This window comes from Otolemur garnettii, unplaced genomic scaffold, assembly GCF_000181295.1.
Source record: "Otolemur garnettii isolate 467f Iridium unplaced genomic scaffold, OtoGar3 scaffold00249, whole genome shotgun sequence".
Classification (NCBI taxonomy): domain Eukaryota; kingdom Metazoa; phylum Chordata; class Mammalia; order Primates; family Galagidae; genus Otolemur; species Otolemur garnettii.
The window spans coordinates 228,397-294,928 of record NW_003852644.1 but is presented as its reverse complement, the minus strand read 5'-3'; the positions used below and the strand labels follow the sequence as shown (position 1 = coordinate 294,928).

The following is a 66,532-nucleotide window of genomic DNA, read 5'->3' as shown; positions in this document are numbered from 1 at the left end:
TCAGGTGTACGTGGCTGGCGCCCTAGCCGGTTGAGCCATAGGCGCCGAGCCGAAGCCAGGACATTCTACTTGGCCAGGGGCTGAACCCACATGCCTCTCAGGATGCTTCCCCATTTCAAGGACTGTCTCCAAGTCTGCTGGGACCCAGCATCACTCCTATCTCCCCAGGATGTTTATGGACAGAAGTCAACAGCACACAGGTGGCCTTCACAACCCTGGGGACCTGTACACCAGAGGAAAGTTGGAAGCCCCTTTTTTGCCTGGGGCCTTGAAGTCTCACTATGGAGATCACAATTCTATGCTGGGGGATGGGGAGATAGTCATTTGTTTCCTGGCAGGGAAGGTGAGAGCTGGAGAAGCAGAGAGCTAGAGAGTAGGAACATGAGCAGCCAGTGGGCAGGAAGCACAATAACACTAATTATCCAATTAAGATGGCCATGCAGGCAGAGCTGCAGTGCGGCAGGGCTGTGTGGCCCCAAGTCCCCGCCCCACTCCACACACAGACGCTGGCCCAGTGCCTCCCCACAGGTGTGGCCAGGCCTGTGATCTTGTGGCCATGGGGACCCAGAAATGCCATGGCTATTTTCAGTGGAAGACTCTAGCCTGCAAAGGCTGGGGTCCAGGAGGCAGCTAGTTCCCTGTCCTCCCAGACCTTCATAGCCAGAGAACACCTGGATGGAACAAGAGATGCCCTAAGCCTTCCCAGCTCTATCTGTGGTACTGTGGCACCACCGGTCCCTGCCGGCTTCCAATCCTGGAGCCAGCTCTAAGGGCTGGAAGCAGTCAAGGCTTAAATAGGTAATTAAGGAAATTATAGACAATTGGAGGCCTGGGGCTGAGTCCTTCCAGCTCTGACAAGCAACAACTAGATAAGGAGACTACCAGGAACACATGTGTCCTCCTGGGGAATAAGCCCAGGGGACCCCACTGTGGATCTTGGTGGGGGATGTGATCTGGTGTCTGGAAATAGTCCAAAGTTCTTGGGAGGACAGTCTGGGTGGGACTTCTGGGGTCAAGATCAAGGGCCAATGAAAGGATCCAGAAGGTAGGGGATCTCCAGCTGTTTACAAAGTGAGCCTCTTGTCTTTTGTCCCTCAGTGAACCCAGCTTGGCTGGAGATTAAACCAGGCCCAGTAACCTGGCTGATTCGCTCAGATGGTCAACTGAATGCCACTCTATGGGGACCCTGGGCATGCAGGGGTGCGGGTCTGTTAGCTCATCTTCCCTGGCCCCAGGCCACTTTGAGCCCTTAGAAAAGGCCTTGGCCTTGGCATTTGTTTGGAAGAGGAGAGGGCAAGGGTGGTGGGTGGAACAAAAGAGATGAATTTACCCTACAGATGGGACTCAAGTCTAGCTCCCCTTTGGTGACCCAGAGGCAGGCCAAAGCACTGGTGCCACTTTCCCAGGCTGATCGCAGCAGGATGCCTGCTGCCAAGTGCAGCGATGGAGAAAGAGCCAGTGTCTGATGGTGCTTCTGAGAGAAAACACCTCAGAGGCTGTGACCAATGGAGGGTCATCTGAAAGGCTACCAGGCTCTACATCCTTGCTAACCCCCACCAGCAGTGGTGGCAGGACCCAAAGGGCATGCAGGGCTTGGCTGAGGTCTGAATCATATGGACTGAGCTCTGCTGGCTCCTTAAAGACTGTTTCTGATCAAGGAGCCCAGTAGACAAACCCAGGAGCATTTCCATCTAAGCCCAGGGGAGCTCCTGCAGTTCCTGGGAGCTGCCCGGAGGAATTGGGGGTTCTGCAGAGGCAGGAGGGTGCCTCTCATGTCAGTGCATGACAGCAACAAGGGTTTTGAATCTGCCCTCAGTGTACCGCCCCCCAGCCCTTCCTCTGGGCCCTCCTTCCTTCCCTATGTGCTCAGGACAGAGGCCCAGGGAGGCCCAGCTGGGGAGGGGGTAGAAGGCAGGGCAGTTGCCAAAGGCACCCCATAGGGATGGTGCTGGGAGAGAGGCTGGGGCTGGGTACCAGGAGCAGAGGCATTTTCTCACCACCTCCGCCCTCCCCTAGGGAGACCCCAGCCTGCCCTCTAATGACTGTGCTGGAGCTCCACTTCCTCCTGCAGGGAAAGGTGAGGGGTTCTGGGGGCCAGCTGGCAGCAGGAGCCTTGATGCTACCCAGAACCACCTACCTATCACTCCATCCAACGTACACATGCAGCCACATGGGCCTCCAGGCCAGCCCATTCTCATCCTCCTATCCCTTGGGTGGACTGCAAGGGGGCACTCTTGCTGTGGCCCCAGGACAGAGGTTCTAAGAGCAAAGGCTGGACCACTGGTTGTGATGCTGTGGGCAGATAAACCACAGTCCACGAAGAAGAGAAAAGACTAAGTGGAAGGGGCACCAAGGACCAAGCCAGGCTCAACAGCCCCCCCCGCCTATTCACAGCCCTTTCCTTCCTCTCCTGCACCAGGTGTGAGACTGTCAGGTGTCAGAGTCCCTAATGACAGGGGCTGCCTCACTCCTAGGGTCCAGAGGACCAAGATGTGTGGTGTCTGGTCCTGGATTCTTTTAGGAGAAATGAAGCTTTGGCCTGTGGGGGGGGGGGGACAAGAAAGGACCCCTGTGCCTTGCAAGGCAGGTAAAAGTCTGAATGCCAGAACCCTCTCAGAATCAGCCCAGAACCCTCCCCCTGCCCAGAAAGTGGGGCTGGGCACATTCCAAGCTGTGCTCTGAGGGTACTGAGTAGGTTCAGCCAGGTTGGTCCAATTTGAAGAAAGGGCCCCTCCTCATGAGGTCACATCTTGTTTCACCATTATGCCCCTGACCAGCAATATGAGAAAATATAGGATCAGCTCTGAGCTGGCCGCCCCATCCATCTTAACCTGGTTCAGGGTTTAGAGTTGAAATGCAAGAGTGCAAGAAATTCTGAGTGTCAGGACAGCCCAGGGACTGATAAAATCCTCAGGTAAGTTGGGAAAAGCAGCTATGGTTGCTCTTTTTAATACATCTTCATTCAGGGAAAGCCAAATAAGTGAATTCCAAAAGAGCAGGAAAAAGGCCAAAGCTCTGTCATTTGAGGTCAGCAGCAGCCAGGATGGAGAAGGCCAACAGCAACTTCTCAGTCTCCCGATCCCTTCCTCCCTGCCAGCTTTCTTTTCCTGTTTCCTAGTCAGGAGGTTCTGGTGTACCAACACCTGCCTCCTATGTCATGCCTACAGGGCCAGACCCACAGAGTCAGTTGGAGCCAGCCACCACCAGCCTACAGGAAGCATCTGAGGATGTCCAGAGCTGGTAGAGCCAGATGCTTTATTGAGGGAAGGGGAGGAAGGGACATCTGACAAAATGGCTCTAATGTTCACTAGTGAAGAATCAAGAAAGAACAACAAAGGAGTTTCATTCTGCCTTGAGGTTACTGGGGTGGGGCTGGCAGGTCAAGTATTGGACGATACCAGGTATAAGAAGCAGGATCATGATACTGGTGTGTTTGCACGCATACACAATCATGCACCTATGTACCTATGATCAGCAGGGGCTACAGAGGCCTCACCATTAGCCAGGGAACAGTAATTTGAGAAAAGAAATGAGGACAATTATTAATAGTAATCTAGCACAGGATGCACCTTAGATCCTCACCTCATTCTACTCCTCAAGCAAAATTTCCTTTGGATTAAACAGGGGTGGGCAAACTATGGCAGCCAAGTCCTTCTGTTAAGAAAGTCTCCTTGGAACACAGCCACACCCATTATTTGGCATATCGTCTGTGGCTATTCCCAAGCTACCACACAGAGTTGAGTAGTCAGGACAGAGACTGTGTGACCTGCAAATGTTTACTGTCTGGCCTTTTGCAAAGAGAGTGTGTCAACCACTACATTAAAGAGTTAAACATTTTAAAAATGCAACCCCTTCTGCACGTGCATGTAGACACATAGAAAACCCAGAAATGAACAGCTCTCAATTTTCTGTAAAGTCTAGAAGCAATGGAAGAAATCACACATGCCTGTGAGATAAAAAATAATGTTTACTTTTTGCATGAAAAACATTAAAAGGCAAAGAAGGAAGACAGTGACATTATTTGCAACAAATATGTTACATTGTCACTATTTCTTATGTGTTAAGTTTATTCAAATCCTAGCTCTGGGAGGCCAGGGCAGGTCAACTGCTTTAGCTCAGAAGTCTGAGACCAGCCTGAGCAATAGTGAGACCCTGTTTCTACTAAAAATAGAAAAACTAGCCAGGCGTGGTAGAGGTGCCCTGTAGTTCCAGCTACTTGGGAGACTGAGGCAAGAGGATTGCTTTAGCCCAAGATTTTGAAGTTGCTGTGATCTAGGATGACACCAGGACACTCTATCCAGGGTCACAGAGTGAGATCTACCTCAAAAGAAAGTAAATAAATAACATTTATTCAAATCCCACAAAAGAAACACTAAGATCTCAATAAATCAATCTTAGGGGCAGATAATTCACACAAAAAGATACCATTTACAAACATGTGGAAAAATAGTACCCCTCACTAGTGATTAAAGAAATATGAAGTAAGGTAGATATTTTTGACCTAGTTACTTATGATAGTTTATTTGAGTAAAATACCTACTGTTGTCAGCCTGCAGTATATAGGCCTTATGGCACACTGAAAAAGCCCTTTTGGAGAACAATTTGGCAGAATATGCTCTGTCTGGGTGTTCTGCTCAGGACAGAGTGAGTGTTACACAGCCTCACAGAGAAGAGCAAAATGAGCCTGGCTGTCTGGATTTCCAAAAATAGCCAAATAATTAAGCGAATTACAATCTCTTGAGAGAATATTATTCAGCCATTAAAAATTGTAATTACTGAGGACTGCCCGATACATAACTGTTGAATGATTGAATGATCATTTGGCGTTTCTTCTTTGCACAGCTCAAGTTCATTATTTTTGCAATAAGTACTTACTGCTTTCATAATCTTAAAAAAATTAAACTACATCCATTTTGAAAAAAAGTTCATTTAGGAAGGGATTATATTAATAAAGAAAATGCTTATGTAAAGCAAAAAATAGATTACACAACTGAGCCCATGGTATAATTACAGTAATGTGTAAATAAATAGGCTGTGCGAAGAAAAAAGAGTGGGGACAAGTGCAAGAAAATGGAAGTGCTGGCTTCCAATTGGGTGACGGCATGGGGGTGGCCGTTACTACATCTTCAATGTCTCTGTGTTTTATGAATTTTTTATAAAGAGCATACATGTTAACAGCATTATTTTTAAATAGTAAGAAGTCACTGCTATTAAAACAACAACCACAACCACAGTAACAAGGCCTTGCCCATCTGTGCAAGCTGCCTGAGTCCTTGCACTGAAGCCCTCAGACCTGGTTCTTCTGTGTGACGTCCTAAGTGCATACGGTGGACCTGGTCAGGGTTTTGGCCTAAGCTGGGTGTACTAGGGCCACCGGAGCTGGCACAAGGCCAGCTCCCGGTACTTGCACCATGTCTCGCCTCCCTGATCCCTGTTGGTCTGGGTGCCTGCGTGCTGCCCACATTGGCACAGGTCCTCAACTCTCAGGTCCACACCTGCTTTGCCCACTCCCTTTCAAGGAGCCATGTGGGAGGGTCTGGGAGTGGCTTTTGGGGCCTTGTGAGGTCTTGAGCTGGCATTCACTCCAAAGCAATGCTGCATGACAGAACATTCTGGAGTGATGGAAGTGTTCTCTGTCTGCTTTGTTGGAGTGGTCAGGGCCATGCAGGCAGGGTGGGTCAGGGATTCAGTTTGGGGTTCTGAGACTTGGGATATGCTGATTGGCCTTGTGGTCTGAGCCCATCCTTGTGGCCCCTTTAATCTTTGCACTTTGACTCTGGTAACTGGGGACTCTCTGAGGATCACTTAGCAAAGCACAGTGCTCTGGGAGGGCAGGAAGCATTTTTGTTTCTTCCTCTGCATTTACTGCCCAAAGCAAACACTGGGCCCAGCCCACCAGGAGCACAGTTGAATAAATAATGCCCACCACACCAGCAAGATGTGGCCTCTGGCATGGCGGCCACATTTTGAGGGGCAACCCACTGAAGCCCAACCTGGCACCTTCTGTTTTCAGTCATCAAGCTCTCAGACTAGAGCCTGGCCCACTGCAGGACACTTCTTCAAATGTCCTCAGGAGCTTCTCTTCTGGGTGGTTCGGGGGCAGTCTAAACCTGGGGACTGGCCAAAAGTCTGCCTGTACATCAGTGACCTTGTGCCACAGCATAGGGGACTCAGGGGGTGGTTTCAGAGTCCATGTGAAGATTCAGGTCTGCATTCACTCCAAAGCAACTTTGCATGACCCAACATTCTAGAGTGATGGAAATGTTTTCTATCTGCATGGCCTGATGTAGCAGCCACCAGTCACATAGTAAATACTTGAACTGTGACCAGTGCAACTGAAGAAGGAGTTTGTGATTTTACTTAGTTTTAATGAAATCACCACTGAGGTAGTGGGTTCCACAACAGCTCTAGAAAGTGCCTGAAGACTGGCCTCAGGAAAGAATTCCCTTGAATAAAATGGCTGCTGTTTACTGAGGGAACCACCTATAGAACAACAGAAGCTGGCCCAGGACCCCTTTAAATAAGGTGATCTCCAAGGACACTGACATATGACCCCTTTGCACAACTTTAATTTGGAACCAAGTCTCCAGAAAGCTCTTGTGCTGGAAAAAAGCCCTCCTGCCCATCTCAAAATTCCCTGAGCGTTTTCACCCTTGTCTTGTTCTTCTGATTTGGGTTATGCCACTTAGTAAGCCATGTCACCTTGGACTTGAGCCCTTCCCAGCCTTGGTCAGTCTAAGATACCTGAATTCCCTTACATTTCATAGCATCCTTCTCTCTGTCCTGGTGACGTGCAGCTCAGACCCTTCTCCCCAGGCTTGCTCCCAGGCTCACTGCCAGCACCACCCACCCAACAGAAGGAGCCCATGCAGGGGAAATGGCAGGGGACAGGGAGGAGCCATCTGCATGTTCTAGGTCTCTGCCATAGCCTAGGTCCTTATCTATCAGCTGCCATTTACAAACTCTAAGTCTGCTCCTTCTTAGGGCTGCCTGGAAGGGGCCACACAGATGACTTACTGAAAATCAAACCATTCCTTAGTTTACTTTGGATTGATACAAATCTTCTCTCAGTGGGTAAGTAGGGGGACATAGGTGGCTCAGCTTCTGAGCTGCAGGGTTTCTGAGAATCCCCAGCTTCATCCCAATGGGGCTGGAAATACCCTCAACATTCACTCACAGAAACAATGCTCCACTCTGGAGGTCAGCATACACTTTTAGAGATGAAAGAACTAGTGATTCCATGTGTAGACCAGACTCCAAAGCCTGACTGCCTTCCCTGCTTTGATTACCTACTAGCTACTGGCTCTGTGACCTTGAGCAAGTTACCTAGCTTCTCTGGGCCTCAGATGCATCATCTGCAATATGAGGATGACAACAGCACTAGCTTCTTTTGGTTAATGCTTCAATTAAGTGAGGGAATGTCTGTGAAGGGCTCAAAATAGTGTGTGATGCAAAGTGACTGCCATCATCGCTGTTGTCATTATTAATGTTACTTGATGGAGATAAGTAACCTCTGATGGAGATAGCAGCCATCAGTGAAATACACATGCCATCAGTTTAAAATCAGGAGGGAGTACATGTGTGCCGACAACTCTCTCTATGAGGGGAGGAGGCTGGGCCCGGCTTTGCTGGCTGTAGGAGTCACAGCTGATGGTCAGCTCCCAGAAGCCTCTAGGGACCCTGGGCACTCTCATCCTGTCTACCAGGAAGGCAAATCATGCTTAGGGGGGCCTCTGGAGCTGTCACTCTGGGTTGGGAGATGTTCTGGGCTGGAGGGTGCTGACTGACTAACAGGCCTGGCCTCTCCCTGCTTGTGAATGAAATGATTCAATGTCTGAAGCTTCGCTTGGAATCCTGAAATGTTAGCACAGAGTCCACAGAGGCCCACCCCCACCCTCCCTGGATCTGGAGCAGAGAAAGGACTTGGCCAAGGTCACAAAGACCACCAGGCACAGAGCAGTGGAGGTGAGAGCCTCTTTTGCTCCCTTCCTTGCCCTCAGAGGCCTGGCCATTGCAGCTCTCTCCCCAGAATGCTCTCCACCTCAGGGGCTCCCTTCCTAGAGGACTGCTCCCCTTCTGGTTCTGTGCAGAGCCCCTCCCATACCATCCCACTTCCATCTGCCTGTGTCACCCCCTTCTGTGCTGGAGCATGCCTGCCCCTTCACTTGTACCACCTGGCAGTGCTGGGCACAGACCAGGTTGATCTGATCAAACCCTGCTGTGTCCTTGGCCCTCCCCTGCCTTGAGGCCAGCAGCAGGGACAATCAATGCCCTGGGACCACAACTACCCAGTCCCTTCCGACCTGCTCACTCTTCAGGCACAGCCCAGAGGGCTGGCTTCACCCTTAGGCCCTCTGCCAGGCCTCAACTGAGTCCTTCAGGGCCCAGACAGCCCACAGCCTCTCCTCGGCATCCCTGCTCCCCTCTCACCAGCTGCAGGGCCTTGGTTTCCTTGTCTGTGAAAAGCGGGTGATGTGCATAGCAGCTCACACATGTGTTGAGTGTGAGACACAGGGCCAGGAAAAGGCTTACAGCAGTTCCTAGATATGGGAGGAGCTCAGAAGGAGGGGCTGGCCTCTGATCATGAGGGGACCAGCCAGCTCCCTAGGTTTACAGGAATGTCCCTAGGCATCTGTTCATGAAGGAGGTGGGCTCTGCCCATGCAGTCAATGCAAGGCCCAGTCCTTTCCCTCTTGGGGCCTCAATTATCCTATCTTGAAAATGGGGACAAAAATCCAAGTCTTGCCTCTCTTGTCTGGTGAGTCTGCAGATTCAGTGATGTCAAGGTCAAGTGATGTCAAAGAACATGCCACACAGAAATCAAGTGCCCATAGGGTGCTAGGCATATGCAGAGTAAGAGCCAGGCCCTGCCATGAGATGCTCACAGACTGGTAAGGGTAACAGCAGGGGATGAGGGTATAAAGCTAGTGGGCAAATGATAGGACCATGTGTAGCAGGTGGTGCCTGTCAGGCTGGGACCTAAGTCCTTATAGGAAGCCAGGAGATATGTGGGATGGAGGCTAACGGGTTAGGGTCACACTTTAGATCAGAGGCCCTGGGGCCTCATCTTGGAAAGGCTGGTTGGCCTGGGAAATGACATCTAGTGGAGGGACTCTGGGCCCTGCTCTGCCCCTCTAGTGAGCCAGTGAGTGAGCAGGTGAGCATTTCCCCTTTCCCAGCCCCTCCTGAGCCCTTGCCCTGGGAGGCTCTCCACCATTCCCTACAGTCCTGAGCTGCCCTGCCTCATACCCCTCCTTAGCTGGTGGGGCCACTCAGTGTCCAAGTGGCTGGCAGAAAGAAGGCGACCTGGTCCTGGAGCGAGAAGCAGATTGCCCCAGGCTCTGGGAGATGCGGCACCTGCCTCTCCAAATTCCAGAATCTTAAAGCGTGAGTGATCACCGTGAGAAAACTGAGGCCCCCACTGGAGAAGCCTGCGGGCAAGGTCACACAGGTGAAGAGAGTAAGATAGCTATTCCTGGAGGGATGGAGGAGTTACCTAAGTGTGGCCCGGACAGCTCACCACTGGAACCAACTGTACCTGCGTCGAGGTCTGCGATGCCGCTGTGTAGGAGTGCGGGGGACAGTGTAGGAACGTGTGCGGGGGAGGATGACACAGAGTGAGGGCGCGGGGGGCGGGGATTCCGCGTGGTCTCCGGGCTACAGGGGGTGCCTGTGCCCCGGCCGGCTCCTTTCCCGGCCCGCGCCCTGCCACACAGCGCGCAGCCCGCAGCCCCCGCCCGAACTCACGGTGGCCTGGCTGCCCAGGCACGGACGCGCGTGCGCGCGGGATGCGGGGCACCGGGCGCGGGGTGCAGGGCGCTGCCTGCCGGCCCAGCCCCGGGGTGACGCGCGGCCGCTGAGCCGCAAGGACATGCAGGCCCAGCGTGGAGGGCAGGTGCCTAGGACAGAGTCCCGCGTCTCCCACCTTCCGCTGCGCCACCTGCCAGGCTGCCTCCCGCCCCCGCTCGCGCCCGCGCCCGCGCCCACCCCGGCGGCACCCGCGCTCCCCAGGCACCACTTACCCGGGCATGGACACAGCCGCCACCGCGGCCTCAGCTCCGGCGGGCGCTGTCGCTGCGGACGGGTGCCCAGCAGGCAACGATCCGTTCCAAGGACGGAAAGGCCCGGGAATGGGCGGCCTGGCCAGCGGAGCGCGACCTCCGCGGCAAGCAAGGGCTGCGTCCGTGTGCTCGCCACGCTCCGTACCGGCGGCGGGCGACGCGGCGCGCTCAGCTCCAGCCGCAGCTCTGAGCGCGGAGGGAGGGACGGAGGGGGAGAGGGAGGGAAGCGGGCGGAGGCGGGAGGGAGGGGAGAGCGGGCGCGGGGGGCGGTGCACGACGTGGGGGCCGCGGGGCTCCGGAGCCTCGCGTCGGGTGCGCGCTCTCCTGTCCCCTGGGCACGCGGGGTGCCCGCACTTCCTGGCCTGGCATTGCCCCCCAAAGCTATGGGCCTCGTGGGGGTGGGCGAGGCTGGAAACTGGGGTGCTAGGGCACCTGCCAGAGCAGAGAAAATGCCCCGGGGCACTAGCCTGCCGTTACCTCTGAAGATTTCTGCCCTTTCCCAGAGGGAAGCTGGGGCTTACAAGAGATTCTCAAAGTTGATGATTCCCAAAGGTTCTCACCCAGACACTCTCACGCAGGACATGGAACTTGCACACAGGCAGACACCTGGAGATGGACAGCAGGGACGCACACATTTGTGGATACAAGTGGAGACAGACATCCATCTATACGCAGAAACGCGCACACATGTATGTGGACAGAGATCCCAAAGTGAGGCTGACTTCTGCCACTGACCTTTAGAGCCCCAAGCCTCCTGGCCCCAGGGGCAGTGAAGACCTCTGATCCCAGATCAAACCTTTGCTATCATCTGTGAGGAGGGAGTGGAAGCTAGGTTGGGGCATAGGAAGGAAGTTGAATGTGTGGGAAAGAGGGTGACAAGTCCACAGGGAACATCACCCTTGGAGCAGGCAGGACTCAGGGCTCAGGGCAGAAGCATGCAGCAGGTGGAAGATGCCTGGACACAACCTCTAATTAGTTCTTGCCTTGGGCAAAGGGGGCTCCAGGGCATGCAGCATGCCAGGCTAGGGTGGGCTCTGGGAACATAGCAAGGTCCACAAAACTGGGAGTGAGTGTTGGGCAGACAGTGGAGGTATGCACATTGTGGGTTAAGGGCTAGAGGAGACTGTTGATTGGGGGACATGAAAGATGGTGCAGGGACCTCAGAGAAGGCCTCTTTGGTCTCTTTGAGGAGATGCCACCCTGCCAGAGACCAAAAGGACAGGAAGGCATTGCTGTGCCTCCCTCCACCAGGGGACCATCACAACCCTCACCCACAGGAAGCAGCTGGCTTCGTGGAAAGCCTGTGAGATATGGTGTTCCAGAGAGCCTAGGCCAGGCCCCTGTAGGTTCACACTCATGCGTGCTCACATACATGTGTTCACTTGCACCTGTACACACACATTCTCACATTCACAAATGCTTGCTTGTGTTCCCCCCACATGTAATCAGTGACCCCCCCATGCTGCCACACACATAGTGACTCACACGTAAAACTCACAAGCACTCTGGATTCTTTACACTCTCCTGGTTTATGAACAGGCATATACGTATACACATGTGCAGTTACTCGCATAGTCACATGAGTATGTGAGTGTCACACTCATATTCACACACACTCACTGCCACAGTCCCTTTCAACTCCAACCCCAAGCAGCTTTCCCTGGATGTTGGCTCTTGTTGGGGTCAGTAAGTTGGCTGTCCTGCAAGCTGCGGAGATGCCCCTACCAGCACCCTATCTGGGCAGTATGGCCCCAGCTCAATGGGCTGGGAGCCAGGCTTTGGGTCCCGGCTATTGTCAGCTTTGGCACCCATGATGCCACAGCAACCCTGGTGCCTGGGGCAGGTATAGTGGGACAGGCAGGCTTCTCCTTAGGTGTGGAAACACCATGAAGACCCCTCGATCCTGTGACATACTGTGGCCCAGAATAGGAAAAATAAAAACTGCAGCAAATTTCAATTTTTCTGAAAACCTATTAGGAGCTAAGTGCTGGTCACTGTCCTCTTTCTCTCCACATGCTGGATAGGGAGGTGGGGTGCAGAGGACCATCAGATCCATCTGGAGCTAACTGCAAAGCCAGCCTTTCACCCCTGGACAGGGCATGGGGCACTGGCCCACCCTTATGCCCCAGGAACTGCACAAGGGTGGAGGAGCTACAGGGCAGCATCTCCTAAAGCTTTGTGGCCTCCCTTCTCCAGTATATTCCAGCCATTTCCCCTCAGTGGCCTTCCACAGTATGGCAGGCTCCCTGGGATCATGTCCCTCTCTCCCAGGCCTGAGGTCCTGGCTCCAGAGCTGGAAAAGGTAGGAGAAACGGTGCACCCTGGACAACAGCAAAGGCCTCTTAGCAGACATGTGTCGGCAGCTATTAGTGGACAGAAGTAAGGCCCATGGAGAAGGAGGTTCTGTGGGGAGAGGAGAGGCCTGGGAGTGGCTCTGAGAGATAAAAAGAAAAGAGAAGACTCCCTTGGGGCTGTGTCACTGGCTTCCCTCAGAGACCAGGGGACATACTGGTCCCTTCTGGGGGCATGATCGCTGCTGTCCACATAGGGGTATTGGCAATAGCATGTGAAACCTGCCCTATTCCCTGAGCTGGAACCCCTTCCTCAGTTGGGTATTTGTGCATCTCTGTGCTTGGCACAGGCTGGTTGGGGCTAGGAAGTCTAAGGCAGAGATTACCTGCTGAGACCCCTTCACTTCTTACCCTAGGCCCTGGGAATGCTGCTCAGGGCTAGCCCAGCCAGGAATTGGTAGTGCAACATATCCTTGTGAATAGCACGTGAAACCTGCCCTATTCCCTGAGCTGGAACCCCTTCCTCAGTTGGGTATTTGTGCATCTCTGTGCTTGGCACAGGCTGGTTGGGGGTAGGAAGTCTAAGGCAGAGATTACCTGCTGACACCTTTTCACTTCTTACCCTGGGCCCTGGTAATGCTGCTCAGGGTTAGCCCAGCCAGGAATTGGTAGTGCAACATATCCTTGTGATCAGTCCCACCGAGGCCAAGGACAGATGGCTAAGGAACTAGATGTCATGAAAGTCCCCAGTCCCTAGTAAACTGTGGTCCCTAAACAGTTAATGGCCAGGAGAGAGGACGGTCCTGTTTTATGTTTTGAGGTAGTTGGTTCCCAGCCTGGAGCTCTGGAGCTGGGTGGCCTTTGCTCACTGGCTAGCCACTCTTGCTTCTACCATATGTAAAAATAGGAAAGTTTTCTAGAAAGTTCTTCCTTATAGTAAGCATTGTCTTCCACACTGGAACTACTTAGGGAGCTAGCCCCAAGGATTTCATAGCTGGGGCCAGGGGTGTGATAGGGGCAAGCTGCTTTGGCCAAGTGGCCTATACCACCCTGCTTCCAAGTACCCTCCTGGTCCCAAAACAGCCTACCTCACTGTGCCCAGGGTCTGACTACTCTGGAACCCCTAGGCCTTGGTCCCTTCCCTGTTTCCCTCCATGGCCACACAGGCACACCTCAGAGGCTGTCTCAGCCTAAGGAACAAAAGTCGTGAAGAGCACCCTCAGTCCTCTGCCCACTAGCCTGGCCACCTTAGCCTGAAAACCCCTCTCACTTGCCTGCTACTCACCTGCTCCGGACATCTGCCTGCAGCCCTGGGCAGCTGTTACTCCCCTCCTTCCAATTGCTTACTTTCTCAGGTCATCAGCTACAAGCTGTCATCAGGCTCCTCCTCCCTGGGTTTCTGGGCCATGCCCCTCCTTGCTGGCCTTCCCTCCTGCCACATTTGGGACAGCAATTAACTCCTTGGCCTGCTCTGAAGTGGGGCCTCCCATCTTCTTGTGCCCAGACTCTTGCTGGCTGACATTACAGCCCCTCCCCCAAGGCCTCAGGGGCCACCAAGTCACTGTCCATTCATAGCCCTGCAGCAGGCCAAAAATGCACCTAAAGATATGCCCATGTCTTAGCCCCCAGAACTGAAATGTAACCTTATTTGGAAATAGGGTCTTTGTAGATATGATTGAGTTAAGGGTCTTGAGATGGGCGGATTATCCTGGATCATCCAGGCAGTCCTCGTGTGCAATGACAAGTGTCCTCATAAGAGGAAAGCAGAGGGAGATTTCACACATGCATACCCATAGAACAGGAGGTCACATAACTGCAGAGGCAGAGAGTGGGGTGATGTGACCACAGCCAAGGACCTCCTGGAGCCATTAGAAGGTGGAAGAGGCAGGAAGGATCCTCCCTTAGAGCCTCTGGAGGGAGTGCAGCTGCCCATGCCTAGATTTGGATCTCTGGCCTCCCAAACCAGGAGAGAATCCATTTTTGTTGTCAGTGCCCTAATCTGTGCTGCTTTGTGAAACCAGCCACAGGACACCGTTGTGTAAGCCCCAACTGGCCCACCGAGGCACTCCCACCCACAGAGCCCTGCCCACTGTACACTGTGGGCCTTCCCAGGCTGCTTAACCTCAACACACTCCGTGCTTTATGGTTTCGGAAAGGTCTAGTGGGTGATGGAGAGTGTGTCTGTGATGGCTCCTTTGGCACAATTCCTGTTGCCATAAAGACTCCAGCCTCAGGGGCCAGCTCAGTCCCCTGAGCATTAGTGCCTGTGTCCTGGTCACCATAGTGCAGAGGGCAACAGGGCCCTTCAGCACCCAGGCTGCTGGGGTTCTCCAGGGCCCCAGACGGTGAGGGAGAAAATGATTCTGTGCTGGCAGTGGTGGCCTGCCCTGTAAGGCCCCTTCCTTCAGTCCCTGCCCTCTTAAGACCAGAGCCTGGATCCCTTGAGGGCAGGGCCTGGAGACCAGCATGCGGGCCAGTGATGGCTGGATGCATGCCTCCTCCACATTCTCAGAGCAGTTCCTCTGCCTTGGCTCCTTGGCCCTGCCTCCTCAGGCCCTTCAAGGAGGGGTTGTCTCCCTTGGGGCCCTGCCCCTGCCCCTGTCCCCGGACTGCAGGACTGCAGATGCTGGCTGGCTGCCCCTCTGACAAGCCCCAACTTGTCTAAATCCAAGCAGTGGATTCAGCTTAGGCTCCAGCTGGGCCCCATCACAGCCAGAAGGCACCTGACCTGCAATAAGTGTTTGGAAATGTCCCCTTCCCCAACCCCATGCCCTCCTCAAAGCCTGCTCTTTGGCCACTGTCCCTTTCACAGAACAAATAGCCCCCCCCCCAGTGAGTCACACCTGTGACATTTGTTGTATGTGTATGTGTGTGTTCATGTGTGCATGGGCATGCGTGTTTGTGTGTTGGTTTCCGTGTGCTTGTGTGTTCATGTGTGTGCATTTGTGTTTGTGTATATGTCCTCCACCAGCTCTGGGATCCACCTAGCCCTCAGGTAGCATTTCTCATGGCCCCCTGTCCCTCTCCAGGCTGTGCCTGCTAAGGGCCTCAGGCCATGGGGCACCACAACCAACCTGATGGTCTTGCTAAAACTCTGCACCCCACTCTGCCCACTCTGCCCCTATCCAATCTGTTCCCAAGTCCAGGAGCTCCTACACAAGAACAAATCAGGCTGGAAGCTGTCCCCTGCACCCATCTTCTCAGCCCACCCATAGCCTGAGGCTCAGTGTGCTCACAGCCAGGGCCCTAAACAAGACCCAAGTCTCCAAGCCACCTGAAAGTGCAGGTAGGGGCCACCAGTTTGCAGTGACAACCTTGGTGTTGCCAGATTTTTCCTAAAGCCCAATTTGCATCAACTTTACTATTATTATTATTGAATAGTTCACAATACATTTGATAGTGGAGTAATTTATCTTCACACTGCAGTCAAGACTACTGCCCTTCTCCTACTACCCATCAGTCCTTGCATAGGGTGTGTGTCCCTGCCCACCTCTGGGCTCCTGTTCGTACTTACCACCCATATTGGGCTTGTCCCATGACCTTGTTGTGGCACCTCTACCCCAAATATGTCCTTGAGCTGTGATGTGGTGAGGATGGGCTGGTGAAGGTATATAACATGGAAGAGAGACACAGGAAAGGAGGGGCAAATTCAGGAGGGCTCTGTTGGCCCCACAGAATGTGTGCATAGTGTCCCAGAGCCCCTGACAGACAAGCAGGTGGAAGGGTCCCTCTCCTCTGCCAGGCCCTGGCACTGGCCACCCCTTCTCCCAGTCAGACAGGGTACTTGACTGAGGCCCTGACTCCTGGCCCCCAGCCAGTGCCTTGCCCTGTGCCTGCCCAGCTCAGCAGAGAGTGCTGAGCTGTGTAGCACATGCCCCAGAATAGTGCTGTGATGCTGCCGGGTGACATTCTATCACTGGGCCACCATGCAAAGTGGTGCCTCCCATCCCCAAAAGGAGAAATCTGGGGACATTGGGTTCCCCAGTGCCAGGCCAGGCGTAAGGACATAGTTGGGTGTGAGGAGTTGGCGCACACTGCCTCTGGGCTGTCTCTCCTGGGCTGTCACTCATAGCAGGCCCTGTTTTCACTATTTTTGTGCGTAACCTATGGCTGCCCAGGGAAGCCCCAGTTCCAACCTCCTGAGCTGGAAGCCCCTCCTGCAGGAGGAGGGGAAGAGTAGACTGGCTGGAGCCTGTGGCCACCTCAGCCTGTTGGACGGGCCTGCAGGGGTATTGTTCTGAGCACTGCCCTTCCACCCTGCCCTTTCCAAGGCAGACCCATGTCCCCGGTGAACAGGCTTCCCTAGCCCTGCCCTAACTCCTCACTCAGGAGCTGGTGTCAGCACACTGCAACCTGAGCTTGGCTCTCGTGGCACACAGTGTGACCTTCTGGGGGATCATATGGGGAACCAAGGCCAGTGCAGATAGGCACACATAGCACATGGCCCTGTTCCATGCCCCGCCCCTGAGAGTTGGCACTAGCATCATTGAGAGCCCCCAGACTGCACAGAGATAGATGTGCAGGCAGGGCCCTCCTGGGTTTCCAGACTGCCCTCCTGGCAGGAGTCTAGCCTGTCGTCTAGCCCGTGCTCTGCAGCTGGCATGTTCTTGGCAAACACTCCACTCTGGAAGGCCAGGTGCCACCTCAGGCCTGGTCTGCTTCTGGAGTCCAGTCTAAGGACAGCTGGGGCAACAGAAGTGCCTAGAAGGGAGGGGCAAGAGGTCAGCCTGGTTGTGAGGCCTCCTTGTCTAGCTCTGGACCTGAGGGTGACAAGGACCCTCCTTGGAGAGCAGGGAAAGCAACCAAGAGAAGCTCAAGGGCTCAGAGGGGGCAACAAAGAGGCAGAGTTGGAGAGACGGCCATATTGCACAGTGTTTCTTTAATTGAAAGACAACCACCGACCTCAGAAGCAGCCCCTCCTTGTGCTTGGTGTGACTGCTCACACTCCCCACCACAGTGGGGACCAGAAAGCAAGGGAGGGGGAGACCAGCCATCACGGGGTTACATGGGACTCTGTTGGGGTCCTGGGCCTCTCCTAGGGGCAGAAAGTCCCAGGGTCTGACAGGCCTAAGGCTCCCCTGCTGAGTAGTGGAGCAGGGGGCTGGACGTCTTCCAGGGCTGTCTGGGCTTGGGGGGCAAAGGCTGGGCAGGGTAGGCACAGGAGGCAGCTCCCCCTGGCTTAGTTGGGCAGGGGCTGGGCAGAAGCTAGTGAGACAGAAAGCAGATCAAGGAAGAGGGTCAGGGTATATGTGTGTGTGTGTGTGTGTGTACATGTGTAGCATGTATGCACATGTGTGTGCATGCACAGCAGGAGCTGTGGGGGTGGGAAGAGAGAGACGGAGAGAAAGATCCATAAAGGTGGAGGGGGGACAAGTCACTGAGTCCAGAGAGAGATAGATCTGAGGAAGCCCAGGAAGGACACAGAGCGGGAATGAGACAGAGAGACAGATGCAGAGATGAGGTGGGCTGGGGAGAGAGATAAAGAGAGAGGAAGGACTGGTCCCTGCGGGCCAGTAGAGCAAGATGCCTGGGATGAACAGACCGTGAGTTTTTTGAGTAGGAGCATGGGTGTTCAAGGTGACCAGGGGGCTGAGGAGGGTTGGAAACCTGGAAGTAGGTGAGAAGGAGGAATGCATGGCCTTGGCAGAGTCCACTGTATCCATCCCCACAGACCCCAGGGTAATTTTCCTAGGACTGGCTCCTTGGACAACTGGGCTTTTGAGTGGATAAGGAGAAAGCTTCATAGGGTGCCTTTGAGTGTCCATGGTTGGTGGCAGGGGCAGCTCTGAAGCCGAGGTGCATGTGATAGAGGCTGGGTCTTGTGCCTACCTGCACACTTGGGAGCCAGGAAGAGGCCATGGTGGGCATCAAGTTGGGGTCAGGGACCAATGGTGAGGGGCTGGGTTCGATGCAGCTGGGCACAGGCTTTGCTTTCTTGCTTTGCTTCAGAGTATCTGGCTATGATCCCCAGAGACCCCCACTGAGGCCACCATGGTGGCTGAAACTGCCTCTACTTTTTGTAGTTGCCAAACTGGATGGCCAAGCGGTCGGTGACGCAACGGAAGGTGGCGGGCTGCACCTCCCAGTATGGCACAGGGTTGTTGAAGAGGCTGATGCCATTGTAGTATGCCCGCTTCACCCCGAAGCCCACAGGGCAGAAGTCATTGACGCCCACCTTGGTGATGTTGTTGGAGTGCAGGTAGACCACCTGTGAGAAGAGGGCGTGGCCAATGCTTAGTCAGGACCTGTCCCCTCAGACTGGGTGGGCGCTGCTAAGTGCTGGTTTGGTCGAGGGCAGAGCCAGGGGAGCTGGGTTTCCCCCCACCCTGGGCTCTAGGCTTCCCTGGAGTCACTGTGTTGCCTCCACAAACGGGGGATGCACAGCAAGGCATGGGGCATGGACTAAGGCACTGGTGTGTGACTGGGACAGGGATGAGGGTCTTAGGTGGGGTGTGTGGTGGATGGGAGGTGAAGGTATGGGGTAGGGCCTGGGGTGCCAGGCCTGGCTCCAGGAAAGCACTCTCTCATTCCAGAGAGCTATAGTGCGCAAAAGGAGAAACATCCTTTGGAATGTCCTCCCCGTCCTTCCAGTCCTCAGGGGCACTTGCCCCCACTAGTCTCTGAAGCCACTGTTTTGAGCAGGGGCAGAGGGGACCAGCCAGACACTGGCTGGGTTGGAGCCTAGTGGTAGCAGAGAGGATGCTAGGCACTAGAGGGCGCTGGAAGGCTGCTGCGGCAGATCGGCTGACCCTGATGGGGCTGTCCTATGCGGGGTGCTGACCAGACGGCAGTGAGAGTGGGGTGCTCTTGCCAAGTTCACTCAGGTATCTGGCAGCCAGATACAGGGCTTGCACCTCCTCTTCAGCCCACTTCCTGCCCTGGGCTGTCCCTGTTTTGGCGTGGATCTGTGCACCCTGTTGTCCCGACCATTCTCCCAGCCCCCCAGGCCCTCCTCATCTTCCTGGTGTCCACTGCACCTATGAGACCCTCAGGCCACCTCTCGTCATCCTCCTCAGCATCCACCATGGAGTCCCTGCTCTCCTCCCCTCAGCCCAGATGGGAGTGCTGGGCCTGCTTCTTCCAGGCCATTCAGGGTAGGGGGAGAAGGGAGCCCAGATGTGCAGTCTCGCAGCCCGGGTGCAGTGCACCTGGCCCCTAAGGGTGCCTCGCCCTGGCCCTCACCTGCAGGAGCTTGAGGTCTGGGAGCCCAGCAGGCACCCTGGACAGCTTGTTGTTGTCCAGGTGCAGCTCCCGCAGGGTAGGCAAAAAACTTAGGCTGCCATTCTCGATCATGCGGATCTGGTTGTGGCCTAGGCCCAGCCTGCAACAAAGCAAATGAGACCACTTAGGTTTGAAGCTGGTGGGAACTGGGGCAGTGGTCTGGCCTGAGGGCACCCCCTCTGGCTGCACCTGTACAGCTTGGAGTAGCGGAGCAGATCTTCCAGCTCAATTGCCTGGATTTTGTTGTGGTCCAGATGGAGCTCGTTCAGGGTCTCAGGGAGATCTGCCCAAAAAAGAGGGTGCACTGGTATGAGTGCAGGTGCCCCAGGTGGTAGGAGGGGGCTGCCAAGTCCTTCTTCACGTAGCTGGGTGTATTCAGTGCCCCTGGGCAGGCAGACAAGAAAGGGTAGCCTTCCTACCTTTGGGGATGCCAGTAAGCTTGGCCTCTGAGATGCGCAGGTAGTTGAGCTTCAGGCCGTCAAAAGCTCCAGGTTCAAAGCCACTGTTCTCCAGGGGGTTTCCACCCATCTCTGTGAGAGAAGTCCCCTCAGCCCGAGAACCAGTGGCTGTCCACACACCCATCCCCCCACTGTTTTACCAGGCTAATTGTAGGCTCCTAGCTGTTCAAAGCTGCTGCCCCCAAGGGTACTGGGCCTGGTGTCAGCCTCTGGGGGCAGTGGGGGGCGGTGGCAAGTGGCAGGGGGAGGAGTGCCAGAAATGAAGATGGGACTCTCCAAGGCTACCTGGGCCCCTCTGGCTAGCACTGGTGGCTGAACACTGCCCCCGCACCCCCCGCCCCCAGCAAGGCCAACCATTCTTCACGTTCCCTTTAGCCACAGTGATCCATCCCTGCAGCAGAAGTTAGCTGAGAAATAGACCCTACTTTGTCTTGACTGTTTCAGAAGACTCTTGGTTTGGTCTCCCTTCCCCATGGTCCGAGACAAGTCGCCAGAATGTTCCGTGAGGACCACCCAGCTCCTCCATGGCTGTCCTGGACAGATCACTTTTCCTGGCTCCTTTCTGCCAGCCACTAGGGTGGGGACTGTTGCAAGGCTGGGCTGCACTTACCAATGCAGTTCATGTTGCGGAGCCCACTGAACACGCCCTTGGGCACCTTGCGGATGCGGTTATCATGGATGCGCAGCTCCAGCAGGGAGCTGGGCAGGTTGGGGGGGATCTCCACCAGGTGGTTCTTGGAGATGTAGAGTTTCTGCAGCTTCCGCAGGGGGCTGAAGGCCTTCTCATGGATCTTGGAGATCTTGTTGTTCACCAGGACCAGAGCCTGAGGCAGATTGGGCAAAAGAAGTGAAGGTGCTGGCTTCCCATCCCACTCCCCTGGTCTCCTTTCATTCCTCTATTGCCTGAGCTGCTATTGATGGTGCCCAAGGTGTCTGAGCCGCCAGTCTTTGAGTGGCTCAGTCTGTTTGAGGCAGGGCACAGAGCAGGGAGTCAGGCAGTGCCACTGGTGACTAGCATAACCGGCTGCTTCTCTGTGCCTCAGTTTCCCCATGTGCACACTGGCTGTATACAATAACACCTGTTCTCCTTTGTTGCTGGGAGGAACCAATATGGTTAGAAGGGAACTGAGCTGAGTGATGCCGTCCTGTACCTATGGGCGCTCTCACACATGCTAGTGAGCCATGACCACAGGGGGTCCCACCACATCTGGCTCCAGACTTCTCTCAGAACTCCATAGGTCATGGGCCACTTCCTGTCCCACATATCTGTGTACACACCCCCATCAGGCTTATGCCCCAGGCTGCAGGTCTGTGGACACCTGGCAGCTGCTTGGAGAGGGCTTCGCACAGGCACTGGAAGGGCAGCACTCACGTAGAGGTGCTGGAGGCCTTTGAAGTCATCCTTACGGAGCTCAGTGATGTCGTTGTTCTGTAGGTCTAGCAGCGTGGTGTCAGGTGACATTTCTTTGGGTACAGACTTCAGACCTGGGGGCAAGCACCACCACCATGAGCATGAGCATGGGGCCACCCAGCCTGCTAACTCTGCTGCTACAGAGGGCCAGGGACACACTCACATGCACACAGGGGCTCTAGCACACACAGGGACAAACTCCAGAGCCCACAGACAGAGGCTTGCTGCCCCTCTCGCTCTCAGCCTCGCATCACAATCCCCATCCCTGTCCATTCTCAGGAGGCAGACATGTGTTCCCCTTAGGAGGGGCTTTCCCTGTATACCTTCCCCCTACCACCAAGGACTGACCCAGGTCAGAGCATTGAACAACGCGTAGGTGGCAGTGGCAGCCGAAAGGACATATGGCACTGAAGGTGGGAGTGACAGAGTCCAGATCTGGAACCCCCGAGGTCGTGTCGGCACCTGACGCCTCTTCATCGTTCATCATGAGCAGCCCATCGTCCAGGGTGAAGTCCCAGAAACCCTTCTGTTCAAAGGGTAGGGCCCGGCTCAGGGCCAACAGTGATGCGAAGAGCCACAGTGGCTGCATGGTGGCTGTGCCTGGAGCCGGGTAGGGGGTGCCAACTGTCAGCTTCAGCCCTGCCCTCTGGACACCTTCCCACCCATCTTTCCAACCCAACACCAAAGCCCTGTGCCCACATCCCTCACCACGGACGGCCAGGCCAGACTGCAGGGCAGGAAGCCCAGGCAGGAGGGTAGTGCACTGCCCCGTTGTTGCCGGGTGGGGGGCGTACCTCCTCTTGTTCCTTTGCCCTTGCCTCCCTGCCTGGGTGGGACTGGTTTCCCTGGGCAAAGAGATACCTTCTCAAGTGGCAAGTCTGCAGCCCCACCCTGTGGAGCCAGTCTGCCCTGGGGTGGAGTCAGTGAGGCTGAGAAGAGGAGGCAGAGGGGGCACTCATTGCTGGCCCACCATGCCTTGAAGCATTCACTTCTCAGGAGACCACGTGGCTGCTCTGGCCAATCCCTCCTTAAGAGCTTCAGGCTCTGGGCAATGCAAAGTTAGTTGAGTTAGGCGACCATGAGTCATTTCCTTCCCTGCCTGTTCCTCCTTCCCCTGTGCCCACATTCCTCTGAGGAGGTCTAGAGGCCAACGCAGGGGTGGTGGGCTGGAAAAAGAGAGGGGTGTCCTCTGAGGCAGAGGGCAAAGTCAGCCAAGGCAGCTCCAAGCAAAGGGCCTACTGCTCCCCCTTTGGCTCACAGAGCCCTTCCTTCATGCCCATGGCCTCTGCTCCCAGAGAGGCCCTCGAGGGGAACAGGTTGCTGCCAGGGTGGCAGGACAGGGTCAGGCTTGTCTGGAGGCCCCCCAGACTGAGATACTGGGTGGGGGTGGAAGGAAAGCTGCCCTGCCCCAGCCTGCCTCCGGCACCCACTGGTGCCTGCTCCCTCCTCCTCCTCAGACACAGGCCCCCTCCCCTAGCCTCTCCTACCTCCCCCATCCTTCCTGATTCCCTGGCAAAGGCTCAGGTTTTGTCTCAGACTCACTTTCTCATCTGTTAAATGGGAATAAACATGCCTGCCCTGCTTACCTCTGGGGCTCAGCTGTCGGACTTGCCCTGGGTGCATCTGTGGACAGAGAGCCCAGCTGCACTAGGGACCTCTTGTAGGCCGAAACTAGCCCCATTCCAAGGTGACCCTCACTAAGGTGAGCCGCCTTTTTTTTTTTTTTAGTTGTTGGCCAGGGCTGGGTTTGAACCTGCCACCTCTGGCATATGGGGCCAGCGCCCTACTCCTTTGAGCCACAGGCGCTGCCCCGAGGTGAGCCTTCTGAGCCCAATTGCTGCCTGCAATGGTATAAAGGAGGCCCCAGGGTGTGGAGGGCTCTGAACCCTAGGCCAGCACCCTCTGGGCAGCTTAGAAGCCTGCTGCTTCTCAGGCAGGCCCAGTTGATGAGGGGGCTAGGCTGGCCACCAGGAGCTGCTGCTTGGGGATCCTGACTACCAGCAGGCTAGGAGCCTGGCTGGGTGTGGGCACAATCCCAGGAGAAGGTTGGGATAGAGGCTTATCCCACTGCCCTGCAGGTTTTCTTGGGTATGTTGGGGAGGCATCTGCCCATACACATCCCCAGGGAGGCCCACATGGCCTGCCCTGGCCCTCATTCACCACTGCTGGTGGACAAAGGGGCCTAGGGTGAAGCTGGAGCCATAGGCACTGCCGGGAGTGGAGTGGAGAGGCCTCACTGCAGCTGGCCAAGAGCCCTAGCAGGCCCCAGAGCCCAGGGCACAGGGCCATACAGCCAGGTGGGGTCAGAGCCTGCAGCCTAGCTGGACAGAGCCTCCATTACTCCTTCAAGCTTCAAGACCCCAGCATCACACTCCAGGGCCTGCGAGCTGCAGGCAGGCCTAGCAGCACCCAGAGCAGTGGCCAGAGGGTCTGACATGGAGTAGGCAGAAGGACCTGAGCTCACCTACCTGCAAGGAGCTCTTCCCCTTGGTTTGCTACCACCAGACCAGACCAGGCCAGGCCAAGCCAAGGCTTCCCATGCCTGCTGCCTCCACGAAAGGCCCTTGCCCAGGTGCCACTGGACTCCCAAGGGCTGGGGGGAGGAAGAGGAGTGGGGTGGGAGAATAGGCAGGGGATGAAGAAGACAGGAGAGCAAGATGGAATGGGAGAGAGGGTGAAGACTCCTTAGCCTCCTCCCTGCCTGACCCCCCTGTAAAAGCTGCTATTTCACAGGGGGTGTGAGTCAGGGCTGGAATGCCCAGCTGAGCTCTGGTAGGCTGGGTGCTCACAGTTTACCTGAACAAAGAGGGTGGGGGTGCTCCGGCCAGGCCCAGGGGAGGTTGTAGGGAGAGGCTTGCTTGGGGCTGAGGAGGGCTGGTGGGGACAGATGACCATCTACCTGCAGTGATAGATAGGTCTTCCCCCAGGGCCCACGTGTTGGCCTGGAGGATGTCTCTTCAGGGAACCCTCACTGGGGACAAGGAGTCTCCTCAGAGGGCACTTCTGGCAAGGCGAGAAGCCGGTTATGGAGATCCCTCCACCAGGGTGAGATTGGCCACTGGGGCCCCAGGTAGGTCCATGGAACCCGCGTTGGCAGAACAGGATGCTAGAGGAGGTATGCCAGTTCAGAGCAGGGTGCCTGGCGTAGTACAAAGTTTGGGAGAGGGACTGGGGGAGAGGCCAGCTCTCCTCCCTTGGTTCCAGCTAAGGCTTACCCTAAGGGGGGAGGCTGAGGACTTGGATGCCCATACACCAGGGCCCCATGACAGAAGCAAAAAGACAAGGTTTGGCTGGCTTTCCATGGCTTATAAGGTTGGGCCCAAGGAGTGGGCAGGCTGGAGGGGTGGAGGAACTGGGAAGGCCTCCCAGCACAGCCCTCATCTCCCCTCAGAGAACTGGCACAGAACTCAGTGCCCAGAACTCTGCAGGAGAAGGGGCAGGCCAGAGGCCAAGCTCACAGAGCCAGAGGGAGCCAGAGGACCCCAGGAGGAAGGCTCCCCTGTGGCCAGCACATTAGTATTCCCATTTCATAATGAGAAAACTGAGGCTTAGGGAAAAGGATTGACTTCTCCCAAGTCACTCAGCTTGAGACTTGGAACCTGGCTTTGGCAACTCCAGGCCTTGAGCTCCTCAGCCACAAGGTTCCTGGGAAGTTCTCTGGTCCCGGCTGGTTTTAAAGTGGGCAATACAGAGAACCCTGGGGGGAACACCTAGGTCTGGCAGTGGCTGGCGAGATTGGTGTAGACATGCCTGCCAACCTACACTGATCCCTTCCCACCAATGCATGTACACACATGGGTGCACACACATTGAAGAGGTAGGCAGGGCCACAGCCCGGAAGCAGAAGTAACACATGGATAGATGCTGTGAGTTCCATAGCAGGGCCCTCTTGTCCTCATCTCCCCCACCATTGGCCTCTGGGCCTCAGTTTCTCTTTCTTGGCCTCTCTTGGTGTGACCCCAAGGACTTAACAGAGGGCTTCCAGTCCCATGAAAGTGTGCTGTGAGCTCCCTGGATGCCACCTCCCCAGAGCAAAGGAAAGAAGAGGTAACTGGCGGGAAGCCTCAGGCCTCATGACCACAGGTGTGAGCAAGGGAAGAGGCTGGGCTCCCTGGAGCTGCTGCCACCACCCAAATAGGGCCCTCCTTGTCTGCCCCTCTGAAAGCCAGTGCAGTCCTCTGTGCAGGATTGCTCCAGGTCACTGCCAAACAAGAAGTGTTGGCAGCCTCTGAGAACACGGAGAGACCATGCCAGGCATTCAGTCCAGGCCAAGGGCAGCAGGAGCAGGACTTGAGGTCTGGCGGCCCCAGGAGTCTGCCTGCAGATGTGTGACTCGTGGCTGCCAAGTAGTGGACACTGGACACTCTCTTTGGTCTCAGCTCAGGGTGTCTGGCCCCACTGGACTACCTGACCTGAACTCTGACACAACCAGCTCAGCAGGGCCACTGGGGTTTACCCTTCTTCCTTCCCCTCTGACTACTAGAGCCCTCTGGGCCCAGCCTGTGCTCTGCTGCCCAATGGCTCTAGCTTGCAGGCAGGTGTCAGCTGGAGAGAGGGGTATGTGCCTTTCATGGCTGTGCTCAAATGTGGGAGCAGCTACCTAAGGAACTGGGGACTGGAATGTGGGGTGTATGCAAGAACTGCTCCATCTGCATCCCAGCCACACTGAGCCCCCGCCACTGCCCTAGTTTGCTGCTCAGGGTTAGCACGGTCTAGTGTGCTGCTGTGGGTCTTGCACTTTGATGACAGGCTGGACCTGGATGTGGGTATTAGAGGCTGCAAAGAGCTGACACCACGGAGGTGGTGAGGTGACCTGGTGCATCTACCCCTGACCCCACCCTTCTAGGAAACCTCTGGAAAGGAGTTGGGAAGCAGATGACCATGGTCAGCTGGGAGCCCTGGATTTTCTGGTCCCTCCACACCTGGACCTCCTCCTTCTCCCTCCTCACTGAGGAAATCCTAGGCTTCTCCTTGCTCCATACTGTCACCTCCCAGGGGTGGGGCAGGGAACTTAGCCCTAGCCTGTCCCACATTGACTATAAGAAGAAAGTGGTACTTTTACCACTAGACTAAGGGGTAAACTGAGGCTTTGCCCACAACTCCTGCCAAGGCCACATGGGGGTAAATGGTAGAGCTGCTCGTGTGCCTAGAACTGCCCTCTGCCACTGCAGACATTGCCATAAGCCCCAAAGCTGCCATGTCTCACATTCTCGGGTTGTACAGGGGGCTCAACTCCACCCCCAGGGTGTGGGAGAAGAATCCTTGGCAGCTCTCTCACCCTGGCTGGAAATACGCCGCTTCTCTTTGGCTGCCACCATCTGCAGCTCCCACTGCCCATGAAGCCAGAAAACCCTCCTTAGCCTCAGGACATTCGCCAGACCAGCCCGACCCTCTTGCCTCTGCCTCTGTCTACAAAAAGTCTCTTAGAAAAACCATCATCTTGGTGAAGGAACTGCCACCTCTGAATACTTCAGGGCCCCAAAGGAGGTGTTCTCAGCTTGGCCCCCAGATTCTGGAGACCTACCTGCCTTCTTCCCTATAGCTCACCCAGGGTAAGGGGGCTGGGGCCCTGCCTTCTGGGAAGAGAGTGGCCAAGCACCTGGGTGAAGAGGTTGGGGTTTCCTGCAGCCCCTCTCCTGCACTGGGTCCCCACCCTTTCGGGGTTCCTGTGAGAGTGTCTCCTTGCCGGCCAAGCAGGGACTGAGACTGCTAGAAGATAAATGGTTGCTGCACTGCCCTCCCAGACCTCCCCTGTCTTCAGGGACAAGGCTTTCTTCCTTCAAGTCTCACTTCTGCTCACAAAACACAGAATCTGCCTGTTCTGCCCTCCTTGGCCTTCTGACCACACCCAAGACCAAGCAGGTGTGGGATGCCTGGCAGCTCTGGGGGAGCAGGGGTAAATTCAAAGGTCCCACAGCATCCAGGCTGGGCCCCTCAGGCTTAGCCCAGGCCAGTGTTTCTGCTGAACTCAGATTTAAGATGCAGCAGACTAGGAGGGCTGTCTGCAGGAAGGCTGGCTAGAGCCCCCAGGTTTCTAAGCACAGGGAGGGGCAGGTACCTTTGCTGGGCCTGCCAGTGGGCAGAGGGCTATTCTGTAGCATTTGGGAGAGTTGGGGTGGGAGGTGCCCCTCCATGGACACCCCAGGAACTGTCCAGACTCAGAGCAATGAGGAGGGTTGTGAGAAGAAGGCAAAAAGTGGTGAGGGCCCTGGGGTGGTTTCCAGGAGTGTGGGGTCCCAGAGGTCATGAAGGAGGCCTGAACAGGCCCCTCTAACTGTGGATTGAGACAAGGAAAGGGATCTGCTGGCCCGGAAGGGGAAGGTAGTGTGATGCACAGCCTCCGCCTCCAGAGGAGGTAGCTCAGTGAGCCCCTGTACCTTCCCTATAGGACTCTGGGGAGCTGTTTTTTTCTGGTGGGCTAGAGAAGAGCCTAGCCTTGGGTCCTGCCAGTTAGGCTCAATGAGCCTCAGGCCAGGAGCAGGACTGAGCCACCCCATTGCAGCACAGCCTCCTCTGCAAGACCCAAGCCTGCGTCTGGCTACAATTTGCGGAAAGGGCTTTGTGGGTGGCCAAGGTGTGGCCCCTCTGATCTACCCTAGCCTAGTGTCTGAGCAGAAGAGGACAAAAAGTGGGGATACCAGACTGCCCCAGACCCCAGACAGTAGGATGGGGAAAGAGCCAGCAGGATCCCATGCTGGCCTGCCTTCAGAAGGAGCTGCTGCTCGCCCGCACCCCATGGCCCACAGCCCACGTCAGGGTGAGGGGGAGAGACACCATCACCCCCTGGCCCCTCCGCTGAGAAAGACCCCTGGCTGGAGTGTCCCCTTCTCACCAGTGGGGCTGCTAGGGCTGCTGGGCTCAGTGGCCAGGCTGGAAGCTGGGGGAGGGAACAGCTCAGGGCAGGGACTCAGCTTTCCTGCTCTAGGGTAACCAATGAGGAAGAGCTGAAGGGGGCTGTAGAGTGCTTGGGAAGGCCTTTCTGACAGTCAGGGTGTGGGGGGCTGGTCGATGCCCAAGGGTGGTCATGCTGGGAATCCTGTGTGGCTGTGGACAAGTGATTGCTGAGACAGGCTGGTTCTAACAGGAGTGGAGAAGGATGGTGGGGAGTGGACCCAAAAATCAGGGGAGTTGGAGGGGTTCTCATGTCCACCCAGCCTGCACAGGGTGCCAAGGAATCAGAAGCCCTGACAGAAGACTTTAGGTGCAAACTGTTAAGTGTGTGTGCTCATTACAAATCCTTCCTCAGGGGACATGATGCTATCACTGGGAGGGACATGTTATGGACTTATTTGAGTGACTATGGAATGTCAGTAAGGAAAGGAAACTTTCTTGCCTTGATGACATCCATTTTCTTTCCATCTTTCCCACGAGTGACTGACCCTCCAAGAGCAGTGGGCTGCTGGGAGGATTGAGTAGAGGTTTGGCCAATGTTCATATGTTACCTCATTTGGTGGTCAGGGGCTGGCACCTTGACTCTTTGGGCCCCTAAAATCAGCCAGTGTGGAAGTGCTGGGAAAGAGTGGGGCCTCAGGCTCCTCACCTCCACAGAAGCAGCAGGAGGTTAACCCTGCTCCTGGGGGCTTGGGGGTGGGCAGGTGGGCCAGGGAGGCCAGGGCTACCACTCATAGCTGACCAGCTTGCCTTAGGAGCCCTCTCTGCTCCCTGGCCCTGCTGAGGCTGTCCTGTGTCTTCCTTTCAGTCCACCCACAGGCCTGCTGTACACAGGCATGCTCCACATACAGGGTCCCCTACTCGTGTCTCAGCTCTCCCAGGGTATGCCTGGCACCGGAGGCTGTATGTCCCCAGAAGGTGCTCACCTGCACCCCTGGATGCAAGTCCCCAGGAAACTTCCTGGCCCTCAGCATCTCTAGCTTGGCATATCCCGATTAGCTGCTAAAGGCAGAGAGCTGGCAGGCCAGGGAGGGGCAAGGACAGAGGAGTTGGGGGGGGTTCTGGAGGACCTAAGTGGCCTGGCTGGCCAGGAGACAGGACAGCAGGCTAGAGGGCAATCTTCCTGGCCTGAATGGGATCTGCCAAATCTGCCCCAGGTCACCTGTCCTGTTCAGCAGGCACCCAGCCCTGCCCAAGGAACAGTGAGGAGTGCTCCTATCCCCCAACCTTCCAGAGCACTCAGTGGATACTCTCAGTGCTCTGTCCCCTGGGTCTCTTGGAAGGCCCCTCCAGGGCCCTAAGCCAGGTCTGCCCAAGGGAACATGGCATGGTTTCCTGATTTTTGTCTCTTCCCTTCCCCTATCCATTCTTAGTCCCAGTCCAGGGGGTTCTGGAGACGACAGGACTGAGTCCCCAGTCAGCCTCACTCAGGGCCCCTTCACCCTGGGCTTTGCAGACCCACACCTTGCCCAGGAGGAGCTAGAGGCAGGGCATCAGCCTGGGGTGAGTGAGGAATATCTGGGCAGTATGTTTGGGCGTGCCTGGGAAACCAAGTCCCTCAGCCCACACTGAAGACCAGCTGAGGCCCAGGTCTCCTGGGCTATGCTCCGCAGGCAGGCACTCAGCAGCCCTCCCCACCAGCCAGGCGCCAAGTCGAAGAGCAAGGAGGCGCCTGGGCAAAATGCGTCCCGGGAATTGTAGTGATGGGACAGAGGTATTGGCAAAACCGGGGTGCTAGCCACCCAGTGATGCTCTGGGGTGGCAGCAGAGAGGAAGGACCCTGAGGGGGAAATGAGACAAGAGATGGACCAGGCTGGGCAAAGAAGGTCAGAGGGGCTGGAGGAAAGGCGCTTGGAAGGCGGGGGTGGGGGTGGGGGTGGGGGGAGGGGGCAGGGGGGAGCAGGCAGGAAGGACAAGGAGCCGGGGGCCACAGGGTGGGGATGCAGGGTGTCCTGGGGTGGGAGAGGGATGCATCTCCCGGTTGCCCAGGGCAGCTTGAGGCCAATGTGGGGAAGTGGGAACAGCGCAGGGGTGGTGCAGGGCCCTACCTGGGGAGGGGAAGTAGCCAGGCACAGGCTGGCTAGTTGGCAGGCTGGGATGGAAGGCCGTCTGTGTGTCTGTCCGTTGTCGGGCGGACTGAAAGCAGTGCTTGCTCTTGGGCAGTTGGTGGAGAGAGGGAGACGAGACGGAGGCGGCAGGAGGGAGGCTAAAGGCTGAGCAGGCGGGCCGGCGGGAGGGGACAAGGGAGGCGGTAGGGAGGGAGGAAAGGAGGGAGGGGGCTGGTGGGGCGGAGAGGGCTGGCGGTGGTGGGAAGGAGGGGGCAGGCTTCTGGGGGGGGCCCTGGCAGCTTCAAAGGGAGCAATTTTCTTGTAGACGGCTGGGCTGGGCTGGCTAGGCTGGCTGGGCTAGCACCCCCTCCCCCGCCTCCCCCCACCCCACCCCCGCACATAGCAAACGGACACATACTCACATTCCCACAAGGACCCTTGGTGTCTCTGGGCAGGCACAGCCTCTGAGAGTCAAACTTTCCACTGCCCAGATGGGGACACTGAGGCGCTCACTGGCATCCAGCCCAGCAGAGAAAAGAGACAGGGAAGAAAAGAAAGGAAGATGAGGGGGAGGTGGCCTTATGTTTCTAGGCCTGGGAGCGGCCCCTGGGATTCTGTACTGAACTCACCTGGAACCTGCCTCATCTGGGCCTAAGCAAGGAGGTGGTGTCTCCAGGATCAGAGAGGTAGCTACTATGGGTTTCTGGAAGGGTTTGCTCTAGGCTCTTGGGCTCTCTGCACCACCCTCCCTCCCACCCAGCCTTTCCTCCTGTAAAGAGAGGCAAGACTCTCCTCTGTGGGATAGCAGGATGGGGCCCAGCAGGGGGCTAGCAGGAGGGCTCCACAGATTCTGGGGTCTTCCCTAGTCTGCCTGCTCTGAGGCCTTGGAGAAGCTTCAAGTGGGAAAGCTGATTCAAAGAAGAGGAACCTTGGGAGTCATCCTTCTTGCTCTATCCATGCAGGTCCCCTAGGACATGACAACTACTCTGTGGGTGGGCATTTCCTCTGACTGAGCCCTGAGCTGCTGGTCATTTACAGGGGCTGAATGGGTCAGCCAAGCCTCAGCCAGGCCACCTCCTGAGACCCAAGCGAGTCCAGCCCTGCCTATGTCTAGCGCCTAGGTCCTTAGCATGGCATGTCCTTCTGCCCAGCAGTGCCCTGTTCCTCCCCTGGCAAGAGCAGCTTCTGAGAGATAAAGGTGAGGCCTGAGACTGAGTGAGGGACCGAGGTAGGAGTGACACTGAGGTTTTCAAAAGGAGAACTAGGGACCCAAGAGAGAAAGCTGCACAATAGGAAAAAAGGCTTAAAAGTTTTTGTATCTCTGCCCCCACCCCTCCCCATTTCTCTGCTGGGTTTGGACCCAGATGCCAACATGGATAAACATGTCAGCACAGACTAGAAAGAAGGTCCACAGCATGCATGGAAACATTCTGCTCAGTGGGAACAGCCAGCCACAAAAGGCCACAGAACATCTGCTTGCATTCACTGGCATGTCCAGGATAGGCCCATCTATAGGGACAGAAGGCAGATTTGAGGGAATGAGGGGGGATAAAGAGGTGATGACTAAATGTACAAGGATTTTTTTTTTTTAGGAGATGAAAATGTTCTAAAATTAATGGTGGTGATGGTTGCATGGTGCTATGACTATGCTAGATAAAATCCATTGACTTGCACTTGTTAAATGGGCAAAGTGTCTGCGACACTCACTGTGCCCCAATAAAGCTGTTCCAGATGAGGTGAGCCCACTGTCTGGGGAGTGGGTATGGAGTCCCTGCCTGAGCCTGATGTTCTGGCAGGTGTAAAACAGCCTTGAGTATGAGTATGGCAGTTGGGGCTTTGCTGAGGAAAGGTCTAAGGCAGTGGGAACCCAGGAAGGAGGCCGCCAACTGCCCCAATCTGTGGGGTCCTGGGGCTGGGCCAGGTGCCCTGAGGGGGGCTGGGGTGCTCTGGTTTCTTACCTCCCAGGGCATGTACCATGCCAGAAGCTCAGAAAGCTTACTTGGAGGTGACCTGCAGCAGGCGCATAGAAAAGAAGGATATTGCCACTGGAAGGAAGAGCACAGGTGAGGTGCAGAGGTTGTGGGGTGCCATGGGAACAGGTGGCCCTCTGCCATCTCCATCACACAGATCTTACCCTTAGTCTCAGGCAGGTACCTTCCTGTTGGGTGCAGAGGACACATTATGTACCTTGGAGCTTTTGGCTGCATTTGGGGGATGCTTCTGGAGCAATACTTCTGTAAATACGGTTCTTGGGCCTGGAAGGTTCTTCTGTCTGCGGTTTGCAGTCTGCAATAAGCCATAACTGCACACCCAGCCCAGGGCCCACTGAGTCACTCATCCTGGCCCTCTAATTTGGGGGCCACTCCCAGACTAGCCAGGCAGCACCTCGCTCCTTGGGCCTCCCTCTATTACCCTCCCCAGGCCTCTACTGTCCCCAGAAGTACTGATGAAATCAGTGCATCCTTGCTGGATAGCAAAGCAGGCAGCCTCCTGCCCTTCTGGCCTCCCAGGGCTGGGAGGAGGCATGGGGAGAGCAGGCATGGGGGGGGGTGAGGCAGGAAGGAAGATCAGGCATTTCCTGAGGCCCCCAGGGCTCTTGGGAAGGAGATGACACACACAGCTGTCTTAGCTTCCCGGGAACCAGGGCAGACAGGACACAGAGGAGGGAGAGGCAGAGCCCAACCCCTTCAAGCATGGCTTGTATGTGATGCTGGGACACCACTGGATAGGCCTCCAAAGCTCTAGCTAGGATACATTCCCCAAAGGGCTGCAGACGGTCAGGAGGTACTTGCCTCTCGGCCAGGAGTCCCCTTCTGCTCTCTAAGGGCACCAAGGACTCAGCTCTTTCCACCTGAGAAAAAGACCACTCATGTGTGATGAGGGCAACCCAAGTGGCCTGTGTAGGCTTCCAGGGGAAATTGTCCTGTGCCAGGTATCTGCCCCTATCTGGGCACCAGGGCCACACTGCTGGCTCCCCACTCCAAGCAGTCAGCCCTCACCTGGCCTTGACAGGCGCTGCTATCCTAGCTGCCTGAGGAACACGCCAGGGCAGGTGTGGGCCAGCAGCCAGTGGGGACAGTCCTGAGACCGGAGGGTAGGGCAAGGACATGGCAAGAGGGCCAGCAGCTCTCCGAGGCTCCCTTTCCTAGTCAGGGGAATCTAAGCTACTTGCTATCATCCCCTTGGCCTCTGTACGGAGCAGAACCTGGAGTCAGCTGCAGCCATCCCCCCATGGCTGGCTTGCAGCTGTTTGTACCCTGGCTTCAAACGAGATAGGAGAGGCTCAGGAAAGAAGCAGGGCACACCAAGGGCAGGCTGAGAACCCCCTAGTCACGTGTTGGCCTTTGGTGCCAGTCCTGGAGGGCAAGGCCTCAGTGCCTGGGAGGTGGCCCAGTATGCATAGACTCCTATGGGCTCATGGAAGGCCCCCTATAGAGGTGGCAGCAGCTGAAAGAGCTCCCTGCTGGAGCCTTAGCCCGTCCACCTGCTTGTCCCCTGTCTCTAGGGCCTGGAAAGAACAACCCAGACCTGGGCTTCAGGAGCCTTCTGCCCTGCTGCCCCTATTCTCTATGGTTGGATACTTGTAGAACCCTTCTGTCTATGCATACGACACCTCCCCTTCCCTGTCTGTACTGGTGGTGCTAAGGGAAGGGACAGAGAGACAGAGAGAAGAGCCAGGCAGGAGCGGGGAGCTGCAGCAAGCCATGCCTCAAGAAGCAAGGTGACCAGGTGAACAGGTGTGATGAGCACACACAGGACAAGGGGTCTCTGTCATGGGAGTAGCCTTATGCCTCAGCCTCCAGGACACTCCCACCCAAGGATATGCCACACACACCTTTGGCTTCTTGAGCAAGTGACCCTGCCCAGAGCAGGCTCACTCCCAGCCTGCTGGCTTTGTCCTTGCCCAATGCCCACATGCTCAGGGCTGGGCATGGGCAGGGGAAGGCACCCTTCCTCCACTTGAAGGTCTCTTGAATGATGACCTGGAGGCCTGAGGTAGTGTGAAAGTGACACTCAGGGGGTGCTCTGTGTGCAGGGATGAGGGCAGTTATGGACATGTCCTGAGGACAGCTGAACTGGTGCTGAGTGGCCAGAGCCTCTGCTATCTGGAAGCTTCCCAGTGCTGGATGACTGAGGTGTGGCTGTTGAGTGCTGGCACTCTCCATGCCAGGAGCTTTTTTTGACCTTCCCCCGAGTATATAATCACACAGCATCTCTCCCTTCTGGGCCATCAGGGCTGTAATTTCATGGCCTGAAGGGGGCTCTGAGGAGGCTTGGCCTGTGCATGTGGCTATCTTTAGAGAAGCATGGTCTAGGGTGTGGCCAGAGGGAGGCCATGAGGTACCTGGGGACCCCATGGTCTTCCCTTGGGGGAGGCCAGACCCCAGGAGCAGAGCCTGGCTCTGCCTATTGTTTATAGAGCAATCTTTGGCCTAGGAGAGGCCAGCACCTGGTCTGAGGGCCTGACAGTCCAGTGTCTTCCAGATGGTCTCTGTGGGGCCACTCATCCCGGGCCTGCTTCTCCTGGAGGAGGGGGCTCAAAAGAAGCTTGCCAAGACACAAGCATAAGGCAGAAGGGAAGGTTTGGAACAGGACCTAGGGGCCAGCAGGGAGCCCAGAGAGGGGGCAGGATTCTGGCATTGTGGCCTGGAGAAATGGAGCAGAGGTACAAGTTCCTGCTGAGGTCCCTAATAGGAGACATAGGCCAGCCCAAGGAGTGCCTGGCTCCCTGTCCCCCTAATCCATCCTTGACCTTGTCAGCCTTCTTTGTGCCCCTGCTGATTCCCACTGTCCTTACTCTCAGTCCCACCCCTGTCACCTCAGTGTATATCTGGGAACTGAAGAGTGCCTCCTTTCTTGCCAGCTGGTCCCAGTCACTCCTACCCTGTTGTCACCACTACTACAATTGTGACTACAAAGTCCTCTTAGATGCCCAGTGCTTTGGGCTTCCTGATTGGACTATACCCACTACTGTACCCTTGGATGGAGCTAGAACCTGCTCAGAAGAGGAGCACAATAAGCACTGCTCCTGTAAGCAGTGGTGGCAGTGAGTGGTGGATATAGGAGGGTGACGTGTGGGGAAGAAGGGATGGGTTCTGGGTTCTGGGCAGCTCTATCCTGCCACCAGGCACCCATTGGGCGTCACCCAGGCTAGGGCTCTGTTCAGTAATGTCCCTTGCAGTGGCAACCTAGACTCTGGTTGCTAGACTGGTTGCTGGCCAGCACCTCCCATATCCCTGCAGGACTGAGCCCCCAGCCCTAAGCTTCTGGGCCTCTTAAGCACCCCTATCCCAGCTATGTCCCAGCTAATGATGACATGGGCACAGAAAGGCCCAGTCCCCTTATCCCAACTCAGAGTACCCATGGGGTCAGCTGAGGCCTGGCTAGGCCTGTATGGCCAGTCACAGCCCAGCTTCTATTTAGGCCGGTGGTGATCCCAAGAGCTAATCCCTACCTCTGAGCTGGCAAGTCGTAGAAGCATTGGTCTCCCACAACCTTGCCTGGATGCTTAAGCAGTGGAATAAGCCTGGGGGACTACCTATGGGTGGCCTGCCTATATCCTGCCTTTCTACAACCTGGTGAGGGCCCCTCTTACCTCTCTTTCCCCCTGCCAGGGAAGGCCAGGGATTGGGTTGCCGTGACAAGCAGGTGGCTCCCTTGCCTCTCTGCTGACTGCTCTGTGGAGGCAATAATGGGGTGGATGGGATGTTGAGGACACTCCAGCTTGCACTTTCTGTGCCTCCAAGGCCTGACTTGCAGGGAGGACAGTGGGGAGGGTGGGGGCTAGAGGGGCAGTCAAGGAAGAGGGGTCGTGAGAGCTGGGAAAAGTAGGCCAGCGCCTCAAGGGCTGCTGACCTCTGACCCAGCCCAAACAGGAAGTGCCATATCTGCAGGGCCCAGGCCTAGAGGAGAAGGAATGCGGGGATGCATCCAAAGCAAACACTCCGCCAGCTTCTCAGGCCTCTCCCCACCCCCAGCCTGGCCCTTTCTCTGCTGAGAACGTGGATGGAGAGGGGATGGGGAATGGGCTGCAGAGTGGGCCCAGGGTGACACGCAGTTCCCAAGCCTACGGCATGGTTTCTGCTGCAGGCACCATCCTACCCTTCCTCCTTGGGTCCAGTAGCTTCAGGGAGAGAGAGGGGTCCCTTCTGGGGTGGAAGAGGGCAGGGGACAGGCAGGCCACCTCCAGACAGAGATGGGCATACTGAGGGCAAAGATGGGACTGAGGTAAGGACTGAAGGGACACAGATGGAGCAGGGGGACAGGGAGCTGGGCACTCCTTGGCCTGTCTCTTGCCATGGCTCTGGGCAGGACCCTGCTCTTCTGCTGGTTGCTGTCCTATTGCATCTTCAGTCCCTGTTACCTGGCCATCTCCTGGGTCCCAGCCTATGAAACCTTTACCCCCATCAGAGGCAGGGCTGGGCCTGTCCCGTGCTCCCTGCTGGTGGTGACCCTACTGTCTTTTCTTGTTCCCAGCACGGGCCAGTGACATGGAGAACTATGCATGCTGACCCAGTGCCCCTGCCCCCTTCCCAGCAGACCCCTCACACAGGCAGGGAAATTGCCCCAGTGGCCTGAGGGGGCTCTGCAGCCCCCATACCCCCCAGCATGGCTGGATGGTCCTGTCTTCCTGGGGAGTCATAGCACACAGCAGGGTCAACAACTTTGGCCAGAGACAGTCACCACTGAGCTCCCAGGGTTGGGCTTGGCTTCCCTCAGAGCAAGTGTTCACACCTCAACAGCTGATTAATGAATGCTACTCCCTATCCTCCCTGGCACCAAGTAACATGGGGGCACAACCTGGTCCCACAACAAGTGAGTTGTAGCATCTCAGGCTCATCTGTGAGCTATGTGTGGGTGTACGTGGGGCCAGGGTGAGGGTCTTGGGGCCAGGCATGGGAGGATAGGGAGAGGCAAAGGCACTCCTCCAGAGGTACCACTGTGCAGAGGTCACCAGCCCTGCCTCAGTTCAGGTGTAGGACAAAGGGTAGGTGCCATGGGTCCAGGCCCAGGGTGGGCATGCTCTCTTGGTGAGCAATGGTGGTAAAGAAGCTCTCAGAGAAGCTATGAGACCTAGGTCCTCTGAATCCCCCGCTGACAAAGTCTTAGGTGTGGCCCAGGCACTCCAAGGACATCAGAGAGCCAGCACATGCAGCTTAGATCCAGGAGGGAGATAGGCTCATGGGCTTGAATGGTGTGCATTTATTTATTTATTTATTTTGTGGTTTTATAACTTTATTTGATGTATCTGACAATCACCAGTTAGTTCTCATCCACGCTATTTATAGACTTTTGAAAGTGGTAACAGGTACATAGGTAACCAAAGTATAGAGCTTGTTTGGTGAATCTTCATCTTCATTACATTTTCTGGAAAACCGTATGTGGGTACTGTATGGGACATTCCTTATGCCTTTGGCCCAGACAGCTTTGTTGAGCCTGGTATCAATACACACATCTGGAGTCCCCATCTCTCTTTCATGGCAAATTTCTGGATCTCTTTGAGTGCCTGAGTGGGCCACTTTTTGAAGCCAACTCCATGGATACACTTGTGAATGTTGATGGTGTATTCTCCAGTCACCACCTTGTTGATGGCAGAATGGCCTTTCTTCTTGCCACCCTTCTTTGTGGGAGCCATTCTGCCAGGCCCAAGTTGGAAAGAAAGCACGAAGTAAATTTATTATGTTCAAGCACACACCAGTGCTGCCTCCCCTCCCCTCCACTCCCATTGCCCCCACCACTTCCTAAGTTAAGGGATGTCATCAGTCAATGGGAAGCAGACACAGCCAAAGCAGCACAGGACTTCTTGATCTTTCTCCCAGTGGTGCAAAGATCAAGTGCAGCTGAGCCTGACCCCCACCCCTCTGTTAGTAGTGAGTGTGTTGGAGGAAGGTGGGCAGGGTAGGCTAGGAGCCCTCCCCTTTCCCTGCTTGGGCTGGAGGACCCACATTTTGGTAGGAGAAGGAGAAGGCTGCGACACCAGTCAATGAAGTTGTTCTCCAGGTGTGTGGAGATGAGGTTGGAATCCTGGGAATCTGGAATCCACATGTATCACAGATGGAATTCAGGGGTGCTTATCTGTGAAGAGGGTGGCAGGGCATAACAGGGGATATAAGATCCCCAAAAGAAGAGGGAGGCATCACACAAGAAGAGGCAAAGAGCCTTGTGCTGGGTGAGAAGAACAGTAAGACAAAGTTACAGAGGCTAGAACTGGGGAGGAGGCCCAGGCAGGCCTCTGATGCTGCTGTGGCCTCCTGGCCCTTCCTAACTTGAGGCACAGCATCAGGACCCCAGCCCCAGCCCTGTTGCCAAATCCTGTTCAAGCTTCCCATGCCCACTAGCCACAGTTCACAGGCTCCATCATGGCAACCAAGATGGGGGGATGCATGGAGTGGTGGAGGGAGAATGGCTTTTTCCATTCCTGCCCAGGCCTCTCCTAGGCCTCTGAGGTCTGCAAGCCCTAATCCACCTAGCTGGTGGCAGGGAGGGCAGGGATGGCAGATAGGCATGGCCCTACCTGATCTCATCGTGGCTCAGGGACAGCACCTGCAGTCCCTTGAGGCCCAGGAGGCTGTGTGGGATGGCCTGCACCTGGTTTTGGTCCAGCAGCAGCTCAACCAGGGAGGCATGCAGGCCCAGGAAGGACACATTGTGGATGCTATCAGCGTGCAGCCTGTTGTGAGAGAGCTGCAGGAAATCCAGGCCTAGCTCCATGTGCATGAACATGTAGCTGGAGATGTGCTTGATGTAGTTGTGGTGCAGTGTCAGGTGCCTCAGGCTGCATAGCAGGAAGGGTGGCAAGTGCATCAGCCAATTATGAGACACCTCAAGGGTCTGCAGCTTTCTGTGGTGGGGCACACAGATACAGAAGGAGCTGATGGCTACAGTACCCAGTGTCTGGCTGGGACCACAGAAACAGCTGGAAGGGAGTCAAGAGGTGGGAATCCCAAATCAGGTTGGGAGAATGGGCATTCACTCCTAGCTGGCATCTGTGACCAGCAACTCTCAACAACTGGTGTTCACATACCAGTTAGGCCATGCCTGGTGTGAATTCGGTGTCCTCCCTGTTCCCATGGCTCAGGAAGAGAGGATCTGAAGGGCTTTCTTACTCTCTGCAGGCCAGCAATGCCAGCCCTTGGTGTGGAGACCAATGGGACCTTCTCCTACTCCTTTCCCTTCCTCTTTGCTTGTCACTGGGCACCATGAGCTCCTAATCCGGGCACCTGAAAGGGGAGGCATATATGGAGGTGCCTAAAAACTGAGGAAAAGCTCTTAGTCTCCTGGCCCTTTCCTTTTGTCCCTGATACTCTCTTTTTGTCCTGCCTCACCCATTCTTCCTGTCAGGCTTGCAGAAGCCATACAGGCTGAGAGAGAAAAATAAGACCCAGAGAGCTGGAGTTGGGGCCCCTGAGGGATCACACGGCTGTGGAGTGCAGTGGTATGCAGGGAGGCCAGGCCCCATGCCAGGCAGGCAGGCTGATGACAAAGTTCATGCTACTATCTTCCACAAGGCCTCTGTGGAAGGCCACCACTTCATGGTGGGCCCCTTGGTGATACTCCAAGGATGGGTCAGAACAGGGAAAATGACTTCTCTCAGTGATACCCAGCCAGGTGGATGGGGTCAGCTCTTTGGGCTGCTCCTGTATTCTAGACCCTGCAGGGCCAGCAGTGCCTTCCCATCCCACTTGCCAGAGGGGAGGTGGGCACTGGAATTGAGGAGAGGCAGGGGCTGAGCTGGCTGGCCTGACTGGCTGCCAGCCCCCTGCCCAGGCCCCAGGACTGTGGCCCCTCCCAGACTGCTGTCTGCTTTCCTTTGCCCCTTTGGCAAGAGGGGGAGAGGAAAAAGGACTAATTAAACCCAAACGTCCTGGTAACTTTTTCCTGGAACATGACAATGCAGGGCGGGAGGCTCTGGGCCTGGAATGGCAGGCCATACTGTCTGTTGACCCCCATCTCCCCTCTCTACTGTGGTTCCACCCTGCCTTCATGGGCATCAGACCCTCCTCAGCCTGTGGTCTGGCACCTGGCCTCCTCTGTCTCCCCTCCCCCCCATTGTTCCCAGGATCATGTCCTAACTCCTCAGCCTGACTTTCACAACCTTGCAGCTTCTTGTCACTGAGACAGAGGCCTGTGAATGCCAGCATCCAGATTTCTGTCCAAACCAGATCTGGAGGGTAATCCTTGACCCTTCTAATAGCAAGGTAAACAGTGCCCTCCCCTCCAAAAAAAACATGTTCACCCAGAGCCTGTAAGTAGGGTCCTATTTGGCCAAAGGGTCTTTGCAGATGTAAGGCTAGGAAGGATGTTAAGATGAGCTCATCCTGGATTACCTTTAGCCCCTAACCCAATTACAGGTGTCCTCCTGAGACACAGAAGAGGAGACAGAGGAGACACACGGTGATGGAGGCCATTTGGAGATGGAGCAGAGATTGTGCTGATGTGGCCACAGACTCAGGAGCAACTTGGGCCACAGAAGCTTGAAGAGCAAGGGAGGGTCCTCTCCTAGAGCTTCCTGTGGGAGCAAAGTCCTGGTGACACCTAGATTTCAGAAGTCTGGTCTCCAGATAGTGAGAGATTACATTTCTGTTTGACGCTACTCAGCATTTGGTGCTTTGTGACAGCAGCTCCAACACTTATACACTTCTTGTCCCCATTCCCCCAGCCTGTCTGTGCCACTTCCTGCCTCTGTCACCTCTTTTTTTTTTTTTTTTTTTTGAGACAGAGCCTCAAGCTGTCCCCCTGGGCAGAGTGCCGTGGCATTACAGCTCACAGCAACCTCCAACTCCTGGGCTCACGCGAGTCTCCTGCCTCCGCCTCCCAAGTAGCTGGGACCACAGGTGCCCGCCACAACGCCCGGCTATTTTTTGGTTGCAGCCGTCATTGTTGTTTGGTGGGTCCGGGCTGGGGATTCGAACCCGCCACCTTAGGTGTATGTGGCTGGCGCCTTAGCCGGTTGAGCTATAGGTGCCAAGCCACTTCTGTCACCTCTTAATGAAAGCTGGCACTAAGACAGCTGTCCCCATCACTGCTGCCCCCATCCAGACCACAGTACCTCCCAGGTTAGTATCCTGAAGGCAGCAGGGCAGGCCTACCCATGGGTGAACAGGGGGATTCTTCTGGGTGAGAGGGACAGGGGGAAGGACTTGGAAGCTGGCAATAGCTTGGAGGAGCAGGTGGTAACTGAAGGTCCCAGGCCACCCTGAGCCCTGGGACTTGGTGAGGTGATGACTCAACTGACCCACCTGAGACCAGGCCCAAGCAACAAGTTCTCCTCCAGGTGCCCCTGCTTCTCCTGGCCCTCTTTGCCTTCTCTGCCAGACTCGCTGAGTTCCTCTGGGATCTACCATCTCTGGCCTTTGTGCACCCAAGAGGGTGAAGCCACACTGGGGTGGGACACCCACGGGATATGGGTCAAGGTGCCAGGTGCCAGCCAGTCCTCCTGGAGCCTGTTGATGCTAAACACCAGCATGGGGAGGCTTTGACTGTGCTTTAACACGTCCTCCATGAGTTTGGTGCCCAGGTGTAGCTCCTAGGTCAGGGGCCAGGGGTCAGGGCAAGAGTTCTGGCTCTGTGTGTTCCCATTCCCTGCCAGCATGGCCCCCTTTCATCTAACCCAATCTGTGTGACTCAGGTGCCACTATCTCTGTAACTCTCAGGCCCGTGTCCATCTGGGTACATCTGCCAGCTGTGCCATGTCTTCACAGAACCAGCCAAGACACAGTCCCAGAGAACACTGCTGAGCAGGGGTGGACTTTTCAGGGACTTTGTGGCCCCTCAGTATGGGCCTGACTCACTCACCTGGTGAGTCCAGAACAGTTCAGGAGGTCTGACTCTGGGCTTCTGGGAGGAAGGGTAGGTCAGACTGAGGAGAGGCCCACTGGCTCTGAAGCCCTGTGAGTCCCCTGTACCCTTGGCAGATGCTCTGGTCATTTGAGTATAAAGATGCTGCTCCCCCCCCACCTCGGGCTCCTGGCTCACCTGCATGGGGGTGGCAGGCCAGGTGGGATGGCCTGCAGCCAGTTTCAGTCCAGCCTCAAGTGGGGCAAGCTGCAGAGGGTCTGGAAGATGGGGGGAGATGTCCTTGTCCTGTAGCTGGTTCCCTTCCACTTCCAGTGTGAACAGATGTCTGAGCCCTGCAGGGTAGGCACAGGGGCCCCATAGCTGCTACAAGCTCTTCATAGAAGCTCCAGAACTAGAAGCGAGCATGCCTCCCAACGGGTCACACTCCCCTCCCCTGTGCCTTTCCTAAGCCTCTGGGGCACCCTGTCCCTGGAGCTGGTGTACCCTGGAAGCTGAAGGGCTGTAGTCTCTATAGGAGGTATAGTTGAGTTTGAGCTCCTGTAGGGCAGCAGGGCTGGGATTGTGGGCAGTGTGTTCCCATCCAGGTTCAGCTGCTTCAGTTGTGTCAGATTCTGGGGGAGGGGGCAGAGGCAGGCTGGGGTCCTTTCTGGCCATGGCCTTGGGTCCGTCCTGGCTGATGGGCCCCTCTATTACTGTGGCTTCCCTGTTCCCATTTAAGCAGGACTGGCTGGGGGTTTCTGTGTGCTTTGGGTGGCCCTGTGCTGCTTTCCGTGCTCCTGTCACCCCAAATGCTGGAAGTCTGCCACGCTGGTGCTCACCACTACACCTCACCCATGTCTCACCCAGAGTAGTGCCACCCTGTGGACTGATGCAGAGCTACGGATGCCTTGGGCAGTCTGGACCTGGCAGTCCCCCTTCTAGCCCAGGCCCCCCCAGGGAGTGGGTACAGGGGCCATAGCACACCTTGAAGCCAGGGGGTACAGTCCCCAGGATTCCAGTTTGCTCTTGCTCAGGTCCAGCTGCTTTGTGTGGGCTGGAATCTTGGCTCTTTCATTCTCTGTGCACACATAGGGTGGCATCTTCCATGCCCCTCTGTACCTCCCACACTCAGGCTCAAAGGAGCCGGCTTTTCTGCCCCAGGTCGAGGTATAATCTCACTGCCAACCAGGGCTCAGGAGAGGGAGAGTCCAGATAAGAGCCCAGGTATGCAGCCTCCTCACCCCTGCTGCAGGGGTGGCTGCTGGGGGAGAGAGGCAACCCACCTGCTAGGTAGAGTGTAGTCAGGCCAAGGTCAGCCAGGGGGGTATGTGCTTCATCTTAGGGTTGCTACAGGTGACAGCTGCCTGGGCCAGCAGGCATGAGGCCAGCAGGAAGTCCCAACTTGCCCCGTAGTGTCCAGGCCCACAAGCCCTTGCCAGTGCCTTCGCCTGCTTCCTGGCCTTTTCTGCCCATGGCCAGTGGTCTACGAGGTGCTGCTGCCACTCTCCCAGCCTCTGCTGTGATCCTTCTGTTGGCTCCAGGTCCCTGGGTCCGATTGCAAGTTGGATGGCTCCTGGAGGAAGAGAGACAGCCCCAGCATGATCACCAGCAGCAGGGACTACTGAGGACCTGCCAGTGTTGTGACCAGCCCAGGCTAGGACAGAAGGTTACTGGGACCCCTTCCCTCATATCCAAATGAGGGCTATGAGGCTGGAGAAGGGACAAGCTTTTTGAGGGTTCCCCTCCTGCCCTACATAAAAGAGCACTTGTCTTGGGTACATTGAGACTGGGGCAGTATCTGAGAGGCTGGTGACACTGGTGTGATTCGTGGAGATTGGACAAAGCCTTGGCTGCTTTGAACACTCATGTAATCCCATTATCCCCAGCTGGGGGTTTCCCATACTAGTCACTCCTTACCTTTGGAGGGCCTCCTAGGCTTTGAGCCCCTTCTCCTGTTTTCCTAGCCTGTTGCCTTCCTTCCCTGGCCCTCCTCAGTGGCCACTGTCCCTTTTTGAGCTTGAGGCACCCTGCTGTCCTGCAAGAGCCTGAGCTTCCCTGCCCAGGGCTACCCTGCTCATCCAGCCCCTGCAGCAGCTGTGGCCTGGGGCTAAGCTTGCTCCTGCTTCAGGGCTGCTGGGGGTGACTCCTTCCTCAGAGGCAAGCCTAGGTACAGCAGGTGCCTTTGAGCTGAGGGCAAGGCACTGGGTGGGCTGAGCTTGTGTCTAGTCCAGCTGCCCATCCTCAGATGTGTCCAGGTTGCCGTTCTGAGGGATAGGGTGCACCTGAGCTGCAGAAGGAGGCAGTGTGGGATAGGGGGCTGGGACCGCCACATGGCTGAGAGAGGCCTTGTTCTCTTTCCCTCAAGTGGGGCATCAGCTGCAGGCCTGCCAGGCCTCCCCCTGTCTTTTCTTCCCTCCTGGGTATATTGAAGAGACAGCAGAACACTCCCAATACTATAAGCAGGTCAGTGGTCCCAGCCTGGTCCCCCACCTGCCTCTCAGAAATGGGCAGTTTTTTCCTGTTGTGCCTCTCCAGGCCCTTAGGACAAGGCACAGGCAAGACTCTGGCCCATAGGGGGCTGGACCTAGGACAGCTTCAGCAGCCCTGGGCAGAAGGCCTGGGCCTGCTGAAGGGACCTTGGTCCTGCCTTCCCTCACTTGCCTCTCTGTGTCCGAGGGACAGGGACAGGCCATTGTCCCAGCACCCCTCTTGGCACCATTCCCAGTGGTGAGCAAGGGCCTCAGGTATGCCTTTGGGGAGACGAGGGGGTTGCTGCTACCTGGCAAATTTTGTTTTTAGTGCCTGCTGGGAAGTGGGGTTTGTTGGGTACCAGGCAAGCCCAGAGGCCACCCTTGAGGGGCCGGTAGCCACTTTGAAGGAAGGGTGATAATCCCCAGGTCCTTCCCTCCACTGCATGGTGACTCTTCCTCAGCCAGCACTGATCACAGGCCTCTTTTGTCCTTACAGCCCAACAACCAAGGGGCACTAATGTGTCTGTAGGGGATGGGGGCCTGGACCCACCCTATTGGCCTTTCCTGTCCTACTTCCAGGCCTATGATGGGGCCACCAAGCATGGCTACAACTACTGGCCTGTGGGGCAAAGGCCACACACATGGCCCTTGTCCTGGGGCCCCTTGGTCCCGGGTCTTATAGCTACCCCACCCCTATACCAGGCTCTGCACTTCCATCCTCTCAAGAGTCTCTCTGTCCCGGGAGGCTTTGGGACAGCCCAATCAATTCTGTCCCCAGTAAACGCTGATCCATTCTTTCAGCTCTCCCTGGCCCTTCCTCCATCCTAGGCACTGGGCATAGGCCACCCAGAGTCTCTAACCCCACTTGCCCGGTAGGGAGGGCTCCCTGAGGGCCAGAGGCCCCACCCAACTCTGCCTGGGCACCCAAAATAGGTGCCGGGTGGGCAGCTTCAGGTGTGCTTGTACTGCTGGTGCTAGCTACTCACCACTGGGGACCCTGGTGGGCTGGTCAGCAGCAGCAGTGGCAGTGGCAGTGGGGTCAAGCCCACAGGCTTGGCCAGGGCCCCTCTAGAGCAGCACACACCCTCAGAGCCAAAAGGGGGAGTAGCACACTCTTCATGGCCACTGTCGGCAGGCTCTGCAGGCTGGTGGAGGGGAAGAAGAGCTGGGAGAGGTGTAGTGGTGGCCATGGTGGGATGTGGTACACAGACACATAGTATGATGATGGGATGGCATGAGACAGTCTTGCTCCCTGAGCTGGTGGCCCTGGCTGCTGAAGCCCTCAGAGCCTCCCTTGCTCAACCTGGTCCTTCCTGAGGAAGGCCCCCCCTTCCGCCGAACAAATACCTCCTAGGCCTTCCCTGACTTCTTCCATCATGCCCTGCTCCCCCCAGACCCAGGCACCCTTGCTCTCCTTCTGTAAGGCCTGAATTTGCTCTCTGCTGGCCCAGGCCCAGAGGCCCCATGAATGGGCTTCTGTTTCCACACAACATGGACTTGTGGGGCCCACTGTGCAGCAAGCTGGCCACCAGGCTGCCAGGCTCTACCTCCACAGTGGGGAGGGAGGGAGGGCTGGGCCTTCTGGGTCCTTGGGAGAGGGGCAGTTGCCAGGGCCACTTGTGCAATAATGGGTTCAGCCCCTATGGAACCTGCCCGGCCTCTGGGCTTCTGCTGTGGACACCAGTGCCAAGGCCTCCACCCCCTCCTCTGTGGAATGAGGGACAGGATATTGCCATGCTCCACACTGGGCAAGCCCACCTCAGGTTCCCTAGACTTCTTGTCCAAGAGTCCCATGTCCCAGATAGCCCTGAGTCTTACATCCCTCTTGGTTGGGGTCACATGAGGGGGCAAGGAGGGTGGGCCCGAGGAGGGCTGCTGGGTCGTGGAGCAAGGAACGAAGATGAGGGGATGTCCCAGCAGTCCTAGTCCCATAGCTGGGGCTTGGAGCTGTGGGCGGCCAGGCAGCAGGGGCTGGTGAGCACTGATCTCACCGCATGGCCTGCTGCTCAGGGCCAGCATTGAGGAAGCTTTTCCTACAGCTCTTTCCAGCATTGACTTATGTTTGGAAGCAATCTTTAAAAATGAGTTAATTGTGGGCAAGGCTTGGGCAGACGGAAGGGGAAAACAGTGGAGGAGAAATGGGGGCTGGAAGAGTAGGAAGGGCCATCAGAAAGGCGCCCCCGCCTCCATCTGCACATCCAAGTCTTTTTCCCAGGGCAAGGGGCACTGTGTGAGAGCCAGCAGGGATGTGGGGGCAGGTGGGCATGTGGGGGAGCTCCAAGTAGCTCTTCCTTGGCTCCTCGATGTTTGCCCACCTGCATGGGAGTGGCCTGAGCCCCCTGGGCACGTAGAGTACGGGTGGGGGGAAGACAGGAGAGCCACTGCCCTCAAGGAGGCTTGGCTCCAGCTGATAGTCCCATAAGGGCCACAACTGGTCCACCATCACCACCTCACCCCTCCTTCACTGTCCAGGTCTCTGGTTTATGACCTGAATTTGGGACTATGCCAGATACAGACCAGAGCCAGGGACCGTCTGGGGAGTGAGTAAACTCCTGGGAGCCGGGAATAAGACCAATGTTTGCTGTGTACCCCGTGGGTGACACAGGATGGCCAAGACACAGTATTCTACAGGGGTGGGGGAGGGGGCTGCTGCTGAAGTGAGGGGAGGGAAGGACTTAGGCACAGGAGGCCTGAGGGTGACGCCCTGATACCAAACCAGGCTTGCCAGGAATCCTGGAAGACTGAGCACAATCAGCCCCCCATTTTACAGGGAAGGAAAAGAAAGAGGTGAGGCTCACCCATGTCACCACACCAGGGGCCAGGCCTCCTGAACAGGGTGGTAGGACCCTGCCTGAGGTGGGCCTAGTGCCTAAGCCCCTTGAGATGACTGCCATGGGAGCCCCTCCCCCTGCCTGGGGATGATTCTGAAATCCTGGCCCCCTACCCATTTCCCCTGTTTCTGCTGCTCCCCAGGCACTGACTAAACATCCTGCCATCTGGTTCCCATTAGCTGGGCTGGGGGTGGGGGAAGCCTACTCCCAGGTTTCTCTGGCACAGCCAGCCTGAAGGAGGGAGGAACCCACTCCTACCTACCCTGGGAGCTGAGAGTACCCCAGTTCCTGTGGAGGCTTGTTCTTCCTTCCTTTCCCTGGTTGGGGGCCCAGTAGCCAATCTTGCTGGGCACCTGTGGAATGATCCTCCTGTCACCTACTCTGTCTAGTCTCAGGGTACCCTGACATTGTGGGGACCTTGAAGGAACCCCCACAGAACAGAGCTAGCTTTTGGGGGGATTCAGCTGAACCAGAGGCTCCCAGAAAGTTTCTGTCTTAGCCTCCCCCTGCCTCTAAGAGCTCACTGATGGACTTGTGCTGAGACAGGCAGGGCCCCCGGCCAACAGTAATCCTGAGCCCGGTGTCTGGAGTGGAGGGTGGGAGGGGAGTTGGGATTTTCCAGGAATAGGGATATAGCCTGGGAGGTTGCTGGAAAGAGTTTTAGGCTCCCAGCTCTGCTAGGACTGACTGGCCATGTGATCTTGGGAGCAAGTGTTGCTCCTTAGTGCCTTAGTCTCCCCATCTCAATATGGTGGACACAGGCTCCTTAGAAAGTTCTAGAATCTGACAGCCAGAAGGGGTCCAGAAAAGCTGTGTTAGATAATCTAGGTTGCTTCTAGCTCACAATCCCCAGGATTTTCAGGGGAAGGAAGAAACTCCTGCTCTTTTTTTTTTTTTTTGAAACAGAGTCTCACTATATCACCTTCGGTAGAGTGCCATGGCGTCATAGCTCATAGCAACCTCATACTCCTGGGCTTAAGTGATTCTCTTGCCTCAGCCTTCCAAGTAGCTGGGACTTACAGGCACCCGTCACAATGCCCAGCTATTTTTTGGTTGTAGTTGTCACTGTTGTTTGGCAGTTGGGCTCAAACGTGCCAGCTCTGGTGTATGTGGCTAGCTAGCGCCCTAGCTGCTTGAGCTATAGGCACCGAGTCCCCTGCTCCTTCTCTTCCCCTGGTTTCTCCTCCCCTTCCCTTCCACGTGGCCCACTCCCCACACACATGCACGCATGCGTGCACACACATATACCCTCTACACATTGGGACTCTGTCCCTTAGCTTGTTCAGAGCTGCATAGCTTAGAGCCTGCGTCTCATCAAGGGAGGATTGGAGAATGGCTTTTTTGCTCACAGTCCCCCCATCAGAAAGAAGGGGATCAGATGAGTACTGTGAGAGTGGGTGAGGGAATGAATGGAGAGGAGGTAGTCAGACAAAAAGAACCTCAGTAAAGAGTCCTCCAAAAAGGAGTGATGAACAGTGCAAAGATCCTGTGGTGGGAAAGGATTTGGCCCCAATTTAAGAAACAGCAAGGGGACCAGTTTGGTGGAGCAGGCCATGAAATGGCAGGAGGGCCAGCTTGCTGAGGGGGTAGAAGGGTGGCAGGCCAATTTCCTCTGCCTTTGAAGGAATCAGAGGAGCCACATGACTGAACTTACATGATAAAGGCGTCCCTCAGGCTGCGGGGGTTGGAGCAGACTGACTAGGGGCATGAGGGCAGGAGGTGAAGACCTTGTGAAGGCAGCTGAGTCATCCAAGGGAGAGGGAACGGTGGCTGGCCTGGGGTGAAGGGTGTCAGAACGTGGTGGAAGGAGTGAGCCAGCCTTGTACCCGACCTGGACTGTGACACTGGTTGTTAGATAGCCAAGTTGACATCTAGAAGGTAGTTCTGCATGTGTGTTTGGAGCTCAGGGCCATGGTCTGTTTCTGCTCTCCCACCATCTACAGGGAAGTATGACATTGACAGGTGCATGGAACACCTACTATGTTTCAGCCCCTTTTCCAGGGCTCCAGGCAGAACAGTAGTTCAGCAGCCAAGGACACACCCTTGGGGTGACCCCCAGAGGAACAGAATAGACTCATTCTTGAGCTTTCCAGATGTTGTCTGAGTAAAGCTGACAGCAGTGCATGTGCATGAGTGTACAGGGCACGTGGGGTCTCTCAGGGCACCTGTCCACACCGTTACCTTGTACCTCAATGAAGGGGCAGGGGCCTTTTCCCCCTAAAATCTTTGAGAAGAAAAAAGCCAAACTTTCTATACCTTCTTCCTGTTGCTAATAACCCTTCCCTAGAGGAACTCATCTTTGTTTTAATGCCATTGAAAACTCAGAGGATCTGGTCCCAATTAAACGTTTCTCACAAATGCTATTGTGACCAGGGAACACACAAGCAGAGAGGAGTAGGGAGCATTGTCCACCAGAATGGACGACACTGGGCCTTCAGTGCCTGGGCTGTGAGTGTCCCTGGGGAGGGTGTCCGTTGGTAGGTGGACTGCAGAGGTGACATGAAGACAGGGGTGGCCCATAGGGAGCAGGGCCATGACAGCGATGGGGAATGTGTGGACCAGCTTCCCCGCCTGGAGTTCCAGTTTCTTCCTGCCAAAATCGTGGGCTCCTCCTGACTCCCTGCAGGCATCGAAGGCCTCAGGCTGGGGCCCAGAGGCTGGGCAGAAATCCGAGCTCAGGCCCAGTTGGGGCTGGGGAGAGAGCCAGGCTGAATGCCCCTCCTGCGGCTGGCCTTCTGAGCGGGCACATCCATGTTCCAGTCCTGGGGCCGTGTCTCCAGTTCCAGACGCATGTGACTCAGCCCTGCTGGCCTTGCCAAGCCGTCTAGACCTGAGTGTCTCCCTGCGGAGGGGTGAGCCGGCCGTTTTTCCTTTGCCGGCTGGGCCCCCACCCACACTGTGTGCACACAGGCTGGTACAAGCAAGGAGGCTAGGGCATGAAGTCCCGGGGGTCCCAGCCTGTCTCCTCCCATTTAGGGGACCTTGAGCAGGAGGACAGAGGAAGGCCCCTCAGCCCCTGCTGCTCCTGACTCGGCCAGGCTCTGCCCATGCCCCTCACAGATGCCTCAGGCCTAGAGCAAGATCTGTCCTAGGGGCGAGACAGTGCACTGGCTCTGGGGACCCTGGCAGGTCCCACCCAGGTGCTGGGCTATGCGCCCTGGGGTGAGGGTGAGGTGGTAGCTCTTAGGGTCCCTCAACTACATGAAGCAAAGGTAGTGCTGTGAAGGTGGCACTGACTTCATTGCCACAGTCCTTTCCCTGGCACCGAGATTAGAAGTGACAAGAAGAGGAGGCCAAGGTCCCATTGGAGCTTCCCCATCCTCATATGGCAATAAACTCTGAAGGTGGACACAGAGGTGTAGGATGACAACATTCTAGAGTTGACAATTTTCAGTCACATCCTAGGTTGACACTTGTTCATCCAGAGTTAAGACCAGAGAACACAGGACTCTCCCAGGCTTACAGCGATGGCAGGCCCACTTCTCCAGGGCTCACAGCGGCAGCTCTAGAGTCCTCTGGACTTAATGGGATGTCAGTATTGTGTGCTTAGCCAGGCCAGTTCCCAGGCCTCAGCGCAAGTGAATGACAGCCACCTCAGGGAAAGTTAGTGTCATTCTTGCTCTCAGCACCCTTTGGGTCTTATTGCCCACATCAAAGTTTGGGGGCTCTTCAGCCTGGGGTTCTTCCTAGTCTCGTTTTCATGGCCCCCCACTTACATGTTCTCCACCCCTCCTTCCATCTGTATAAGGAGAGTTGGATTCTGAGTGGTCTCCTGGCTGGCCAGATGGTGTGGGCTGGCTGCAAGGCAGGTGCCTGCACGGTGGCTCAGGAGCAGGGGAGAAAGAGGCCAAGTGAGGAAGAAGAGGAGGAAGAAGAGGAGGAGAAGGAGAGAAAGGAAGGTTGAAGAAGAGGGGAGGGGCAGGGAGAGGGAGAGGAGGAGAAGGCGGCTTCCCGGCCTTGCCTGGCTTGGGGAGAGTCCCACACTCGGCCATCCTCAGCCTGTCATCATCCCCTGCGTCATCTCCCCCCAAATATCCCATGTCAGGCATTGCCATGTCGTTCTTGTTTTACCACCGAATTCTCTTCCTGAAACTAATCTCTCTCTCACACACTCCTTCACTTGCCTTTTCTTCAACAGCCTGAGTTTGGTGTTCTCTACACTTACTGGGGAACTTCCAGAGTGGAGTTGAGGGTATTCAGGCTCCCTGTTCAGGGACAGGAGTAGATGTGGCCCCAGGAAGGGCTTCGACTCAGACAGCACATTCCTCCCAGTGCTCCAGGGGAAGGGGTGCTTCCTCAGGTCTAACTTCAACCCCTGTCAGATGCGGTGGAAGCCAAGCTGACTCCTTGGTGGACAGGAAAGCCCTTGTACTCTGGCTTCCTTTGATCAGTGGTAACTACTGGGAGTCCCAGCTAAGATTCTCACTGTATCCTGTGGTCTGCTGCTAGAAGCAATGTGAACACTGGGGCTTAGATGCTCCTGAGGACTTTCTCTTGTTCCCATGCTTGCTGCAGGGAAGGCAGGCCAATTGATTCAGTGAACCCATTGCTTGGCTGTACATTTCCATGTCCATTGCACAAATTGAGGGGCCATACATGCATTCACTGCCCACTAGCCCATCGCTGGCACAATGGGGCTAGTGACTGCCTGTTAGCTGGTCTCATTTCCTATCTGTTTTCACAGCACCGACCCATGGCTGAGTTTCTCCCATGACCAGGAGGTTGTCTCTTGCTGCATGTGACATGCAAGTCTGCCTAGGGCTCCATAGCTTCTCCCTAATGCCCCACTTTCAGGTCTTTCAGCCCCATTTTGGCCCCTGACCCATCCAGGCCTTCCTTGTAGAACCCAATCTCTGGGCTGAAATGCCCCTTAGAGATTTTCCTCCCCTTCCCTACTGCTCCATATCCCTGCCCACCTCCCTGGGCTTGCACACCTTCCAAGATAGGGAGCTCCCTTCCTCTCTATGGAGTCAGCTGGTGTTGATTTAATCATTTATTTTTTTTCAGCTGGTGTTTAGGCAGTGCTTTCTGGGAGAAGTGCTTCCTTGTATTGAGCTTGAGTCCATATTTCTAGAAACTCTTGATGCTGAGCCCCTTCTTTCCCTCTTCCCAAGAGGCTCAGCAGCCTCTGTTACCACCGTAGCCTCTAGCCTTTCCATTGGAAGATGTTTCAGACGTGCTACAATTCAGGGTGGTGCGAGCAGGGAATGTCTTCACCAGCCATCTCCGTGGCCTCAGGGATGACTGAGACGTCCTCCATGTGGGGTGACGGTCTGCATAACCTCTCAAGATGGGCTTCTCCCCTTAAGGACATGTCCCTGTGCCATAGACAGCACTGCTGAGTTGGGGAAAGGCCTGCTAAGAGTACTGGCTCCATGGAGCTGGGTGGAGAAGGGAGATACTCTTCCAGAATACACAGAGGCTGGTTTCTGCCCAATCTTCAGGGGCAGAGGATATGGGGAGGGAGGGGAGGCTGCCACACTGCCGTGGTTTCTCCCGCCAAATTCCCCAGGCCTAGGAAAGATCCACAGAAAACCCACAAGAATTTGAATGTCTGAGTTGGGACTGTGATTGAAATGAAATTTTCTAAAAAGAAAGAAAGAAAAACAAAGACAGAAAAAGAGAGAAAAAAGCTTAACCCTCCCAAAGCTCTGCCAACCTTTAGCTTTTAAAAGGGCCCAAGGCAGCAGCCATGTGGAAGGGTGGAGAGGGGCTGGCCATAAGGTGCTTTGTAGGTGGCTGGGTCCCTGGAATAGGGCTGTTGGCCCTTCTGTCCAGGCCCCTTCAGCTCAAGTTTGGAGGCTCCATGTTGTTGGAGCATTCAATAGGGAGCCAGGCCCTGTCCCACCTTAGTAGAACCTGTGTCAGTGTCTCCCAAGGTTGGGCTGAGGTCCTTTCCTGTTATTCCAGATCCTGCCCACTCCTTCTCCCAGGACAGAGCTAAGTCCTGTCATGTGGATAACTTAAGTGGCCTCCTAGCAAGTCCCTGGGTCTCCCTGACTAGACTTTCCTTCCAACTCCCCAGCCCCAGGAGATGGCAGGGCAGGCACAGAGGGAGATAGAGTCTGGTCACAGCTCCTGAGCACAAGGGATCCTCCAACTCCTTTAGGCCTTGCCCAATCAGCAGTCCTGGTAGGGGGGCACTCAGTGAATTGAGGGTTTAGATGTGTGTTTTGGGAGGGGATGACAAATTTCATTCCAGACTCATTGAGTTTGAAAGATCTGAGAGACGCAAAGAAATCTGTAAGTGGACAGGGCAGGAAGGAGCCACAGATAGACTGGGGGTGAGGACTAAGGGGAGCAGAGCCCAGCATGATGATAATGGTGAACAGTTATGTGGGGCTTTTACAGGCTAAGCACTGTCCTAGGTATTTCGTAGGAATTAATTTATGGTGTTATTTTAGAGACAGGGCCTTGCTCTGTTGCCCAGACTGGAGTGGTGTGATCATAGGTCACCGTAGCCTTGAACTCCTAGGCTCAAGCAATCCTCCTGCCTCAGCCTCCTAAAGAGCTAGTACTACAGGTGTGTACCATCATCCCTGGCTAATTTTTAAATTTTTTTGTAGAGACTGGGTTTCACTGTGTTGCCTAGGATGGTCTTGAATTCCTGGGCTCAAGCAATCCTCCTACTTCTGGCTCCCAAAGTGCTGTAATACAGGTGTGAGCCACCAAACCCAGCTCATAGGAATTATCTCATACCATCCGCATTAGCGACCCAATGAAATGGGTGCTTTCATTATCTCCAGTAGGTCAGGGCAAGGAGGCACAGACAGGGTAGGTAACTGAAGCAAAGTCACACAACTAATGACCAGGGACAGAATTTGAATTCAAGAAACTTCCCTCTAACTAAGGTGTGAGCATAGTAAACAGGAGACACAACCTGGCGCTGAAGTCCCAGTTCTGTTCTGCATTCAAGTTTCCCCTTCATCCTCCCAGGGACCAGGATCCCCTAAAAGCTGTGACCTAGGAACACCCGAGCGAGGTAGGAGCGCCCCCTACTGTACAAGTCTCGCCTCGACGTGTCTTCGTCCTGGCTGCCTGCCAGGGGCTACGTCAGCAAGGCGGGTTGCGAAGAGTCAGCCGCAGTTCCGGCTGGGCCCTTTCCATTATCCCTCCTCCTTCCCTGTGGCCCGCCCCCTGGGTGGCTCCAAAGCCTGAGTGGGAGTCCCAGCGTCCGCACCCGCCGAGCCTCAGGTCAATAGGAAGCTGGCCCCGCCTCTCGGCCCAGGCTGGTGGGCGGGAAGAGCGCCGGCTCGTGATTGGCAGACGGGCCTGCACGTGAGGTGGGACGTGGGCGGGCTGCGCCTGGGAGCGCGAAACATGGCTGGGTGGGGTGCTGGCTGCGGCGGCGCTAGCAACGACTGGTATTACGAGGGCGAGGGCGACTACAGTGTGTTCAAGGCGGCTGTGGAGGTGTTCGGGAAGCTGAAGGTGCTGCGGGCCCAGGGAAGCTACCCTGGGTGGGGGGCTGGGGAGGGCCCTGCCCAAGGCCTGGGCGGGTTTGCTGCGGAAGCGGCGGCGCCACGCTGCTTCTGTCGCTGGTCCTGGCTGTGCCTTGTTACCCTGCAGCAAGAGGCTGCTTGTGGAGCATCCATCTTTGCTCTTGGAGGTGCCCCAGCCCTTCACTCTTGCTGTCTTTGCCAACCGTACCTGGTAGTAGAGGTCAGCACCACTCATGGAAGTCTGCAGGACTCAGGCTGGATGCCTTGGCCTCAAGGAGTTTGCAGGGTCTTGGGGGGACAGATGGGCAGAGTTCAGTGCTACCCTGTCAAGTGGGCAAGACGGGGCTCGGCGTCAGATGCCAAGGGTGGTCTCCAAAACCCCTCAACGCAGCAGTGGGGAAGCCAGGTCCTTAACTTCAGGGAGCTTGTCCCAGGTCCCTTTTGCCCACTCGCCCCTCCCTCTGCCCCGCCTTTCCCTTCCTACACCCCATTCCTCATCCTGCCACCTTGGTCTTTATCTCTTCCCACCCCCTACTCTGCTGGCCCCGCCCCATGCCCACTCTTCCAAGACAGGCTCTGTGGTCTCTCCTTGTCTCCCTCTGCCTGAGAGCTTAGATGTGATGTCCTAGCTATTGCTTCTAGGGCCTGCTGCCACAACAGCTCAGAGGGGACACACTTGAAGGCATGGGGATGAAGAGTGCAGGAGGTGTGGGTTTGATAATGAGAGGATTGTGAACTCTTGGCAAGATGGAAGGAGAGCATGAAGGGTGCTGGCCTTCAGGATGTGTCTGAAGGAAGGGATTATGAAAACTTGCAGAAGTTCGTGAGGACCTTTCACTGGTTGTGCTTCCTAAACCTTTTGGCATGCCCTTTCCTTGCTTAGGAACTAAACTGCCCCTTCCTAGAGGGTCTGTATATCACAGAACCAAAGACGATTCAGGAACTGCTATGTAACCCCTCGAAGTACCGCTTGGAGATCCTGGAGTGGATGTGTATACGGTAATGCCCTGCTTTCTTCCTCTGGCCACCTGGAGTAGACACTCGCACCACCCAGCCCACCTGAGGAAGTCGGGGTTTGTGGTTTCAGTGAGTAGCTATCCTCCCAGAAGGCTCTGTACTCTTGCTCAGCCACCCTGACAGCAGCATGTTAGTGGGAAATGCTGGCTACTGAGCCACCCTCCAGTTGGGGGAAAAGTAGCTCCTGATATTGTTGGATGAGTCTATCCACGTCCTTGCTGCAGTGTTGAGCTGGGCTTTGGAGCATTTTCCTTGCTTTAACTACCAGTTTGGAAATGCCCTACTTTAGTACTCTTAGCCTAAGGCTAGGAAGCTGAGGGTCAGGCCTTGCAGTGCAGGAGTGACAACCAAGGACATGGCAGAGTGGATCCCAGGCTTTTGCAACTCCATGGAAAGAGCCTCTTTTTCTGCATGGTGGCGGGGAGGGTGTAGGGGTGGGTTTTCGTGTTCTCAGGCTCTCAGGACTCCCTAGCAAGAGCCTGAGGCCTCAGCAGCTCCGTGGAGAGGGACATCCCCAGGGGCTCAGTGTTATGCCAGGCATGGAGCTGAGGGCTGGGGTGCAGCAGTTGGACTATGTGACCCTGGAGGGGAGACCCAAGCTGTGTGTGGCTTATAACATGTCTGGGTATGCATGACAAGACTTCCTAACTTCTGTGCAGCTTATGTCTGGAGCCCACTGTGCCCACCAGAATGCTCTTAAGGCAAGATGCTTGTACGTGGCCCCTGTCATGTGTATTTGTGTGCTGCTGTGAGGGCAGGGCTGTACCATGCCAAGGTGAATAGCTGGGACTGTGGCTATAGGGTCTGTCACAGTGGGAGCCCCCAAATGGCATAAAGCAGGGCTCTGTAAGCCTTTTATGCAAAGGGCCAATCAACACTGTCAGTTTCACAACCACTCAGCTCTGCCATTATAGCAGAAAAATAGCCATAGACAGCATATGGAGGGATGGGCAGGGATGAGTGCCAATAAAACTTTATTTACAGAAATGGGGCTTGCTTGTGTGCTTGACCCCTCTCCAGAAAGAGCTAAGTGTTGGCATTCATTAATGGCAGAGTATTCCACTATGAGAGGTGAGGTTGTTCATTCATTAGACACTAAGCAGCCACTGCATTAAGTCTCAGCAATACAGAATGGAAAGCCTGTGAGAGCCCAGTAGAAGGACCCTGTCTGGGCCCTACTGAGACAGAGAGACACCAAGGTGGCTATAGGCAACCCAGGGAAGGCCACATCTGCCAGGAGCTGGTGGTGGGGTGCACTCTGGCTGGGAAAGAGGACAATGCTCCACCCAAGAGGAGGATATGGCAGCCTTGGGGCCAGGGCCAGAGGCCTGGTTGACATGTTCAAAGCCAGCTAGTACCACCATTTCAAGAAAGAGCTGAGTGCTGAGGAGTTCCCTCTTTCCCCTGTGTGGTTATGTCTTTTCTTTGTTAACTATGAGAAGGATTTTTATTTCAGTATTCAATGCACATTTCTGATATAAACTTTTTGAGATGTTTTTCTGTAATAATTTAGGGATTGAAATTAACATAAAATTAACCCTGTTAAAGTGGTGTTTAGCACATATACAAGCAAGTCACTCTTCAGAGCAAGTGTCTGCGTGGGGTCATCTTCTCCATCCTCCTCAGGCCTGACTGGCTTTGCTGTTTCCCACAGGGTCTGTCCCACCTTGCAGGACAAGTTTAGCTCACTGAAGGGGGCCCCGGCAGAGGTGAAGATCCAAGGTAGGTTTTGTTATGGGAGTGTGGAATTTGCTGGCAAGTTCTGGGCATTTCTGAACTTTATAGGCTTCCTGAGTTGTAGTGAATTTTCCACCAGACTGGTGTTTTATTTTGGATGGTATATACTCTGTGGATATTGCTAGAGCCTTCTAGAATTAGGGACCCTTGACTCTAGGAATGGTGAATGGAAGAGCTCCTCTCACAGGGACCAAGAGCATGTCTCTGCTCTGCAGCCCTAGGAGGCAGATACAGTGATTGTTGTCAGCACATCTGGTAGCTCTGTCTCCTTATCTTCCTGGTACGTGCTTACACACTGCACATTCCTGGGAGCATGCATGACACTCTGTACCTGCTTGTCTTGTAACTCTTCTTTGCCATCATTTCCTGGTGGAAACCATCCGTAACCTGCTAACAAACATGAGATGAATAACTTTTCACCTTCACAGTGATGTCTCCAAAAGTTGATGGAAGTTCAAAGGTCCAATTTTTCATGTGCCTTGTTCTGACCGCTTTAGGGTGGACAAACTGGACCCTGGAGCCCTGATCCATGCCCTAGCTGTATCAGGGACACTCCTCCCAGCAGCTGAACTGGGCTGGAAGAACCGGATGTAGTATCTTAGTAGGCTGACTTGGGCCACATAGAAGTGCTGTCCTTGTCCCTCAAGCTGTTGTGTCTGTTTCTTGCCTACTGGTAGGACCATCCAGAGGCCATGAGATGGTGCCTGAATTCTCTAACACACACAGACAGATGTGTTGACCTTGACCTTGGGCCTTAGGCTGTCCCCTAGTCTAGCCACAGCCTTGACTTCATCCTTCTGGCCTTATTTTCCTTTTCTGTAAAGTGAGTTTAAAAACCCCATCTTGCCTGTCTTATCAGAGTGTGTGAGAGAAACCAGGACAAGTAGGGGGTTAGGATAGTTCTTGATTCATCTGATAGGTATCAAAAGAGCACCTTCTGTATGCAAGTCAACTGTTTTGGATGTTGGGGGCATAGCAGCGAATTGTGCTGCCCTTCCAGAGCTTATGTGCCCACTGGGAGGGACAGGTGATGAACAAAGGGGACCGGAAGAGCCTTAGCACCAGATGATGAGAAGCACTGTAAACAGCCAGGTGAGGACAGTGTGGTGCCTGCATGGCTTGGGGTAAGGCTGGTATTGCTGATATAGGTGGCAGGAAGGGAGGAAGCGAGCCAGGCACATGGGGGTAGAGGGTAGTGTTCAGGGCCTGAGGTGAACTTGTGCTTGGCAGCTTTGAGGACCAGCTAGGAGGCCATATGGCTCATGGAGTGGAAAGCAAGGAGGTAGGTCAGGAGACATCGGGGAGGATCAGGCTGGGCCTTGTGGGTCATGAAGGGCTTTGGCTTTTACTCTGAGGCAGGCTGCTGCCTGATGTTGGATTTGATAGCATCCCAGGCCCACTGTGCCAAGAGTAGGCGCCCTGGGCAGAGGCAGGGACAGTGGTACAGCTCTTGCAGTAGCTGATCCAAGCGAAAGTTTGGCGGCAGTGGAGAGGAACACTGGCTGGATCCTGGATTTAGAGTGAGGGGAAGGTTGGCTAGTCTTGTTGGCTGTCATGAGGATTTGGGGTTAAGGGCTGTGGGTGGGCAGGCTTGCTTGAGAGATACAGTCTGCATTTGTGTGGTCTATGCAGGGTTACTGAGTGCCCCACACACTCTGCTTACTTCCTGCAGTGCCTTCCCAAGCAGATGCCATGCAGGGCTGTGCCTGTTACGTTGTTGAGGCACATAGGGGCTGGAGAAGGGCCTTGTCTCAAGGAGCTTGACTTTCCACAGTTAGATGCAGAGTTGAGGCTGACACCAGCCCTAGGCTTCCTGGCTCCAAGTTTTGGCTTTTCTCTGTGTACCAGGCAGTTACCCGGAAAATGTCCTGAGCACCCTGCAAGATGTGGCTGGAAGGTCCCTGCACCACACAGGAACTCAGGTTCCCCACGTGTGAAATGGAACTAAGGCCCACCTGCTAGGGCTGCTGGCAAGATGATAGGAGTTGGTGACATGCAAGACCATTAGGACATCAGCAGGTGTGAGTGGTAGTTCCTTTTGCTTTAGCCCACCAAGGCCTCTGACTTCTGTGTTCTTAGGCAGTGGGCTGGCTCCCGCTAATGCTGTGGGGAGAGCCCTGCTCATGGAGGAGCGCTAGGTATAGCCCTTGTTTTCACATGAGGAAACTGATGGCCAGTGAGTGCAGGTCACACAGCAAGAGGCAGCTCTGACACCTGGGTATGTCTCCTACGTGCTTCTTGGTCCAGCCTGGTCCTGCCCTCGTGTACTGGGCCTTTAGGAACATCCTCTCCTGGGAGAGGCTTGATGCCCCACATGTTGTGAACCTCTGAGGTATCTGGTGTTGTATTCTGGTCAGGTGGGTACTGGCAGTCACTGGATCTTTGTGCCTCAACAGAGATGGTGAAATTAGGCCATGAGCTGATGCTGTGTGCACCAGATGACCAGGAACTCCTGAAGGTAAGAGGGGCCCCCCAACTGTCACCATAGAGGACGTGTACACTTTCTGCCCTGGGCTGGAGACCTAGATAATACCAGCATGGGGATTGGAGGATTTCCTTTCCCCAGGGCTGTCGAAGTTACGCAGGCCCTGGAGCTGGCCATGTGCCTGGGGAGGCTGTTTCTCTGGGTGTCCCTGAGGTACCAAGTGCTAGGTTTTTCCTGGGTAGACCCCAGCTACCCCCACACCAAGGGGCGAGGGCAACTATGGAGGTGGAAGCAGGATGACCAAAGGGACAGAGAGTGTGTCCTGCCCTTGGTTGATGACTACGTTCTTGTCTAGTACTGTACCAGTGGGGTACATATTCCCCCAGTGCCTGGGGCTGGTGCCAGCCCCAACTCTGCACCTAACTCTGTGGTACCCAACTCTCAGCCACCCTCAGCAGTAAGGGGAGGTGACAACTCACCTGAGTCCACATGGCAGCAGAGTCAGGCCCCCAGCTCCTGGGCACAGGCACTTTCTCCACATGCTGCCTACTTAGGGTTTCTCTACAGAGGCCCCTCACTGGCCCTAACCTGTCTCACAGCCAGGCAGAGGGTCTCTAGCCTGCCTTTAACATTTCTGAATTTTAATTATTATAATAATAATTATTATTATTATCTTTTTGATAATTATGAGTAATGCTGCTATGAACATACTTGTATAACTTTTTGACTGAACACCTCTTTTTAATCCTCTGGGGGAGCCAGGAGTAGAATTACTTACTGTGTCTTATGGTGACTCTGTGTTTAATTTTTTGAGTAGCTACCAAACTTTTTCACAGAGGCTGCACCATTTTAGTCTCTCTAGCAATGTAGGAGGGTTCCAATTTATCCTCATTCTCAACAATACTTACTACTGTCTTTTTGATTATAGCCATCATAGAATCAAAGTATAAAGTAATATCTCATGATTTTGATTTGCATTTCTCTGATGACCGGTGATGTTAAGGAGCTTTTCATTAGCTTATCGGCCATTTATACTGTATATATCCACTTCGGGGAAATGTCCATATTCAAGTCCTCTGCCCATGTTTTAATTGGCTCATTCGTCTTTTTATTGTTGAATTGTAAGAATTCATTTTTTGGGGGATGGGCTGTAGTGTTTAATTACTTTATTTTTATAACTTTATTGATGTATAATTTACATATCATAAAATACACTCATTGTAAGGCCCACTGTGGTGGCTCATGCCTGTAATCCCAGCACTCTGGGAGGACAAGGTGGGATGAATCACCTGAGTTCAGGAGTTTGAGACCAGCCTGAGCAAGAGGGAGACCCTGTCTCTGAAAATAGCTTGGCATGGTGGTGGGTGCCTGTAGTCCCAGCTACTCAAGAAGCTGAGGCAGGAGGATCGCTCAATACCAAGAGTTTGAGGTTGCTGTGAGCTATGATGCCATGGCCCTCTACGAAGGGTGACAAAATGAGACTCGGTATCCAAAAAAAAAGACCAAAACAAATTTACTCATTGTAAATATACCATCCAGTGATTTTTAAAGTAAATTTGTAGATTTTGCAACCATTACCCCACGTCAGTTTTTGAACATTTTCATCACTCCTAAAAAATTTTCTCAAACCTATCAATCATTGCTTCTACTCCAAGTCCCTTCTTTTTTTGAGTTCTTTATATATTCTGGGTATAAGTCACATCAGATAATTATTTGCAAATACAAGTACAGTATTTTCTCCTATCCTGTGGATTGTCTTTTCATTTTCTTGGTGTCTCCTTTGGAGTATAGACATTTTTAGTTTTGATGAAGTCCAATTGATCTACTTTTTCTTTGGTCATTTGTACTTTTGGTATCATATATGATACGTTGACAAACCCTAGGTCATAGACATTTACCCTTGTGTTTTTTGCTTAGAGTTTTATAGTCTTAGTTTTTTAATTTAGGTCTTTGATCCATTTTTAGTTACTTTTTACATATGGTGTGACTATCCAGTTGTCCTGGCACCAAGAGTATTTTTCCACATTGGATTGCCTTGTCAAAAATCAACTGACCATAAATGTGAAGGTTTATTTCTGGATTTTCCATTCTAGTTCATTGATTTGTATGTCTGTCTTTATGCTAGGATATGTTGTCTTGAATACTGTAGATTTGTGGTAAATTTTGACATTATGTCCTCCAATTTTGTTATTTTTCAAGATTGTCTTAGCTATTTGGGACTTCTTAAAATTCCATACGAATTTTAGGATCAGCTTGTCAATTTCTGCAAATCAGCCAACTGGGATTTTGATGGAGATTACATTGAATCTGTTGATCAATTTGGGTAGTATTGCTATCAACTAGATCAAGTCTTCTGGTTCATCAACAGAGATACCTTTCCATTTGTTTAGGTCTTCTTTAGTTTCTTTTAATGATCTTTTATACCTTTCAGTATATAAGTCTTGGTTTATTTTCTTTCTTTCTTTTTTTTTTTTTTTTGAGACAGAGTCTCACATAATTGTCCTTGGTAGAGTGCTATGGTGTCATAGCTAACAGCAACCTCAAACTCTTGGGCTCAAGCAATTCTCTTGCCTCAGCCTCCCAAGTGACTGGGGACTATAGGTGCTCACCACATGCCTGGCTATTTTTTTTTTTATGCGGTTTTTGGCTGGGGCTGGATTTGAATCTGCCACCTTCTCCGGCATATGGTGCTGGCACCCTACTCCTTTGAGCCATAGGCACCACCCTATTTTTTCTATTTTTAGTAGAGATAGGATCTTGTTCTTGCTCAGGCTGGTCTGGAACGCATGAGTTCAAGCAGTCTACCCGCCTCAGCCTCCCAGAGTGCTAGGATTACAGGCATGAGTCACCGTGCCTGGCTCTTGTTCTTCTTTTGTTAAATTTGTTCTTAAGTATTTTATTCTATAAGAGGCTATTGCCTCTTAAAATTATTTTCTTAATTTAATTTTTGTATTGTTTATTACTAGTATATAGAAATACAATTGGTTTTTGCTTATTGTTCTTGTATCTTGTCACCTTGCTAAATTTATTTATTAGTTCTAATGGTTTTAGTGGATTCCTTAGGATTTTCCATATATTACCCATAAGATCACGTCATCTACAAATAGAGATAGTTTTATATTTTCTTTTCCAAATTGGATGCCTTTTATTTGTTTTTCTTGTCTCATTGCTTTGTCTAGGACTTCCAGTGTAATGTGAAGTAGAACTGGCAAGAGGAGATATCCTTGTCTTATTCCTGATCTTTTTTTTTTTTTTTGAGACAAAGCCTCAAGCTATCCCCCTAGGTAGAGTGCTGTGACATCACAACTCACAGCAACCTCCAACTCCTGAGCTCAAGCGAGTCTCCTGCCTCAGCCTCCCACGTAGCTGGGACCACAGGCGCCTGCCATAATGCCTGGCTATTTTTTTCTTTTTTTTGTTTGCAGCCGTCATTGTTGTTTGGCAGGCCTGGGCTGGATTCGAACCCACCACCTTAGGTGTATGTGGCTGGTGCCTTAGCCACTTGAGCCACAGGTGCCGAGCCCTTATTCCTGATCTTAAGGGAAAATCTTCCATCCATTGACTATGAAGTTAGCTATAGGTTTTTGTGGGTACCTTTATTAGGTTGAAGAAATTCCCTTGTATCCCTAGATTGTTAAGTGTTTTTATTGTGAAAGGGTGTTAGATTTTGTCACTTCCTTTTTTGCATCTATTGAAGTGGTTGTGTGCTTTTGTCCTTCATTCTATTTTTCCTTCATTGTGACATTCCAGGCTTCCTTCTGTTATTATTTCACTCCTGTCTGATGAACTGCCTTTAGCAATTCTTTTAGAGGAGGTCTGCTGGGACCAAGTTATCTTAGTTTTCATTTATTGGTGAATGTCTATTTCCCTTTCCTTCCTGAAGGATATTTTCACTGGACATAGAACTCTGAGTAAGCAGTTCTTTCTAATCTCCACAGGTTCTAATGAAAAAAATCTGCAGTCATTTGAATGATTTCTCCCTTTAATAACACATTGTTTTTTTTTCTTGCTACTTTAAAGATTTGTTTCTTCATTTTATTTGCCAGCAGTGTGATTGTAATGCTTCTGGAGGAAGATTTCTTTGGGTTTCTCCTGTAGGATTCCTTCAATTTCTCAAATCTGTACATTTGTGTCTTTCTTTTCTTTCTTTCTTTCTTTCTTTCTTTTTTTTTTTTTGAGACAGAATCTCACTCTGTTGCCCTTGGTAGAGTGCCATGGTGTCATCATAGCTCATAGCAATCTCAAACTTCTGGGCTCAAGCAATCCTCCTGCCTCAACCTCCTAAGTAGTTGGGAGTTCAGGCGTCTGCCACCATGCTTGGCTAGTTTTTTGACTTTTAGTAGAGATTGGGTCTCACTCTTGTTGAGGCTGGTCTTGAACTCCTGAGCTCAAATGATCCACCTGTCTCGGTTTCCCAGAGTGCTAGGATTACAGGTGTGAGCCACCTTGCCTGGCCTACATTTGTGTCTTTCCACACCTTGGGAAATTTTCAGCCATTATTTTCCCAAATGTCTTTTCAGCACCACATGCTTCTCTCCTCTCCTTTTGGACTTCCTATGACACAGATGGTAGACCTTTTATTATTGTGCCACAGGCCAGTGAGGTTCTAATTTTTAAATGTTTTGCTCTCTGTCACTTATACTGGATGATTTTTGTTTATGTATTTTCAAGTTGACCAACTCTTTTCACTGTCCCCTTCATGTGCTATTGAGTCCATCTAGTGAGGTCTTGAGAGCAGTTTTAGATTCATGGCAACATTGGGCAGAAAGTATGGAAAGCTCCCCTGTATAGCCTGTACCCCCATGTGCACAGCCTCCCCTGCTCTTGAGGCCCAGCACCCCAGTGGAACATTTTTTCAGAATCCATGAGCCAACAGGCACACACTGTCACTCAGAGGCTATGTCTAGTGAGTTTTTTGTTTCAGTTCTCCTATCTTTGTGTTCTAAAGTTTCCATATAATTGTCATAATAGTTTGTTTATTTGCAATGCTTTCTATTTTAACATTTCCTTCAAGAGTGGTCATGATTGGTTATTCCAGCATTTTTATAATGGCTGCTTTAAAATTTTTGTCAGATCATTGTAATATCTGTGACATCTCATAATTGGCATCTGTTGGTTGTTTTTTCTCATATAAGTTGATATTTTCATTCTTCTTCATGTGTCAAGTAATTTTGTGGACATTTTAGCTGTTTGACCGTGGGTCTTGTTAAATTGTGTGGAGAATGTTGATGTCTGGGCTTCAGTAGGCCCTTGACCTGCTTAGGTGTGAGCAGCAAGTTCCACCCACCTCCTACCTCTTGAGCAAGCAGCTCCAGCGCTGCTGCGCTGTAGTTTCCACAGCCTTAGTGCACATGTGTGCCACCCAGTGGTCAGCTGGGACGTGGGCATTGGTCTCTTCCTGGCTTAGTAATTAGTCTTTGTTGTACTCATCAAGAGCTGAGGTGGGGCTGAGCCCTAGTGTTCCTAAACAGATTCGGGCCTCCCTTTCTGATGCTCTTTCCTTTCCACTGGCTCTTTTGATACTTTCTTGCTCCCTGGGGCTCTCCTTTCCCAGGATATTCTGGTTGTAAACTATCCACTTCCATGACTGTGCCGTGGTGGTAGGAGGACAGAGAGGAAAAAAACAGCAATAGGATTTGGCCCCATGCCTTTGCTGCTGTAGGCCCAGGTGTGGAGAGGAGGGTTCCCTCCCTCAGAGTGCTGGCTCCTGCAGTTTTCTGTCACTGGTGCTTTTGTTGCTATTGCCACCCCCAGCCATGTGGCCTGGGATCTGAGGTAGCAGAGTAAAAAGCCCAGGGAATTTTCCCTACTCTGTCTGAGTTTGTGGCTTTTAACCAGAGAGTCTACCCCAGAGCTGTTTTGGAGTACGCTGCAACGTTTCCTCCAGTCATCTGGCTGAGTTTGCGTCGGGGGTTCAGGAGGGGGCAGCATGGTTCTCTTACCACCAGTCTGAGGGCTAGCTCTGAATTCTGGCTTCCTCCTTGACCAGCCTGATGACTTGGCTTTTCAGAGACTGAAAACACCTGCCCTATGTGTATGTCCAGCTGTGGGAGGTGGGTTTCCTCTGTCTTAGCTGTGACTGGCACCCTGCCCTTGCTTTTTATTTTCACACTTTTCTTTGTGGTAAAATGCACATCGCACAGAGTCTACCAAGTTAAATATTAAAGAGTTCCCAGAAGATCCTGTAGGGCTCTTCCCACCTTTTTAAATTTTAAAAATTGTGGTAAGATACACATAGCATGAAATATACTACACTAACCATTTTTAGTGTGCAGCCCAGTGCTGTTAAGCACAGTGACATTTCTGTGCAGCCATCACCACCATCTATCTGTGGAATCTTCTCATCTTCCTAACTCTGTACTCAATGTTTAAGCCACTTTAAAGCAGACAATTCAGTGGCATTTAGTAAATTTGCACATTTGTACAATGACTGTCTCCATCTACTTTTAA

At 54.3% G+C, this 66,532-nt stretch overlaps 2 protein-coding genes and 1 pseudogene across 6 annotated transcripts in view; 1 reads left to right on the top strand and 2 right to left on the bottom strand.

Moving 5' to 3' along the window:
• Window positions 1–17,212: 17,212 nt before the first annotated feature.
• BGN (biglycan) lies at window positions 17,213–36,149 on the bottom strand. Of its 5 annotated transcripts, XM_023508461.1 has the most exons (11): window positions 35,978–36,149; window positions 32,516–32,539; window positions 32,340–32,391; window positions 30,804–30,893; window positions 21,791–22,042; window positions 21,404–21,516; window positions 20,642–20,855; window positions 19,993–20,103; window positions 19,763–19,856; window positions 19,535–19,673; window positions 17,213–18,560 (listed from the first exon to the last, which is right to left on the bottom strand). In XM_023508461.1, exons 5-11 carry the CDS (start codon window positions 22,029–22,031, stop codon window positions 18,363–18,365), a joined length of 1,110 nt encoding a protein of 369 aa, XP_023364229.1. In that variant the 5' UTR covers window positions 22,032–22,042; window positions 30,804–30,893; window positions 32,340–32,391; window positions 32,516–32,539; window positions 35,978–36,149; the 3' UTR covers window positions 17,213–18,362. The 5 variants fall into 5 exon arrangements, with proteins under 5 accessions (XP_023364229.1, XP_023364230.1, XP_023364228.1 ...); XM_023508462.1 differs by lacking the exons at window positions 30,804–30,893; window positions 32,340–32,391; window positions 32,516–32,539; window positions 35,978–36,149 and adding exons at window positions 22,304–22,486; window positions 23,029–23,065; window positions 30,382–30,503; XM_023508460.1 differs by lacking the exons at window positions 32,340–32,391; window positions 32,516–32,539.
• A 1,515-nt stretch (window positions 36,150–37,664) lies between these two features.
• Window positions 37,665–38,017, bottom strand: LOC100961714 (annotated as a pseudogene).
• Window positions 38,018–54,757: 16,740 nt separating this feature from the next.
• HAUS7 (HAUS augmin like complex subunit 7) overlaps window positions 54,758–66,532 on the top strand; it is a 27,467-nt gene continuing 15,692 nt past the window's right edge. Inside the window, exons 1-4 of the mRNA XM_012813191.2 lie at window positions 54,758–54,892; window positions 55,787–55,902; window positions 57,575–57,642; window positions 60,054–60,115. Of these exons, the coding sequence (XP_012668645.1) occupies window positions 54,782–54,892; window positions 55,787–55,902; window positions 57,575–57,642; window positions 60,054–60,115 (357 nt within the window). The 5' untranslated portion in view covers window positions 54,758–54,781. The remainder of the gene's footprint in view (window positions 54,893–55,786; window positions 55,903–57,574; window positions 57,643–60,053; window positions 60,116–66,532) is intronic.

What these genes read in the sequence shown, in the direction of transcription:
- BGN (XM_023508461.1), bottom strand. Translation starts at nt 22,031, where the DNA reads ATGCAGCCACTGTGGCTCTTCGCATCACTGTTGGCCCTGAGCCGGGCC. An exon ending in GCTTACTGGCATCCCCAAAG is followed by an intron (nt 19,857 to 19,992) that starts GTAGGAAGGCTA and finishes TTTTTTGGGCAG; the next exon opens with ATCTCCCTGAGACCCTGAAC. An exon ending in CGCTACTCCAAGCTGTACAG is followed by an intron (nt 19,674 to 19,762) that starts GTGCAGCCAGAG and finishes GCTTTGTTGCAG; the next exon opens with GCTGGGCCTAGGCCACAACC.